The sequence below is a fragment of the Hippopotamus amphibius genome, chromosome 7 (genome assembly GCF_030028045.1).
Source record: "Hippopotamus amphibius kiboko isolate mHipAmp2 chromosome 7, mHipAmp2.hap2, whole genome shotgun sequence".
Lineage (NCBI taxonomy): Eukaryota > Metazoa > Chordata > Mammalia > Artiodactyla > Hippopotamidae > Hippopotamus > Hippopotamus amphibius.
The window spans coordinates 74,073,355-74,125,324 of NC_080192.1; the positions used below are offsets into that span (position 1 = coordinate 74,073,355).

Here is a 51,970-nt window from a genome sequence, read left to right on the forward strand (position 1 = left end):
GAGACCCACCTCAGACCTAGGGACACATATAGACTGAAAGTGAGGGGATGGAAAAAGATTTTCTATGCAGACAGGAATCAAAAGAAAGCTGGAGTAGCAATACTCAAATCAGATAAAACAGACTTTAAAATAAAGAATGTTAAAATAGCAAAATATTATATAAAAATAAATGAAAGCTTTTATATACCCATTGAGAGGACTTACACACGTATGAACACGTATATGAGAAATGCTCCCCACAATCTCCTTGTAGGCTTTCCTCTCCTTACTTCTGTGATCAGCCCTAAGCATGACCCTGGGGGTGGGCACACAGAGCTGACCACTCAGGACAGGGGAGGCCAGTTCACACGCTTATCAGAACACAGAAGGGAACCTGGGCTGGGAAAGTAACCTCTAGGTAGAATCTGCAAACAGTGACGACAGCTTATCTGGCTTTCCAGTTGTGGAGGCTTGTGGCCCTTCCAGGCCCAGGATCAGGCACTATTTTCAAAATTGGGATTCTTAGGATGTATGTCACTGGGTGAGAAGTTCAGAATCTCCTCCAAGGAAGGGCCTTCATCCTCTGGAGCTATTTCAGACTCAAACATCTGCTGCAGCAAAGCATCCACGGTCTTGTACCCTGGGAGGAAGGAGAAAGGGGCACATAGGATCTGCCCGTGTGGATTGGAGGGGAGCACCCAGCCCTGCAGAGCTTCGCTTTGCCGAAGGAGGGCCTCTGAGCCCACCTCACTGAGCTTCCCAGCCCCACAGGCTCTGGAGACAAAGGAGAAAGTCCTCCTTGAAGGATGGAGGAGGACAGCCACCTCTGTGCTGTGTCTAAGTGTATGTTACGGTGTCCCCATCAAAGCCCCAGCTGAGATTCAGACAGATTTGGGTTTACTCAGTCAATCATTAATTTACTGTGAATTAATGAAGTATTTAAACATTTGTTAAGGCCCCCATGTCCCAGGCACATTGTGAGGCCCTGAGGATACAACAGAGAACAAAAAAGACACGGCCTGGCACATGTGGAGCTTCGAGTTTCAGGGAAGACAGATGGTGACCAGAGAGTCACTCAGTGATGAATGTGCAGCTGACATGCACTGAAAGGTGGGGAAGGAGAGCTGGGGAGTGGGGGGGGGGGGGGGCACACAGGAGCACCTGACTTCTCAGGGAGCCCAGGGAGCTTCCCTGAGGAAGTGCTGCCTAAGCAGAGACCTGCAGGAGGAGGGGCCTTGATTACACAAGGGGAAGTGAGAGCAAGGAAAGAAAGTAGCATGTGCAAAGGCCCTGTGGCAGGATGGAGCAGGGGAGTGGAGGAAGTAAAGGGCCAGCAGGGCTGAAGGGTAGAGGCATGGGGGTCCTGGGGGAAGGAAGACAGGCTGAGATATTGAGGGGAACCAGGTATGGGGCCCCAGAGGCCACAGCAGACAACTTCATCTTTAACTTTGAACCATGGGAAGCCCCTGAAAGTCAGATTTGCATTCTGGAAACATCTCACTGGCTGCTGTGAAGAGGATGGATTGGAGGAAGTTTCGAGTTGAGTTAAAACTTACTTTTTGATGCAATTCTGAAGTACAGTCCTTTCAAGGCCTTCTTTTTGCTGTCTCCATCGTCCCCACTGAAGCCACTGTCTTTGGTGTCCACGTTGTCAATGAGCTTCCCGTCCTGCACTTCTTCCCTTCAGGGAGGAAGAGATGGCATGAACATGGCCAGGTCCCTCAGCTGAGTTCCCCTCTGTCCTCCTAGCCATGTCTCCATGTCACTCATGTAGCTGACGAGGGTTCCAGAGAACTGGCACCCAGGACCAGGCTGGCTGCCAGGGGTTAAACGTGATCAGGACCTGCCCTACTGTGAACATCCCGCCTCCAAAGTCTGTGAGCCACGTCGGGAAATACTACTCACTCTTGGACCCCAACTCCAAGCTCCTGAATCTTCTTCTCAATGGCAGTTTCCACTTCACTTTTTTCTAATGAATATGCCACAAAAAATGCCTCCAAGATGAACGCTATGAAAATACTGAGAAAGAGTAAAAGCCAGAGGGTGTTACGTGAGTCAGCCGTGGTCTAGGTGATGGGAAATCATTCCTCCAAAGAGTGTTTGAGCCCAAATAAAAAGGCTGCCCATCTTTGCAAAGACAACACAACATAGGGAAGAAACAACAAAATGTCTCTCAAGCATTGGGCACAACATTCTTTCATCTGGAAAATCATTCTTCCTCTACATCCTATTTTTTTTAAATTTTATTTATTTATTTATTATTTTTGGGGGGGTACACCAAGTTCAATCATCTGTTTTTATACACATATCCCCGTATTCCCTCCCTCCCTTGACTCCCCCCGCCACCCTCCCTCGAGTCCCCCCCACCCTCCCCGTCCCAGTCCTCTAAGGCATCTTCCATCCTCGAGTTGAACTCCCTTTGTTATACAACAACTTCTCACTGGCTATCTATTTTACAGTTGGTAGTATATATATGTCTGTGCTACTCTCTCGCTTCGTCTCAGCTTCCCCTTCACCCCCCGCCCCCTCCCAAACCTCGAGTTCTCCAGTCCATTCTCTGCATCTGCATCCTTGTTCTTGTCACTGAGTTCATCAGTACCATTTTTAGATTCTGTATATGTGAGTTAGCATACAATATTTGTCTTTCTCTTTCTGACTTACTTCACTCTGTATGACAGACTGTAGGTCTATCCACCTCTTGACATATAGCTCCATCTCATCCCTTTTTATAGCTGAGTAATATTCCATTGTATATATATGCCACATCTTCTTTATCCATTCATTTGTTGATGGGCATTTAGGTTGCTTCCATGTCCTGGCTATTGTAAATAGTGCTGCAATAAACATTATGGTACATGTTTCTTTTGGGATTATGGTTTTCTTTGGGTATATGCCCAGGAGTGGGATTACTGGATCATATGGTAGTTCTATTTGTAGTTTTTTAAGGAACCTCCAAATTGTTTTCCATAGTGGCTGTACCAACTTACATTCCCACCAACAGTGCAGGAGAGTTCCCTTTTCCCCACACCCTCTCCAACATGTGTTGTTTCCAGATTTTGTGATGATGGCCATTCTGACTGGTGTGAGGTGATACCTCATTGTGGCTTTGACTTGCATTTCTCTGATGATTAGTGATGTTGAGCATCTTTCCATGTGTTTGTTGGCCATCTGTATGTCTTCTTTGGAGAAATGTCTATTTAGGTCTTCCGCTCATTTGTGGATTGGGTTATTTGCTTTTTTGGTATGAAGCTTGCATGAGCTGCTTGTATATTTTGGAGGTTAATCCTTTGTCCGTTGTTTCATAGGCAACTATTTTTTCCCATTCTGAGGGTTGCCTTTTAGTCTTGTTTATGGTTTCTTTCACTGTGCAAAAGCTTTTAAGTTTCATGAGGTCCCATTTGTTTATTCTTGATTTTATTTCCATGATTCTAGGAGATGGGTCCAAAAGGATGTTGCTTTGATGGATGTCATAGAGTGTTCTGCCTATGTTTTCCTCTAGGAGTTTTATAGTGTCTGGCCTTACATGTAGGTCTTTAATCCATTTGGAGTTTATTTTTGTGTATGGTGTTAGGAAGTGTTCTAATTTCATTCTTTTACATGTTGCTGTCCAATTTTCCCAGCACCACTTATTGAAGAGGCTGTCTTTTTTCCATTGTATACTCGTGCCTCCTTTGTCAAAGATAAGGTGCCCATATGTGTTTGGCCTTACTTCTGAGTTCTCTATTCTATTCCATTGATCTTCCTTTCTATTTTTGTGCCAGTACCATACTGTCTTGATCACTATGGCCTTGTAGTATAGTTTGAAGTCAGGAAGCCTGATTCCACCAACTCCATTTTTCCTTCTCAAGATTGCTTTGGCTATTCGGGGTCTTTTGCGTTTCCATACAAATTGTAAGATTTCTTGCTCTAGTTCTGTGAAAAATGCCACTGGTAATTTGATCGGGACTGCATTGAATCTGTAAATTGCTTTGGGTAGTACAGTCATTTTCATGATGTTGATTCTTCCAATCCAGGAACGTGGTATGTCCCTCCATCTGTTTGTGTCGTCTTTGATTTCTTTCATCAATGTCTTAAAGTTTTCTGCATACAGATCTTTTGCCTCCTTAGGCAGGTTTATCCCTAGGTATTTTATTCTTTTGGTTGCAATGGTGAATGGGAGAGTTTCCTTAATTTCTCTTTCTGCTCTTCCATTGTCAGTGTATAGGAATGCAAGAGATTTCTGTGCATTAATTTTGTATCCTGCTACTTTACTAAACTCATCAATGAGTGCTAGCAGTTTTCTGGTAGAGTCTTTAGGGTTTTCTATATATAATATCATGTCATCTGCAAAGAGTGACAATTTTACTTCTTCTTTTCCAATTTGGATTCCTTTGATTTCTTTTTCTTCTCTGATTGCTGTGGCTAAAACTTCCAAAACTATGTTGAATAATAATGGTGAGAGTGGACACCCTTGTCTCTCTACATCCTATTTAAACAGTGACTAATAAGAAGAAAATAAAGGGTTTTTTTTTATTCACAATTTTTAAAGATTTACTCCATTTAGAGTTATTGTAAAATATTGGCTATATTTCCTGTGTTGTGCAATATATCCTCATAGCTTATTTTATACATGACAGTTTGCACCTCTTAATCCCCTACCCCTATATTGCAAAAATATGGAATGTTTTACCAATTTGCACGTCATCCTTGTGCAAGGGCCATGCTAATCTTCTTTGTACGGTTCCAATTTTAGTACATGTGTTGCCAAAGTGAGCACAAAAATACAGTTTAAGGGGACGCTTAGGTCAAATAATTGTTGGTAGACAATTCTCCATGAATGTCTCACGCTTCTGCACAGTCCGGGTCCACTGAGCAAAGGCATCGAGAGCCAATTTAGGGATGTATGTTTGCCTCCAGAGACGTTCCACAATAGTAACCCTTAGTGCTGCTTCCTCCCCAGAGACCACCATGGGTAGCAAAGACCTCACTTTGTTCACCCTGGAGACCTGCTTACATTTTAGAGTAAAAATAATGGCTTTCCCTTTTCTTCTCTCTCTCCAGAGGGCAGGATGGGCAGGTCCGCCCAGCTACACAGATGGGGGTTTCCTCATTTTGGAGTTCCCTCCTGCAATGCAGCCCCTCCAGCTGGCCCTCATCTCGTTGCTCAGTGAGGAGTAGGGCTCAGGGAACTGACCTGAGCATTGCTCTGGCTGCAGCTTCTGCCATGAGGAATAAACCATCTTCACCTTGGGCCCGAGGCATCACACTTGGTCAGTATATACACGTGATATACACACACATTGACCTGTCAACTTGTGAGAAGGGAATCCCAACCCCTTCACCATCTCTGACTTAATGTGATGCTGATGGGGCCCAGGGCTGTCACTACACCACAAGCCTTTGGGAGAAGAGCAGCAGAAAAACCCCTACAGCTTTTCACATTGCCTTGGCCTATCCCAGCATTCTGGAGACCTGTCTGAGGGTCACTTGGAGGCACTCTTCTCCTTTTCCTACTATATAGTCCACTCAGACTGTGCAGGACAAGTATCCCTGAGCAATTCTCCTCCTCCCCTCCCTCTGCTGGGACATTCTTGAGCCAAAGACAGCAGGATGGTGGCCAGAGCAGCCTTGATGTGACAAAGAAGACCCGGGACTGGGCTGTCACCCCAAGAATTGTGGGCCCTGGGCTCTGAGAGGGGTACAGCAACCAGAAAACATCTCTGAGGAAAAAAACCCCAGTGATCAAGGGGACTCAAATTCCGGTCCCACAAGGAACACGGGAGCTAGACTCACATTCGTAAGCTGGAAGGAAAGCCCTCTGCAGTGGTGAAATGTCATAGCGGCTTTCAAACGGTGACTGAGTTCTTCCCCAAAAAAGGGGTCAGAACAGAACTGGAACCAATGAAGAGAATTAACCAGTGGCACCTTTCCATTCTACCTGTGCAAGGACTAGGTGCGGACTGGAGCTGGATGACAAAGGAAACTGACTCGTATAGGTTCTAATGAGGCCCAGGAGTCTGGTGGATTTCAGCAGAGGGTGGACACAATTCACAAGGATGTTCTAAAGGTGATTCATCCCAGTGGGGAAGGGTAGGGAGACTGCCCAGGACCCCAGAGCCCTCTGACCGAAACAACTTGTGAGGCTATGATATATGTATTATAAACTGACGTGCACAGCTGGCTGACACTAAAAAACACAAATGTGAACAAAAGTAAGACACCTCCCTTCCCGTGCCTTAGCATCTAGCAGGGGAGGTGGGACCCACCTATGAGGTACTCAAGGGTGGAGCCAGGGAGGAGGGAGATGCCAGCAGCTGTGGATCTGAGAGGGGGGATCTGGAGCCGCCCACCTGGCAGGAGCAAACTCACTTGACAATGAGGATGACGACCACGACGTGGAAGCCGATGAAATACAGCTTTGCCGCCTGGTGAGTCACGAGGGCAAAGCCTTCTGCGAGGAGTGGGAAGCTAAGGAACCAAATCTTTGAGGAGCCAGGACCCATTCTTCCCGGAAGCTGCTCTCAGCATCCCCTTCCACGCCCGCCTCCTCAGAAAGGATATTGTGCCACTGGTTAACCACTGTGAGCTCCATCAGCAGGATAAGGGAGGCGGCCAGGTTGTTGAAGTTGATCCTGCAGTACCTGCCTTGGGCAAACGCTGAGTTTTGTAAGGCTGGGTTCCCACATGCCAGCGCATCAGGACTGGTGGAATTAGGGTCAAAGAAGTGAACTTTGCCTTGGAACACTTCCATCCCGATGATGGCAAACACGTAGTAGACCACCTAGGGTGGGCGGCACCGGTCATGGGTGGGCATGTGGGGTGAGGGGAGGCGGGAGGACGTGGACACAGGTTGGCCTGCAGCAATGGCCAGGAGAAAGGGCTGCTACCCTCATTCCGGGGATGGCTGCCCCCCCGCGCCAGCCACAAGTCCCAATAGCATCAGGAAAAGGGTGGGAGGGGTCAGCCCATGGGCCACCGGGCTGTTCAGGGACAGGGGACACAGCCAGCTGGACCACACCTTGACCTCTTCTGTGGTCTCCATTTACAAAGTCAAAATGATGCTGCTAGAAAATTAGTGGGTTAAATACTCAATAAATAATATCGATAGTTAGGCCTCTAAGGAAAAAAATAATAAATTTGGATCTTTACCTTGGTTTTTTTTGGTGGTTTTTTTTTGTTTGTTTTTTGGATTTTTTTTTTTTTTTTTGGTTGCACCATGCAGCATTCGGGATCTTAGTTCCCCAACCAGGGATCAAACCCGTGCCCCCTACAGTGGAAGCACAAAGTCTTAACCACTGGACTTCCAGGGAAGTCCCATCTACCTCATTTCTTATATCAAAATAAATACCAAAGGTATCAAAGAGTTAAATGTAAAAACCAAACTATAAAGGAGCTGGGGGAAAAAATCAAGTAGAGAAAAGCATTATAAGCATGATATAAAACTAGAAACTGTAAAATAAGAGATCGACAAGTATGGCTACATAATTAAATTTTCAGACAGTCAAAAAAATACAACAGAAAGCCTTTATTTAGGAAAAAATAAAAACAAACAAGTGACAGATAAGGAAAAATAACTACTCTGTATACAAAATACCAAGGGCTTATTTCCCTTCATCAGCAAAACACTCTTTCAAATCATATAAAAAATACAACTAAAAGAAAAACGGATCAAGGATATGAATTAAGCTGCTTATAAAAAAAATAAGCATAAGTGGCCCAAAGAACATGGAAAACACACTCAGCCTCCAAAATAACTAAAGAAATGAATGTCAGATTGACACAGTGCCATTTTCTCGCCCATTAGATCGAAAAGTACGGAAATGTTTAACAGACCCATTTGTGAGGGGTGCAGAGAAACAGATGCCGCACACGCTGGCATTTGGAATACACAGGGAGCACATCTTTTGGAAGGCAATTCGCCACCACTGATCCAAACTGTGAACACATTTACTTGTAACCTAGCAGCTGTACCGCTAGGAATGTACCCAATAGAAACACTCACAGAAGCAAAGACACACACAAGATGGTCTTCACCCCATCATCTGTGATGGCAAAGAAGTGAAACCCCTAGTGGTCAGCCAGTGGAGGGGCTGGTCAGCCGTGTTCTGGAGTCTGTCCTCAGTGGGACACTTTTCATCAGAGCAGAACTCACATGGGTGCACGTGTCCCCCAGGGCATGTGACAAAGATGTCGGGTAGAAACGTCGTGCTATGTTCGGTATGGATGATCCCACCTGACACAATAAACTGGATACACAGGCATGGACATGACATCCTTGTTGTATGGATGGAAATGTTTAGGAAGCGTAATGAGAAACGCTTCGTAATGGTCTGGGAAAGAGGCACGTGGGGGATGGGAATGGGTGACCTGCAGTCCACCTTCCATTCTTCTCTACTAGTTGAATTTTTTTTTTACCATTTTAACAGAACAGAAAAATAAGTACCCCGTAGCAGAGCGTCCACCGATATTCAAGTTTCCTCATCCATAACGTGGAATCACTCCTGGGCGGGAAGCCCCAGCCCCCTTGCAGCCTTGCATGGCTATGTCCTTACTATCGGGGATCTCAAGAAGCAGGTGGGCTTTCTTCTTGAGCAGAACAAAGAAGGATCAGAGGCCACAGGGGCAGAGCCACGGGCTGGAAGGAGCCTACATCCCTGCAACCCACCTGCTGGCTAGGAATAACCCCCTGGACTGTGGGTGAGAAACAAACTTCGACGAGATTAACCCACTGAGGTTGGGGTGTTTATTACAGCAGCCAGTGTACCTGGACTGCTACAGGCCTGATGTTTCTACACACTTGATGTTTCTAAAAATGGCTCCTAGAAACAACTGAATCTCACTGACTTCATCTCCTTTCCTTTCCCTCACTTAAAATAAGGCTTACTGTGAGCTGCTAAGAATGAGCATCCTACCACTTGCTTCACGTAGAACAGGAATAAAACACTCACCAAGACCAGGCTGCCAAACGTCAGCATCATGGGGCCAATGTTAATTAAGGTGGTCACGATCACCCGGAATCTGGCATAAAACAAAGTTTCCGACACAAGGCAAAGGGAAGATGTGAGTAAAACTGACACCCCACTAGCATGTTTGGTTTAATGCCCATCCCCCCCAGTCCTGGATCTGTTTAAATGCTGTCAGGGATCTTCCTTTACCATTTTGTCAGAATCAGTCCATCTACCAAACTGACAGGGAAGTTAACTTGCAGTTTCCCCTGAAGCAAAGCAGTTTAAAAACAAACAAACAAACCAACAAAACATGAGATAGGTAATCCGAGTTTCACTAATAAGGCACAGGTGGGTATTGAGGCTGAAAAAGCATCCAGCCTCATTTGCTTTTCTCCCCCCACCTTTTTCTTCATTAAAAATCCAGCGTGTATTAAGGCTGACCTGGCTGACCTGGAGGCTTAAGTTGAAAAACTGAATATTTTGTGGGGGAGCAGGCCAGTCCTCGGATGGAGGCACCCTCCACACTCCTTGAAAGGACCCTGACCTATCCAAAACAGGGTTTTTCCAGGTATGGGGATCAGACTAGTTCTAGTTCTGCCTCCTTCTAGCTGTGCACCATTGGGGGAACTACTTAACCTCTCTGAGCTTCACTGTCATCACCCATGAATTAGGCACCATTAAAGCCCCTACATCAAGGGTCACGGGAGGGATTTAACAAGACAACGGTTAGCACACTCTGTTAGCTTTGGCTGCCATCAGGACCACCGTCCAGTCACAGCGGCAGGCACAGTTAAGGGGCCAGGTCACAGGGCTGAAAGTGACAGACAGAATCCCCACCCTCAGAGAGCTGCTGTTGGGGGTGGGGGGGGGGGTCCTTCACCATCTTCAGGCTCCCTGCCCCTCCCTACCGCTCCCAGAGAACCCAGGTCCTCCTGGGTTCACAGCTGGGCGTGTTTATAGTTCCCAGGCAGGGTGGTTTCTATCAAGCCCGATGTGGGGAACCGCCCGGGTGCAGCTGTTTCCCATGGCTTCATCTTTACCTCTGGATGCTGACAATGACCCGTAAGAGCCGGAGTATTCTCAAAATCAAGACAATATCCAGTATCTGCTGACTGTTGTATTTTCTCGCTGGAAAAAGAACGCAATCATCTAATATTCTGGCTTCTAGGCATCTCTGGCTTGTCCCTTTTATTCAATGAGGACTGAGACTCTGTGGGTCCTGGGGAAATAGGCACTTCACTTCAAGAACAGGGAGATGACTCTGAGCGATGAGGAAGTGAGTGCTGTCTCGACTTGCTAACTCCCCCAGCAAATCAAAGCCAAGCTGAGCATTCCCTCCAGCCCTAGAGCCAGGAAGCATGAGTGTAGGAACAGCCCTCAGACCACCGTCAACAAGCGACTGTGGATCCCATTCTACAGAACACATTTCAGCAAGCCCTTCTTCCCCCAGCATTCATTTCATAGTCATGTTAAGAAACTGCTGTCTCTAAATAATCCCCTCTATCGCTTCTCGGCCTTTTGGCTAAGATCAAGTGTAGTCTGTCTACAGGAAGGAGTGTGCAGGGTGGTGGCGGCACGCGTAAGGGAGCTAGAGGAGGGTAGAGGCAGGGGTTGACACACAGTTCCTGCTACAGCTGGACCCTGGGTTGGGGGCCAACATGGGCAGAGGGTCAAAGATGAGCCCTGAGACCAAGGGCAATTTTGGAGAGATGACCAGGTGAGTGTTTGATCTCTAACATGCAGCCAAACACAAACAAAGCTACCATCCCTCTCCGGAACATGTAATATTTTTCCTGATTCTCCTGTGTCCCCCCTGCCTTGCCCCAAACACCCTAATGGTGCACCGTGGATGTTCTACAAGGTTTAATGATTGAATACACACTCCCGGGAGGCGGGGAAGCTGCGAGCTGGTGACACTGACCTGATTGAATGGTGGTGTTGGCCACAGTGGCCACCAGGGCTGCAATGATGATCAGTGTATCAAACCTAACAGTGAAGAAGCAACGTCAGTGAGGAATCAAGGGAAAGGCCTGTTAAGCTCAGGATACAATGAATCTCACGAAAACTCTGAATCCAACCTCTCACACAATGCAATGATCCAGCCATCAAACTGATTTCCATGATTTTTAAGACAGCAGGTACAAAACCAGAAGCACTGTGTTTGATCATTTACTGGCTGCTCCAATGAACCAGCCAAGGAAATTTGTAGGAATTAGCTAACTCATATCACTCTGCCTTCCAACATAACTATATACTTGCAGGGACACTTTGACACAATTTCAGAATATGTAGTGTAATCTTTCTTGGTATTCATCTCACTAAATATTTTTGTTTTTATTTATTTATTTTTATTTTATTTATCTATTTATTTGGCTGCGTCAGTTCTTAGTTGCAGCATGCAGGATCTTCATTGCGGCACATGGGATCTTTTGTTGCGATGCACAGGCTCTCTAGTTATGGTGCGCAGACTAAGTTGCCCCACGGCATGTGGGATCTTAGTTTCCCAACCAGGGATTGAACCCGCACCCTCAGCAGTGACAGCACAGAGTCCTAACCACTGAACTGCCAGGAATTCCCTGCAACTTTTTAATTAAAGGGGAAATTCATCATGCCATGACTTTTCTTTCTGACAATGGTGCCGCAGCCCTGAACATCACTGGCCAGGTCCCCTTGGGCCACATGCGAACCCTAGTGAGTTTCTTGGCACTGGGAGCAGTGACCACAGGGATCCAACCCCCTGGAGCTGTGTAGTACTGACATTGGTATCCTATGATGCCTGACACTCAGTGGTACTCGAGATGGTTTGTAGCATACGGGCCATGGTTTGAGACCAGGAGGTACAGAGAATAGAGGTCACAGGAGACATGTCCAGCCTGGGAAAGAGCTTGCTAAGGGTCCTAATTGTCCAGACACGGAGGCCAAGTTTTCCGATAACAAGACTAGGGAGTGGGCCAGGCAGCTATGTAAGGAATTGTCTCACTGGGTGCGATGTTCTAAGATCCTTTCCAAATCCAAGATCCCATGATCTGTGATTCTAATTTTAGCCAGAAACTCAAACTGACATTCTAAATAATAACAGCTCTGACAACCAGATGTTCCCCTGCCTTCAAGACTTCAGTATAAGAAGCCTCAAAACTAGGCAGATGGACCTTGACACACTCCACAACTTTACTCCCCAAAGCGTGACAGGAAGCCCCTCTCTTCGCCAACGGCCCCCTCCCCCAAAATACACAGACTCACCAGTTCCAGAACTGCTTTCTTCCAAAATAGGCTCTGGGCTCATACGTGTACAGTTTCAGGAGAACCTCAACAATATAGAGAGAAAGGAAAAGCCACTCTGCATAGGAAATTAAGGGGTTTTTGTCATCCAAAGCGATGAATATGGCATTTATTAGGATGATGACATCATAAACCCACACAAAAGTCCTGCCAGGAGGGAAAAAAGAAGACTCTGTCATCATACATTTCAGTAAAAAAAAAAAAAAAAAAAAAAAAAAAAAGCAGGTTCAGAGCCCTACAGGAACTACTGTGTTTCCTGTCAATGTGATGAATGAGATACTCCCCACTCTGCATCCCACCAACACACACACACACACACACAGTCACTCAGTCCTCATGGAAGCAAAGGTTCCAGCATGGTCAGGGCCCTGAAACTGACCGGCTGCTCACTGATACTGGCGCACTGGTGTAGCCTTTCCCGTCAAGGAGAAAATGAAGACAGAGTGAGGTGGAAGGACAGAGGCCTAGGTTTTCCCAGGTTCGCCTTTTGGGCACAGTACCTGGATAAGATGAAAGGTTGGGTAGAATCAGGGCGCAAGGAGAACGTTCAGGGCTTAGCCTAGGACCATTACACCTTGACTAACTGACCCTGGAAAATTAACATCCTTAACTAAGAAAGCTTCTGAAAACCTCTTTACTCCTAATACACACAAGTGTTCCAGGGCACTGACACGTCCAACTTTTTCTGGGGTGGAAATGGGTGAAAAACATATGACAGTTGGGCTCTGACTCAACTTTTCAATGACAGAGCAGGCTGCCCCGGGCAGGCGTCCGTGCCGTGTGCTCCAGAGAATCCTAGGTGAACCCCAGGTGTGGCCACGGGAAGACGGCGGGCGGGGGGGGCGGTTTGGGGGCATTAGGAGCTTCTACCTCACTGTCTGGGAAGCTGCAGACTCTAGCGCTCAGCCCTGGATGTTGCATGTGGACACGCAAAACGTCCACCATGTGAAGCACCATCTAGTTCAATGTTGAGATGAATGGAAAGGAGCCTTCAAGTAAAGGGCTTTGTAAATATAAACTATGGCAGCTAAAGGGAATATTTACCTACATCAAAGGCTGGGCTACTTTCAAGGACTTTTGAACCATTCACTTTTATGAAACATTAAATTCAAAGAAGGCAAGAGGGGGCGTCTCTGCTGATCAGGGTATCCCAGGCCACACACAGTAAAAGTGAGCTCTGCAACTAGGATGAAGGACTCTTTCTGGAGTCCATCTACTTGGGAATAAGAAAATTAATTGGCATTCTTAACAGTCATTCTAAGAACGCTAACTCATATCTTCTTATCAGATACTTTACAGAGTCCAAATGCCACATTTGACATCAACTTCCTAATGACTCTGATGGGGCTGGAACTTCCTGAAATCAGAGACTGGTCAGCTTCCCCAGCTCAGAAAGCAAGGCCAGTCTGCGACCCTTGAGCATTAAAAAAAACATCGAGGAAGGAAGCATAATCTAGAAGCCTGTCCTCTGCCTAAGGTTAAACAGAGCATGTCCAGAACCTTTTCTATGCCTTCCGAGAAACCAAAAGCAGTGAGAAGGGGACTGATTTATAGCTTCAATGGTGAAACACATTCAGTCCAGACAGCACTAACAGCTTCCTCTATTTGCATAGAAACTTGGGAAAAAAAATCAGCCCCATCTCACTTGCCTGTGCTGAACCATCTTCTGGACCAAGAGGCTTGCATATGACTGGTATACCCGAGGCATCCAGGCTTCCAATGGGTGTCTCTTGATGTTGATGGTGACCACCTGGATGTTGAGGAGGTCAGCCAAGCGTAGAAAGTTCGTTTTGTCTGCAATGGAAAAATGACCCCCAAACACACGGCCGATGTGACATTAAGGTCCAAAGGGTGAAGCCAAGTCAGCTCAGCCTCTTAGATCTGCATTTCACAGGTAAAGATCTGAAGCCTCAAAGGGTGAAAGCCCAAGGCCAAGGGCCAATGAGTGGCACAGCCTGCTGCCTGTCCTCACGCAGACCCTGAACCAGCCCAAGGCAGCCAACCCAAGCCTGTGACATTCCTAGCTCACAGACGCCATTGCCTCACTCCCTGCCTTCCACCTCACTTTCCTCCTCCCTCAGGCCATCACTGCTTTCAATGTCTACCTGACATACCTTTCCAGCCTCAACTCCACCTCCCCTTCCTTCTAAGGTAGGTATAATCCATACCCTTCCTTTGGAACCGCTACCCTCTTCTCTGCCCTCCCTCCCTCCCTCCCCTTCTCAGGGACTCACTCAAAGCCATGGCCTCTACAACAAGTTGGCCCATCACCCTAGGCCAAAGTAAGTTGGGCACTTTCTTGACCAGCCTGGACCCACCCAACTGCTGAGCCGATGCTTTCTGGACCTGCTGAATGCCCAGGGCCAGCGGGTTATTCTCCATCACCCCATGCATGTCTCCCCCACCAGGATGGTCAGATGCTGACCACGAGTCTACTGGGCTGGTTCTGAAATCTGTTTATGCATAAACTTCCCGTTACATACAATTTAAAGAACTATCACATCAATGGATGAAATCAGCTTGTACATAAAATGTTGCTGCTTCTTTGAAAACCAAGTTGAATGCTTTGCAAACTTTAAAGAAAGTTGCTGAAATACATTGCAGGTACAGATCAGGTGTAGCTGAGACAGCTGTTAAAGACTGGGGTAGATTTTTTAATTACTTAATTACTTAATTAATTAGCTGTGTTGGGTCTTCGTTTCTGCACACAGACTTTGTCTAGTTGTGGTGAGTGGGGGCTACTTTTCATTGTGATGTGTGGGCTCCTCATTGCCGTGGCTTCTCTTGTTGCGGAGCACAGGCTCTAGGCACATGGGCTTCTGTAGTTGTGGCACATGGGCTTCTGTAGTTGCGGCACATGGGCTCAATAGCTGTGGCGCATGGGCTTAGTTGATCTTCCTGGAGCAGGGATTGAACCTGTGTCCCCTACATTAGCAGGGGGATTCTTAACCACTGCACCACCTAGGAAGTCCCTGGGGTGGAGTTTTCAAATCCTAGAATGCTTCTCATTTAGAGGGCTTTACAGATGGCCAGGTCTCCATTTCAAGTTTTCAGAAGTAAACAACGAATCATGGTTCTACAGGTGCCACCACAGTGGTTTATGCAAGAAAGGTGACAGAGAACTGCCTTCAACAGACACCCAGGCAAAGAGAAAGCCTCAACCTCATCAGAAGTGTGCCCTCATCTGAGTGAGGAGCCTGAATCAGACAAAACTCTGAGTGATATTAAACATACATGTAGTGGGACTTCCCTGGTGGTGCAGTGGTTAAGAATCCACCTGCCAATGCAGGGAACACGGGTTCGATCCCTGGTCTGAGAAGATCCCACATGCTGTGGAGCAACTAAGCCCGTGTGCCACAACTACTGAGCCTGCGCTCTAGAGCCTGTGCTCTGCAACAAGAGAAGGCACAGCAATGAGAAGCCTGCCCCCTGCAATGAAGAGTAACCCCTGCTCGCTGCAACTAGAGGAAGTCCACACACAGCAACAAAGACCCAACGCAGCCAAAAATAGATATAGATAGATAGATAATAGATAGATAGATATAGATGATAGATAGATAGATAGATAGATAGATAGATAGATAGATAGATAGAATAATGACATTCAAAAAAGAAAAAGAAAAAGAAACATTCATGTTGCTATTTTCCCTAAAAGTCGGATGGTCCTAAGAACGCGAAAGAACATGAGTCCGAGTTGGATGAAAGAAATTCTTAGATATCTTAGGATATCTCAGTTCCTGGGTCTTTAGAGTTAGAAGCAAAATGCATAGGCATGTCTTAAGAGCCAAAGACATGTGGCACCTGCTCAGAGGGAAGGGCAGCCTCGGAGAGTTAAGGGACGTGATAACTTGGATTCAGGACCTGGGCTACGTGAGCGCCACCATCAGAGGCCAGGGAGACGCTGACATGACGACCACAAATAGGGCTCCAGGGGACCTACTGACAAGAATCCAGCCAAAACCTCAGCCATTAAATAACCTCAATCAACAGAGAATCCATCACTATCACAGGGTTCACATCCTTTAATCTGGAAGATTCTATAGAACGAGAAAGGACAAAGAGAAAAAAATATAGGAATTTTGGGTCACGAAGGAACGTGTACCCATCTGGTACTTTATGCTGGAGATGAGGGTTCAGCAAGCTTGTTCTGTAAAGGGCCAGAGAGTAAACATGTTAGGTTTTGTGGACCATATAGTCTCCGTTTCAACTATTCATTTCTGCCTTTACAGCAAGAAAGCAGCCAGAAACACTATGCAAATGAATGAGCATGGCTGTGTTCCAGTAAAACTTTATTTAGAAAAACAGGCAGCGGCCACATTTAGCCTGTGGACCATCGTCTACCAACCCTTGTTGCAGACACATTATTCTCCATATCCTATGTTAATAATTTTATCCAGCCCTTTTCTTTCCACATCTGTAAGTTTCATGTTTCTCAGTTTAACACCAGATTTAAAGTCTAACATTTTGGGCACTAATAGAATCCCAGTGCCTAGCCTTGGAAACCACACCTGCCCATAACTGCTGATCAAGGGGAAAAGTGAGCACATTCACCGAACTAGTGCTCTCCCTGCCCATAGTGAGTGGAGACTGTCGTGGAGCATGAAATTCTGTTTGGCTTTCTGGTATTAAAACTGTCTTTGAAACTATCGGTTAAACAAAGGAGTCTTTGGACACTCAGACATCAGAAACGACTGCCATCTCCTGTAAAAGATAACCTACGATCCCTAAAAGCCAACAAATCTGATTGGCTGTCTTCCCTAAAGATGTGTCTGCCCTGGTAACGGTATTTAAATTGACATTGGGGTTTGGTAAAAGGTAAAATACTGAGGATGTCTGCTAAGGCACGAGCTCACTGGTACTTTCTTCTTGCCACATGCATGGAGCTCTGATAAAATCTGTGACTCAGATAGATTCCTTTTTTCAAACTAGATGAGTCCTGGTCTCATTTAATTTACAAATAGGATCATGACTCAGACGGCAAAACTGAGCAGGGGTCAGAGCCGAGCACCCAGACCTGTGGACTTCAGTCACGAGCCAGCCAATGGCAGCCAAGGTCACGGGTGTGTCTCAAGGGCATCTGCTGACCTCTTTCGCCCCCTCTCACCTGCTCAGAAGGTCAAGAGCTATGTTGGCTGAATGTCCCCGGGGCAATAGAAGGTAAGAGGGTGAGGTTTGTTACTGTCCTGCTGCGGCTTTGCAGCCTCAGACCAGGTGGAGTTGCATCCTGTGAAGGGAAAAGGCGGCAGACGAACCAGAATCAGGGTGGTCCTGTGCTTTCAAAGTAAATGTTCGAGTTTGAGATTTTGATAAACTAAGAATATGAATATGACTCGAGCTTTTGCAGATGAGTAGTGTTGAGGCGTGGTGGACGGGAAACCACAGCTAGAGGAAAGCTCTAGAGCAGGCCACAGTCTAAGGCCAGAACTGGCAAAACAGGAGTTATGGACTGACCTGTGTCCCCTGAAACTTCATATGTTGAAAGCTTAACTCCCAGCACCTCCAAGTGTGGCTGTATTTTGGAGACGGAGACTCTGAAGAAGTTATTAGGTTAAAAGGAGATCATTAAAGTGGCCCTTATAACCGTATGACTGGGGCCCTTAGAAGAAGATGAGATTTGCAAACAGACAGGCACAGAAGGAAGATGGTATGAAGACACAGAAGACCGCTATGTAAGAGCCAAAGATGCAGGCCTGCCAACACCACCATGATCTTAGACTTCCTGCCTCCAGAATTGTAAGAAAATAGATTTCTGTTGTCTAAGCCCCCAGTGTATGAGACCTTGTGATGGCAGTCTGAGCAAACTGATACAAAGAACCCTTTCTCAATGAATTGTTACATACATTGTTTTAAAGTGAACACTACGCATTCCTTAAATTCTGAATGGAGATTTAAAGGTCCTTCCAGAATTAAGAAATCAAGGAAAACGTCTTTATGCTTTAAATGTGCTATCCCCTATAAATAAGTAAATAAATAAAGAAACCAAAAAAACAGAACAAACAAAAGCACTCACTAGGGTGTAGGAAAAAAGGTATTTCAAGTTTAATGATCACCTTTTTTCTTTTCACAAAATCTGTGACAAACTCCTGGCTAGCATAAATGTATTAAAATGCTAAAGAAACTAGGTCTTAAAAAGATTTCCTCCTTGACACAGATGCCTTCCAGATAAAAGCTTGAATTAACAAACTGCCCTTTTAAATATATGCAGTTTATTGTATGTCAATTATATCTCAATAAAAGTTCTTAAAAAAACCAAAAAACACACAAAAAAACCAAATCAGTTTATAAAGCCTGGCCCCCACAAGTGTAAAATATGTAAAACAACAAAATATTCATTTAAACAGTATTTCTATATTCTAATTTCTTAAGAAAATCAGATGGGAACCAGGGAATTCTAACTTCTTTTAACATTTTTAATATCACTACCTTGTCAAAAAATTTTTTTTAAGATAATCAGATTAACAATAGACCAGCAGTTACTAGTTGTAAACAGACCATTAGGGGAGAAAAAACAAGCCTTCATTTTTTTTTTTGGTAAAAAGGATATATTTTAAAGATTTGGTTACACACTTAAAATCTAAGGACTTTTGACCAAAACTTAAAATGTTCTAAAATTACTTCATAAATCAAATTAAAATAATTTAAAATTTGAATTCAAATGTATTTAATGCTCTCAGTAAAGAAAAACTAATAAATTAAGTTCTTTTGTGATTTAGGGTTTAATATATGGCTTCGTGTCTTTTTCCTGATTTTACCCAGTATAAATATGAAGTGCAAATATAGAGTCTTAGCTCATGCAAACTTTGTTCTCTAAAGAGGCTAAAATGGTTGCAACTTCTCACATTCCTCCCCCTTATCTTATGGGTCAGTTGGTATCATGATCTCAGCTAACATTTAGACGTCTATAAACCTAAACACAGGCCAGAACCAAGTGGCATGATTTAAACCGCGTTGTGATTTGGAACTTTGGAACTTTATCAACTGGCTTGTGTAAATCACATGATATTGTAACCCGAGGCCCTACAGGATAACTTGATTAAATTATGTGGATACAGCGTCTAGAGTTTCATGCTTCTCTGACAAATCCTTGGTGTCAACAGGGGATCAACTACCTGTGATTTCTTAAACGTATTTTCTAAAATTACTAATTGAGTTTGGGGCATTGGCCTAATGAATATGGAGATAAATAGTCAATAACCTGCATTTACCTAAAGACATAAGGAAATTACCAAAGACGTTACCAAAGAAGTTAAAACGCTATGTCCCTCTGTGTTAATATATTTGTCCTTCATGACACCCAAGTGCCTATAGTTACGCTGACCTTATAAACAAAGATTAACGCTGTTCATCTGAGTGTGTCCTGGGGACGATGTGTATCTTTTCTAGATAAGCAGGAGATACCCGGGTGTAAAGGCCTCACCGTGCCTGACAAAGACTCCCAAAAGCCCCCACCCCTAGGTGTGCAACATCTCACCTAGGAAGAGCAACCTAGGAATTCATGCTACAGGAGGAATTGCAGAGAAAGTTTATAAAGCCCTAAAGATTCATCAACAATTTCAGAGTCTCAGTTCTCTAGAAGCAGCAGAGGTACTAAATCATCAAAGGCGAATTCTCAAAAACAGAGGGGCTGAGGTCTAGGAGCCTTGGACTGATGTGGACCACCACCTCACCCCAGTTCTTGGAGGGGGACACCTGAGGGGGCACAGGTCCCGACCTCTCCTCCAAGTCCTAGAGCAGTGCTCCTCCACACATGATCCCTGGACTGACGCTGGCCCTGCCTTTGGGTTCCCCACCTCCCTCCTCCATGAGATCAGCTCTGAAAATTTAGAAACTTAGAGAACAGTTGACAGATTCATCTCATGTCTGTTGACTCTAATAATGAAAAATTGAGACTTGGATTTTACATGGTTTTTTATTCCCTTTTTCTAGTTTCATTTTTGTTGTATTTTACCCAAGTATATAGCTCCACGACAGGTTAGAAATTTAAAAGCTTCACTGCACCTTTCCAAAAAGCTTGGGAAGCACGGTGCTCAAGGGTTGCCCGGCCGCCCTTCCCCCACCGTTAGCAGACCCCTAGCCTCGACAAGTGGACAGTACAGCACATCACCGCCAGTCCCTAAGGGTGGGGGGGGGGGGCATCAAAGCCGTCTCTTCAAGGCTTGAAAAGCCTGGTTCCCGAGCCATTGAGCTGGGCAGCTGAAGGGACCTGCCCAGGGCTCAACAAAAGGCGCCTGTCAAACCCTGCTGACCTTCCATCCTGGATCCAAAACTCTTATTGGACGATGTTGGCATCACCTGTTTAACAGTGTCTTGGCCACACATTTCTCTCTTCTCTGGACACTCACACAAGTTCCAGAGAATCACTGTCATTTCCTTCTTCTCACACACACACGCACGGAGTCCTGATAAAATAAAGCCCACGGCTCTGCTGGACTAGTTTGAGAGTCCTGGTCTCATGTAAATTTACATCCTATCAGACCTACCACTCCATTTGAGTGTGTTTCCATCTAGACTTGTCTTGAAACTGGTGAGATGAGGGTGTCCTACAGTTCAGGGTGTATTTCAGCCATCTCACATCTTTCCCCACTGCTACTTCATCTTCATGGTCATTTTTAATGGCACCAAAATCTCCCATTAAGTGACCCTCAGAATTGGGGGCAGTTTAGAGCATGTAATGATAAAAAGCAGGCACCTTGGAGTCAGATGGCCTGTACCCCACTGCAGCTGTGTGGCCCTTGGTAAACGACTTAACCTCTTTGAGTCTCAGTTTCCATATTGACAAATGAGGATAACAAGCCTCCCATCTTGGTGAGTCTGGGAAAGGTCACATACACACAGTAATCACGGCAGTGCCACACGCGTGGCAAGCACGCTACCGATATTAAACATTATTGATAACTATCAACCAGTAATACATGAATATTTAGATTACTTTCAACGTTTCAAATGCTAAATGCAATTCAGATGTTTATTTATACAGCCCTTTTCTATATTTTAGATCAGCTTCCTAAAGCAGAATCCCAGGAGGAGAAAGATCGTGTTACAAGGTGAAGGGCTTCTGGAAAGCTCATCACAGCTGACAACATGCACCGCGACACCCCGTCAGAACACACAGTCAGGACCCTAATTCCACTGTAATGCTGCCAGCAAGGAATGCCAATGTACATTTTCAGTTGCAAAGTTAAGAAAACAAAAAAAATCCCATCACTTTTAGGAGCCCCTCCCCCACCCCCCACCACTTTTCGACGCACAGGGAAGAGGACCGTTCGCCGCCGAGGCTTCTTACCCACAAAGCCCTTCTGTCCCTCGTCGGAGATCCTCAGAAGGAGCTCCAGGTGGGAACTGCTGATGTCTGGTGCCACGACCTTGGCCAGCCGCCTCCACTGGGCCTCCTTCACCACAAACTCTGTGCCCACCTTGACTTTCAGAATGTTGAAAGCCTCTATCATTTTGTGACGCTTTAGGTATGCCAGTGTGCGAATCTCATTCTTGAAAAAACAGAAGTGTGTTTTATTTAAGAGGAAGATTCAAGAAAGCCCCGTTTCTCTGCCTTTAATATCTCAAAGCAATGGAAGAGTTCATCTGAGTGTGTCCTGGGGACCATGTGTATCTTTCCTGGTTGAGCAGGACATACCCAAGTGTAAATGCCTCATCCTGCCTGACAAAGATTGCTAAGAGCCCCTGCTCCTGGGTTTGCAACATCTCACCTTGCAAGAGCAACCCAGGAATTCATGCTACAGGAGGAATCACAAAGAGAAGTCACTGATGGGTCTTCTAATTCACAAGGTGTCAAATCCCTCCCCAGCTCTGGGGATGGGTAACTAACCCCCACCTGCAGAGACACAACTCAGCTTACCAAGTGCAAGTGAGGGAACCCAGGAAGGATAATCTGTGTGGTGAGAAACAGAGCAGCAGGAGGCAGACAGGTCCAAAGTCCGCTCTGCCCAGGAGGAAGGGAGATTCCAGAAAGGAAGGAAATCAGGTTTGCTGCTAAGAGAGGGGGAGACGTGGGAGAGGGAGAAGAGAGATCTACCATTAAGTCGATCAATTAAAAGAAGTGGAGGGGGAGGAAAGGCAGCAAAGTGAAACTAGGCTAGAAGTGTTCCAGAAAGAAGAGGTCCAGGGCAGGAAGGTCAGCCGGGGGCTGCCAGGAGCTGCCATCTGGCCTGACTGTGCCTAGGGAATCTTCCAGAAGAGGATAACCCCCCTCATGTTACTGTCGGCCACCTCAGTGCCCACCCCTGCTGCTCCCTGTAAGCTGATTACATGGCTAGCCCTTAAATTCTTATTTTTTTAAATTAAAGTATAGTTGATTTACAATGTTGTATTAGTTTCAGGTGAACAGCAAAGTGATTCAGTTACGTGTGTGTGTGTGTATCTTGTATATTCTTTTTCATATTCTTTTGTATTATAGTTTACTACAAGATATTAAATATAGTTCCCTGTGCTATACAATAGGACCTTGTTGTTTATTTTATCTATGGTGGTTTGTATCTGTTACTTCCAAACTCCTAATTGATCCCTCCCTGCCTCCCACGTTCCCTTTTGAGAAACATAAATTTGTTTTCTATGTCTGAGAGACTGCTTCTGTTTTGTAAATAAGTTTGTTTGTGTCATATTTTAGATTCCACATATAAGTGATATCATGTGATATTTGTTTCTGTCTGGCTTACTTCACTTAGTATGATAATCACTAGGTCCATCCATGTTGCTGCAAGTGGTATTATTTCATCCTTTCTATGGCTGAGTAATATTCCATTGTGTGTGTGTGTATATATATATATATATATATATATATATATATATATGCCACATCTTCTTTATCCATTCATCTGTTGATGGACATTTAGGTTGCTTTCGTGTCTTGGCTATTGTAAATAGTGCTGCTATGAACATGGGGTACGTGTATCTTTATATCTTTTTGAATTAGCATTTTCTCCAGGTAGTTGCTCAGGAATGGGATTGCTGGGTCATATGGTAGCTCTATTTTTAGTTTTTTAAGGAACCTCCATACTGTTCTCCACAGTGGCTGCACCAATTTATGTTCCCACCGGCAGTGTAGGAGGGTCCTCTTTTCTCCACATGCTCTCCAGCATTTGTTATTTATAGACCTTAAATTCTTAATGGGTGCAGCTGTGTCTTCATCGCCTTTGGCTCCTCAGAACTTTGGTGCTGGGCACATAAAGCACATTTAAGATACGCTTGCTGACGGATCCATGTGGCAGAAGATTAATTTTCAAGGAGTGTTACCAAAAGAAGCACTTCTTGGGGGAGGGGGAGGCAGAGCAACCGTTCTGTCCAGCGCACCAGACCTTCTGGGATGGCCTCGTTCCGCTCAGAAGGAGGAAGTCAGAGCAGGAGGGCCACTAGGAGGCCTGGCCTTGCGGTCAGGAGCAGCTGAGGTGCTCACAACGCACAGACTCCTCAGGGCCTGGACAGGCCAGACACGTTCAAAGGAAGGTTGGCCGAATCTCAGACTCAGCCCCGCCACCCGCTTCTCCTTAGCTGCAAACATTTAAGCTCTCCCCAACTTTCTCCTTGCCGCCTGGTGGGAACATCCCTAAGCAAAGAAAAACTCATAACCGAACCCAAAGGGCCAAAAGCAAAAGGCTATGTCTCCCCTTAAGGAAAATGATCCCTTGATGAAACGTTTCTCTGTGCAATCAGTTTTGTAATCGAAGAAAACAGCCAAAGAGAGATGTGTGCGGGTGAGGGGCGGGCAGGCAGGTGAGATGACCCAGGTACCCTGGTAGATTCCACAACAAAACACACTTCACCCCAAGTGCTCAGAAGCCTCTGCCCATCCAAAGCCTCCAGGAATTCTCCAGACATCAATCAAAGAAGAAGGCACGAGGGCAGAAACGGTTGGCTTTAAGGCATTTTTGCTTCTTTTAGAGGGAGGAAAAGGAGCTTGGAGAACATCCTCAACCCCAACAATACACAAAACATTTCCAGGAGCCATGAACTATTAGATGCATTAAGAATGAGGAGAAATGGATAAAAAAGATGTGGTACATATATACAATGGAATATTACTCAGCCATGAAAGAGAACTAAATAATGCCATTTGCAGCAACATGGATGAACCTAGAGATTGTCATACTGAGTGAAGTAACTCTGAAAGAGGACAAATATTATTGCTTATATGTGGAATGAAAAAAAATGATACAAATGAACTTATTTATAAAACAGAAATAGAGTTACAGATGTAGAAGACAATCTTACAGTTACTGGGGGGAGAAGGGTGAAGGGATAAATTGGGAGATTAGGATTGACATATATGCACTACTATATATAAAATAGATAACTAATAAGGACCTCCTTATAGCACAGTGAACTCTACTCAATATTGTATAATGACCTATATGGGAAAAGAATCTAAAAGGGAGTGGATATATGTACATGTATAACTGATTCACTTTGCTATACAGCAGAAAGTAACACAACATTGTAAATCAACTATACTCCAGTAAAAATTTAAAAAAAAAAAAACGAGTGAGGAGCAAAGCCAGGACCTGCCCCTGCACACGAGGCTGGGACACACTGTCAGACCCATCGCAGACCGACAAAGAACCCCCCGGCCCAGCAGAGGAGAGCAAGGCACCAAACGAGTCTTCATATTCCCCAAAGCAACATGAAAATGGACATGTTCAAATGTTTAGCAAATGAATGTGGCAGCCTCCCCGCCACTGCGCCCAGCCAGGCACCGGCCCCCACCCCTGACCCCCCGGACCTCGCATGTTACCTTCAAGTGCTTCCTGTAATTGTTGTAGACAACGGCCAGAAAGACAGACATGAAGATATAGGTGTTGATGATGATGTAGGTTATAAAGTACAGAGAATACCACCAGTTGAACTCATAGGCAGGCATCCTAGAAGGAAATAATCATGTTTCATGGTTTTCCGTGCCCTGGGTCCACAGCGCATAGAAGGCTGACCGTAGGCGACATCCCACACGGACAATCCACGTCCTTGACGCCCAGGAAAACCTTCTCACTCTAACTCTCCCACCAACTGTGCGATGGGGCCTCAAAGCCATCAGCATCCTCAGTGCTAAACAGCTTGCCCCAGACGTGCCTTCTGAAATTCTTAGTGCCTTAGAGAGGTGCCAACTTTCAAAGCAGATGGGCCGTTGGAGATGCCCCATTCCACTCCCTCCGTTCACAAAGGGAAAACCAAAGCCCAGAAAGAAGAATGTGAACCATGGCTTAAGTTTACACTCAATGCTCTTCAGGAACACCAGACTACCCTGCTGGGGAGCAGATAATTTTCTGTCCACTTTGGGACGATGAGAATGAAAGGGGCACCATCAAAAATGGCACTGAGACAAAAGGTATAGATTGGGATGCATGCACACACCAGGTTTAATGGAAACTGGATTTTGTACAGGTGGGGACGTTGAGGGTGGCGGTCAAGGGTTCGAGGGAAAGATCCAAGAAAACACAAGGAGGACCAGGAACTTCACCTTGCTCACTTTTTGTCAGAGCCAAGCTCAAGAGTGAGCAAGAACCCAGAACAAGGTGATGTGAGGGTCCTACATGCAACTGGACGACAGAAAGCCCACCCCTCCCCGCAGTGCAGTATGGGAGGAGGTGGGGTTGACATTTGCAGTTAGAGCTCTAGCCACACCCTAGAACCCCAAGAGCTGTCTACTCAGGGCAGCACTGTTAAATAATCTACCCTCCACGAACGAGGCAAATTCATAACACCCAGGACATTAGAAAAGAAACCCGAGATGTTTTTCTCCTAAATAATGTCCACATGTGTGGAGGATTGGCATTGGGGAATGGGGGAAGGTGACAGCCACTCATCTTTACGTTTCTTGCCTGTTTCCTTTAGCCAGAAAACCACATCAATGCTTAGGAGAACTGGCCATGACTCCTTTACAAAAATGGCTTGGGCGTTTCAACTCAAGACTCAAAGAAGATTCCAGAATAGAAAGTGGGCTCAAATATTTAAGTTGTATCTCCAGAGATGTCTCCTGTTGCTTCCAGTTTTTTAAAACATTCACCTAAATTTAGTTTTAAATAGAGAGGACAGGCCATCATTAGTGCCAATACTGCACTCTTCAAAAATTTTACAATGAGGGACTTCCCAGGCAGTCCAGTGATTAAGGTTCTGAGCTTCCACTGCAGGGGTCATGGGTTCGATCCCTGGTCAGGGAACTAAGATCCCACATGCCACATGGTGCAGCCAAAAAAAAAAAAAAAAAAAAAAATATATATATATATATATATATATATATATATATACACAAAAATTTTACAATAGGACTTCCCTGGTGGTGCAGTGGTTAAGAATTCACCTGCCAATGCAGGGGACACTGGTTTGATCCCTGGTCTGGGAAGATCCTACATGCTGCAGAGCAACTAAGCCCATCAGCCATAACTACTGAAGCCCATGTGCCACAACTACTGAAGCCTGAGCGCCTAGAGCTCATGCTCCACAGGAGAAACCACTGCAATGAGAAGCCCACACACTGCAACGAAGAGTAGCCCCTGCTCACTGCAACCGGGGAAAGCTCGTGCGCAGCAATAAAGACCCAACGCAGAGAGAAAAAAAAAAAAGAAAAAATTTACAACAAATATGAGTAAACAGAAAATCACTTTTTTTTTCCCCTTACAGCTGCTTTTAAGAAAGTGAAATCTGTTACGGTAACAGATGTCCGTGAATGTGAACTGGGGACTCACGTACATGACATCGGGGCTATTTGCAGTGGTGACCAGCACGTAGAGCTCAAACGCTATGTCCAGGATGTTGGTGAAGTAGGGCGATCCTTCCACTGTTTTGAGACCCCTAAAGAGGAACCAACACCAGAGGGTGAAAAAAAACCGCACAGACATAAAAGAAGCTGTGGTTTCCGACACACTTTACCCCTTTCGAGAGCACTCCTGGAGTGTCTGAATGAGGAAGACAGCGTCCGGTGACTGATTCTGCCACCAACAGGCTGAACCCAAACGGGGAAGAATTCTCAGGCAGAAACTTCCAGAGCAGCCTGCTCACCTATCCTCGAAAAGCTTCAAGGCCATGAGGGAGAAGATCAGCATGCTGAAGATGAACAAGAAGAAGACGTAGAGGATATCGGGCAGGGTGTTCCGGATGCTTCGAAAAGCCCTTCGGATCTGTGAAGACAACATCTTGTTTCATTTACGGGCAATCAGCTAATTTTCTGCAAAAACAAAAATCACACCCCCTTAGCAGATGCAAACTGGTACATGTAGAATGGATAAACAACAAGGTCCTATATCCTGGGATAAACCATAATGGAAAAGAATATGAAAAGGAATGTATATATCTGTATAACTGAGTCCCTTTGCTGTACAGCAGTAATAAATGCAATATTATAAACCAACTATACTTCAATAAAAAATAAATTAAAAAAAAATGCCCTTGGGTATCCTAAATCATATACCTGACGACTTTCAGGGAAGTTAATTAGGAAGACAGGCCTCAAGACCCTTGACCATCGAACTCCGTGGATGTTAGCAGCCTCCAGGGACCCGTAGACAATCAGATCAATCAAGGTCAGCTGTGAAACACATGGGACAGAGGTGTCAGTACTGCCAGAGGACCGAGGACGTGACCGTGTGGATGCATGTTCACTGACCCAGAAGGAGGGTCACAATATATGATGGAAAAAAGCACGTTTCATAAATAGCGTAATCCAGTTTCATTATAGAACATTAATAGCAGCTGTCACTTGAGAGTTTACTATGTGCCATGTTCTCTAATAAGCTTTCCATAGATTATTCCGTTTATCTCACCACACACCTAAGGTGGGCACCATTCCTGGGGATGGAAATGCTTGAGGCACAGAGAGGGAGATCTTGTGGCCCTGGTCACATAGCCTATAATAAGAGGCGTAGACCTGGGACTGGAACCCAGGTAGTCTGGCATCAGAGCCCTGGCAGTTAACCACACTGCTACATGCGCCCACACTACATCATACTTGACTTTAACTTTTCTTCAATTCTGTATGTGAGATAGGTTTTCCAGCTTTGCAATGGGGTAGAAATATCTAGACTACAGAAAATCCTTATTAATCCTTACTAAGGTCAGTTTGTGATGCTGAGGACAGACAAAAGAAGGATCCAATGCATTTCAGAAAAACATAAGTTAAAAAAGAATAATCTACCATCATCAAAAGTGTTAACTCAGCCCCTCTGGTGGCAAGGCACAGAGGATTGAGAGAGATCCAATGCAGGTGGAGAGAAAGGACACAGACACAGAAAGATGCTGGTGCTGGCCGCTGCACTGGGTGCCGGCTGGAGGGAACCAGGGTGGCCATCCCAGGGCAGCAGGGACAGGCAAATCACCAAGGGTTATGGTATCTGAGGAGGCTTCCTGGAGGAGGCATTCCTTGATGTAATCTTAAAGCAAAGAAAAAGCTTTAAAAGGATAAAACTCAGAGAGGTGTCAAGAATGATGGCAGGCAGACACAGTAAAGGGACTCTCGGGAAGCAGAGGGTCCTGGGACAGGGGCAGAGAGGAGCAGGAAGTGACAAGACCCCAGACCGAGGGCATGTGGCTTTGAGGGCCAGGCTAAAAAGGTAAGTCTTATTCCCAGGGCCTGGGGAATCCAGAAAGTCTTTTAAATAAGGGTGATGGAGGCAACAGAGTGAGACACCCTCCCTCCTCCCACCCCCCACAGGTAACAGATACAGGGCAGATCTGGGTGGGGCAATGGTGTATCTTCATCCAATTCATTCCACATACCTTCACGGAGCGCCTCTTCCGTGCAGGGCATTGCTCTAGCTCCAGGGAGAGAGTAAAGAGCTAGCTGGAAAGTGCTGCCCTCGAGGGACACATCCTCCAGCAGGAAAGAGCAGGACTGATGATAGTATGCTCTTTGGCAGGTAGTGGCACCTGCTCTGGAGAAAACGTGGGTGAGGTGAGGGGCCAAGGGCACATGGGGAGGGGCGACCGAGCAGCCCTGGCGGGTGGTGGGGGTGGAGCGGACATCACTGGGGAGGGGCACAGACTTTCATCCACGACAGGGACTTTGGCGTTTTTCTGATGGGAGATGGGAAGCCGCTGGATGACCTGAAACAGAGAGTACGCTGCCCGGACTCAGGACTTAGGCTTGAAAAGTGCCCGTGTACCCATCATATTCTAGGCTCCATACTAGGACTCTTAGGAGATGACGAGGGACCTCTGACACTGTCCTAGGAGGGGGTCATGCAGCAAAAATGGCCACAAAAGAGGTACACGCTCTCCCGTGAGAAGAGGAGCAATGCCTGGTTCTATTTCATGTACTCTGTATTGTTTGTATTTCACTTTCTTCAGAAAATAACCTTCCCCCATAACTTTTTTTTTAATAGTTTTCCCACCCATCTCATCCTCCACCTTCCTGTGTCAGGCAACACTGCGTTATGGACTGAACCCAAGCTGTGGTCACAGGCCTCATCCCAGATTGAACGTTCTTGTATTCGTTTTTTAATAACAGAAGGTGAAGATTTAAAAAAAAAAATAAGATCAGAGAGATACTCTGCGTATTCAGAGGGTTCAGCAGACATGTGAAGGGAAGTCAAAACAGATATTTAGAGAAAGGGCAAGAAAAGACAGTGAACATTCTAAGCCCAAGAGACACTGCACGTGGTGGAAGAGCTGCAGGGCAGCAGGCAGCTCGGGTGGCTGGAGTGGAGGGGACCATGTGAGACACGTTTGCAGGACAGGTGACGCCCGAGGGCTCAACAGTCTGTGGGGCTCAGAGACCTTTTTTTTGAGCAAGGGAGGGTCGTGATCTGAGGTGTGCTTCCGAGAATTAATCCAGCGGTGGCATTTCAAGTGCATGTAGCAGGGATCTGAGGTTGAGGTGACCATGGCAGTTCCTGAAAGGGGAGACAGGGGTCTGGACCACACCGTGGGAGCAGAATGGCATGCAGCAGAGAGAGAAAGCGCGGCCACATCAGACCACGGCAACGGTCCCGGTGGGGAGAGGGGGACACAGTGCGAGAGGCATCCCGAGGGGGCTTGGGAAGGACGGACGGGAGACAGAACAGAGGGAATCTTAACAACAAGGACCTGGAATAAGTGATGGGAGACGAAGAACCACAGACCCGTGAAAAACAGCTAGGGGAGTCGTGCGAAGACGAGGGTGGGTTTGGTCTCACTGAGTTTGAGTTGAAACACTGATGCGGAAGCAACTAGCAAGTAGGCGGCCACAGAGCAAAGAACCTCAGAGGGGAATCCAGTATCAGCTGCAGCCTGGAGACCCCTACCCGCCAACTGTTTGTGGAAGCTCTGAGAATGGATGGCCTTGCAGGAACAGAATATCAAGTAGAAAGGGCAGAGGCGAGGACTCTGAGCTGGCTTAACTGGGAAGAAGCATGGTTCAAGCAGGCTGGCTGCTGTGCTGAGATGCTAATTATATGGTGCCCTCAGCTAAGCACCGCCTGGGCCGCTCTCTCATCTCAGCTGCATTTCAGAACACATCACCCTGCCTCACTTGGCATAACCTCTTAGCATATATCCTTCCAGAGTTTTCTATGATTCTCTAACATTCTTTCCTCTTCCCTTTTAACAAAGATGTGCTCCAACTGTACTGTAACCTGCTCTTTTGACTTAACAGACCATAACCATCTCTCCTTGATAGTAGACACATATATACATCTAAGGCCATTTTAACGGATGTGGATATACCATGTTTTATTTATTTCCTACCGTCAGGAAACCCAGCTGTTTCCAGTTTTTCAATACTACGAACAGCTCAGCCATGACCAATCTTGTGGCTAAATCTTTGAACACATCCTTCTTTCCTAAAGATCAAGTCCCAGGAACGGATCTGGGAGCAAGCACAGGCACACCTAAGGCTTTTCAAAAGGACCCGCCAGCCAGCCTTCCAGAAAAAGCTTACTCCTCCCTCGAGTAGAGTGTGACAGGTTCTGTTTTCAACCTTGCTAACATGGTTTTACAGGCAAACCCATGGTATTTTATTGTTGCTTTCATATACAGTTCTTAATTAGTCAAGTTAAACATTTTCTTCTACTGCTATTATTTATTTTTTCTTTTAGGAGATGCCTTCACTGATTTTCAACACATTTTTTATTGCCATTTCTGTCGATTTTTCCTTTAATTTGGAAACGCTCTTGATGTGTTAAAATAGTCACACTGTCATATTTTGCCCAAATTATTTTGCCCAAATCGTGCCCCAGTCAGTTGTGATTTGCTGGCAGTTGTGCTGCTGAGGTTTGCTGTACCAACATCTGTCATTAGTTCCTGAACCAACTCAAATCTACCGAGTCCTTTCTCTTCGTAGTTTCCACCTTTGACCACAAGCCCTCAAAGGCACTGTCATGAACACTCACCACTATGGTTACCATGACGCAGATGTTTTTTGTATCCTTCCAGAAAACCGTCTGAGGAGTGACTTTCGCAAAGTGGACAAGTCTCCCAAAGAATGCAGCCAGACAGAGTACTTCTGCTATCGAGGTAGCCTGTGGCGGAAAAGAGAGACGGAGCCAGCGCCCTGCCGCTCGGAGGCACAGCTTAATTCTCTCTTACCACCCCCCACCCAACCCCCATGAAACTACCCTGTGAGAATTAGCAATGTCCCTTAATTTTACTGAAAGTTGCAGCAAAATTCTTTGCTGGTTGGAACGGTTTCTTCCTCTTAAAAGGAAACCTGCCCATGAACCACAAATCCCATGGCCCAACGGGTAAGGCTTCCTTGGAGGGGGGGCTGAATCAGAAGGCAGAGAACCCCCAGAAGGCATTTCTCCAGAAAAGGAGGGGGCTCCGGGGTGACAGAAGCAAGCCTCTTCTGTGCTCTCAAATTCCCCACGTTCATATGCAGAATAGACATTTAGAAGTTCAGTTTCTCTAATAATAATGTTCCAAAGATGTGTTTTGAAATGCCAGGTCATTCCATAGACATCACTGCCCTACCGCACTGCTGCCTGTATTTGCCGGCTGGAGGAGAGAACGGAGGCCCCTGGACCCACTGCAAAGTCCTGACCATCTCCTCAGTGGGCTCCAGGGCCTCAATTCCAAACTCCCCGGAGGCAGCTAGATTTGCAGCCTGTGAGTGCAGCCCAGGCTTTGCCTGCGATTGCCAGGAGACAGTAAATCCTTCCTAACAAGGGCACTTTGCTCCATTCATGGGAAAAGGAGGATGGCAAAGTAGGACACGATGGGGAAAGGGACGGTTTGGCTCAGGCTGGGAAGATGGAGAGGTCTGGGGTGAGGGTGGAGGGAATGAACTTCCTAAGTGACAGGAGGAAGGGGCTGCTCTGGGTGGTGAAAGCAGCAGGGGGCATATTCCCCCACCCCCACCCCAGCCCTCATGAGTCCTGGGCTCGGATACCGGCTGCAGCCCCTTCACACTTTCTAGCTCTCAGATTGTTCACCTTCGGGGGCTGTAAAGACTCACTGTCGAGGCCAGGCTTGCCAAAGGGTCTGGGGCAATCCCAGGACACCCTTGCCCGAGATAAGATTTTCTTGTTAATGCTGAATCTGGTCAAATCCCCCCCATAATACATTTGATTTTAGAGGCTTGAAGTACAAACGCTGGCTGCAGGAACACTCTGGAACTCAGGCAGCCAAGCCCAAGCTGCACGTGACCAATCACAAACAGAAGGGCGAGGACTCGGAAGAGAGGCAACGGGCTGAGAGGAGACCCCCACGCAACTCTCACTTAGGCCAGTTCTGGGGGGAGGGGCTGACTCTGTCCAGGTCTGTGAACGCACAGCTCTGCTTCTTCAGGCTTGGCGTTTGTTTCAGCAGTCACGGGGCGAAAAGTTTTCTACCCAGAGACTTCAAAACTGGGGCTTCCTCAACAAATGGACGTGTGGAAGACTGCCAACTGCGATGGCCCCCAAAGAACCACACTTCTGGTTTTTACCCCCTTGGGCAGCGTCCTCCCCAGCTGACTCAGGGCTTGGGCATGTGATGGGCGCTGGCCAACAGGACATCAGCAAGTGTGGTGCGAGTGGAGGTGGATGGTGCTTGCCCGCTGGGATGCTCCTTCTTATACCCCCACCCACTGGGAGAAGCCCAAGCCACGGGGAGTGGCCGTGTGGAGGAGAGCAGGGGCGCTCTGGCCCACAGCTCCAGCCAGCTGAGCTCCCAGCAGCCAGCCAGAGATCTACCACCCCAGCCAATATGCACATCTGCCCGGTGGAACCCAGTCACCCACAGAATCATGGGAGATAATAAAAGCCTGTTCTTTAAGGCAAGGGGTCAACAAACTTTATCTGTCAAAGGACCAGATAGGAAATAGTTTAGGCTCTGCAGGTCATACAGTCTCTGTCACACCCACTCTAAGAGGCAAGGACAATGTCGAGTCAGGAGTCGATGTGAGCAGGTCATCAATTTATTACTCAGACTCATCTGGAGTAGCTGGGTAATTTGATGTATTACCTAAGAGCACCTATAAATAATGATTTATGATGATGCAAAAAGCTGGAAATGAAGCAAGTACAACCAGTCACATAACACACTATATTATGACATTGTCTACTTGGCGTTAAATATACTTTTAAAACATCATTTGTCTGTCCAGTCTGTCCTTGCAGGCACAGAGGACCAAAAACTGCCACTCCCTTTCCAATGCCTTCTGATGAAAGCATCAGCTCAGCAAGTAGGCAGAATTCTTCCAATCCCCCAGTAAGAAAAATAAAACCAAATCCATATTTATTGAAATTTGAGGGGGAAAAAAAGGAAGAGGCATGGGACCCAACTCATCTCTTACAAGGTCTGGTTAGCCATTCTGTGCTGAATGCTTACCAAGAAAGGGAGCGGGAACAAGGCTGGTTCCTCAAAGAGGGCAAGAGCGAGGTCTACCCAAATGAAGAAGTATGTGGCCGCCCGCATTGCCCAGTGGTTATAGAAACAGTAAAGTCTGGAGCAGAGGAGAATAAAGAAGGTTATAAACAAGGAGCAGGAGCTACACAGGATCCTCAAATTCCATTAGAAGAAGAGCAATGAGAGGTGAAATACAAAGTCCCATCTCTGGCCACTTTTCCTTTCAATTCCAGAGACTGAGGGGTAGCATTTAATTGAGTGCACACTACAAAATGATAACAGAAAAAATCAGGGATGTTGTCATATCTCAAAGCACATTCTCTTAACAGTCTCAAGCTAGGATTAGCACCATCCCCATGGGGTGATGGTGACGCTAAGATGTACTTTTAGAGGACTGACACAGAGCAAGCCCTCAGTTAGAGTGACCTGTTATTAGGTGGCAGGGAGCCTAACCGATTTACACTGTGCATCGGCCTATCTCGGCATGGTCGACTCAGAGAGATCTCACGGTCACCCCATTGTCTTCCTGTGTGGGGTCCATCCCCCAACCTGCTCGACAGCATCCAGGCAGGAGGCATTCGCTGCTGCCTCTGGAGGCACTCACACTCAATCCTGATGATAAGAATTTTTTTTTTTTCTTATTCTGAGCCAAATCTTTGGTTTTAGTTCAACGCTTAGGGGGTTAGGGGGAAAAGCTGAATTCTCATGAAAAGGAGTAACATATGAGTCACGTCAAAAGGCAACAGAAAGAAAAAGAACAAGTCTTCTTTTCACTTAGGCGGCTCTAAGAGGACGACTATGTCTAGGAGGAAAAGATGATGACACGTTTTTAACTTGGATGCCCTGTCTCCTGTCCTGGGTGTTATTTACCCATTTATCTTTAGTATATTTGTTGAATGCTTCCCTGCCTGTGAGGCACCATGCTACTATAACTAAAAAGAAAAAAAAAAAAAAAAAGGAGCAGATTTTACCCAACTCTTCATGCCATACCCTATATACTTCTCAAAATATTTGTGGAAACAATATCTTCAGTTTGGGTTCAACTTCAAGAATATGAAGTGTTAAAAGACAGGTGACATTTAACACTTTAATTACCTGATGGCCTGAGGAGATGTTTTGAATGGAACGTTTCTGTTGTACTGGGCATCAGAAACATAGGCAGCTGCCAGGAGAAGGTCCTGGTCCTCGTTGGGAGAAAGTAAGGGGAGAACAGTCAGTGTCGGAAAGGATACTTTGCTTTTTCCTTTATAAGTATCTATCGAGTACAAAAGGAAATTCCTCTTCACCTCGCCCCCCGCTCCCACTCTCACCAGAGGGAAACAACATTAATGGTACTGCTTGTTCACCTCCAGATGTTTTCCTGGGCAACGAGAATCCTGCAGTGGGGCTGAGATACAGGTATGCTTAACGATGTAGAATTCAAAGGTAGGTTCTCAGAGGAGGAAACGAAAAGAAGAATGCACTGAATGGTATATATAGATGTACTTAAATAGTATATTTATACATACGCATATAGGGTTACGTGCACAAATATATATATTTGCATGCATTTATGTATGTATGTATATACACATAAAATTATACTTAGGCTACTTGATGGGTGGTTAGAGGGATTTTCAAGTTTAATTTTGACAAGTAAATTATTGCTTTTTTTAAAAGAAAATGTTTTTTTTTAATTTCTATATTTATTTTTGGCTGCATTGAGTCTTTATGTATTTATTTATTTAATTGGCTACGTTGGGTCTTTTTTGCTGTGCATGGGCTTTCTTTAGTTGCGGTGAGTGGGGGCTACTCTTCGTTGTGGTGCGTGGGCTCCTCATTGCCATGGCTTCTCTTGTTGTGGTGCACGGGCTTAGTTGTTCCGCGGCATGTGGGATCTCCCTGGAGCAGGGATTGAACCCGTGTCCCCTGCATTGGCAGGCAGATTCTTAACCACTGCACCGCCTAGGTGCACCACCTAGGAAGCCCTGCATTGAGTCTTTGTTGCTGCGCACAGGCTTTCTCTAGCTGCGACTAGTGGGAGCTACTCTGCTGCGGTGCACAGGCTTCTCGTGGTGGCTTCTCTTGTTGCGGAGCACAGGCTCTAGGAATGTGGGCTTCAGTAATTGCAGTGTGTAGGCTCAGTAGTTGTGGCACAGGGGCTTAGTTGCCCTGTGGCATGTGGGATCTTCCTGGAGCAGGCATCGAACCCACATCCCCTGCATCAGCAGGTGGATTCTTAACCACTACGCCACCAGGGAAGTCCCTGCCTTTCTTGATGACTTTTGAACCTCACTGCTTCTCTGTACATATGCATAATTTTAAAATAATAAAATTGTTTTTATATGATACAAAGCTTTTTCTCACTCAATATATCCTAGACTTCCATGAAAAAAATTATGTAACCCATTCTTTTTAAAAAACGCCTCTTCCTTTAGGTAATTTCCCTTTTTCAATTTATTTTGAACACAATTACAATGAATATTTTAATATATATATTACACACACACATACCTTTGTACCATAGGAGTGCTTCTGTAGGACAGAGTGTAACTTGTGAATGGAAGGTATGTCATTTTCTATTTTGACAGGTACGACCAAATTGTCTCCCCCAAAGTTACACATTTTATATGCTTCAAAATAGTACATGAATATACATGTTTTCATAGTACATGAATATACATGTTTTCCTGCTTATCAGCATTAATATGACTTTAAATGATTGATAACATCCAATCAACCAAAAGGGCACCTTGAGATTTTAGTTTCATTTGCCCATGACCTGCACAGCTGAGCCCCGTGATGGCTCATACTGCTGATTCTGTATAAATTAAATAAAGAACACATACAAACAGACGAGCTAGTTAGACCTCCCTCGGTACTTCAGAAGGAAACACAACCTGATTACCCAACTGATTACCTGAGTTACCTCTTCAAAATAGAGGACATCTTCCTGCCTGGATTGGGGTGGAAATCTCTTCCTGGTCAAGCAAATCAGTTTTGAAAATGCATTAAGTATTCAGAGAGGGCAAAAGATTCCAACTTTTATATTTAATTTTCATATCAAACATCCATAGTAGATATTTGTACACACAGTAGAACTGGGTTTCCTAAATTTATTTCCCATTGCAACACTTTAAAAAGTAAGCTCTATTGGGACTTCCCTGGTGGCACAGTGGTTAGGAATCCACCTGCCAATGCAGGGGACATGGGTTCGATCCCTGGTCAGGGACGATCCCACATGCCAAGAAGCAGCTAAGCCCACGCACCACGACTACTGCACCTGCGTGCCACAACTACTGAAGCCTGTGGGCCTAGAGCCTGTGCTCCACAACATGAGGAGCCACCACAATGAGAAGCCCACACACCAAAATGAAGAGTAGCCCCTGCTCGCCACAACTAGAGAAAGCCTGTGTGTAGCAACAAAGACCCAATGCAGCCAAAAAATAAAATAAAGTATCAAAACTTAAAGAAAAAAAAAAGTTCTATTGCATTAAAAACACAAACATTAGTTATTAAGATTAAGTCTTTTAACAGATATTTCACCAAAGAAGATATAACGATGGCAAATAAGCACATGAAAGATGTTCAACATCATTAGTCACTAGGAAAAAGCAAATTTAAGCCACAATGAGATACTACTACACATCCACTAGAATGGCTAAAACTAAAGACTGACCACACCAAGTGTTGGCAAGGATGTGGACGACTGGAACTCTTGTTGGTAGGAAGGGGAAACAGTGCATTTACTTTGGAAAACAGTTTGATGCTTTCTTGGCCATTCCACTCCTAAGTATTTACCAAAGAGAAAGAAAGCGTATGTCCACACAAAGACTTGTACACCCAACCAGAATGTGGCTGATGTTAGACACACCATTCTAAAGTTGCACTGGTATACAAGTGTTCACAGCAGCTTAACAGCCAAAAACTAGAAACAAACATAATGTCCCACAAACAGGTGAAAGAATAAACAAAATGCAACATATTTGTACCAGGGAATGCCACTCAGCAATAAAAAGGAATGAATTACTGATAAACATAACAAAATGGGTGAATCTCAAAATAATTGTGCTGAGTGAATGAAGCCAAACTCTCCCCCTCAAAAAGAGCACCTACTATATGAGTCTATCTGTATATCATAAAACTCTAGAAAATGCAAACCAATCTATAGTGCCAGAAACCAGATGAGTTGCCTGGGGCTGGGGGCCTTGGGAGGAGGAGGAAGCGGATGGAAAAATGAATTATGAGGAAACTTTTGGAGGTGATGGGCACATTTATCACCTTGAATGCTGTGTTAATACCACAAGTGTATTCATACACCAAGACTCAACAAAAAAAAACTTTAAGTAAGTGTGATTTAGTGCATATCAATCATAGCTCAATACAGCTGTTAAAAATTGCCCTCCATAAAAGATAAACATTTGGATTAAAATTTGATGTGGAACAATAATCGCACAAATGAATTAACTGCTATAAGAATCCATCACCTACTGACTCATGTGCATTCTCAGGGCTAGTATGGCAATTCTTAAAAGCGGGTTATTAAAACCTAAGAAGCATCATATAAATGTAGTAAACAATTATCACACATTTTCTTTTACATATTTAAAAATATTTTAGTAGAAAATCTAATATCAATTATTGTTCCATGGAACATCTTAAACATTAAGGAACACCAGAGTTCCCCAGGATATGCTAAGAAATCTATTTTAGGTATAAAATACCTAGCATCAGCAAGAGTTGACTTTTTAATGAATACACAATTTTTTTTTTTTTGGCTGCACTGGGTCGATGTTTCTGCCCACAGGCTTTGTCTAGTTGTGGTGCGCAGGCTTCTCATTGCAGTGGCTTCTCTTGTCGCAGAGCACGGGCTCTAGGCACGTGGGCTTCAGTAGCTGCAGCACACAGGCTCAGTAGCTGTGGCTCCCAGGCTCTAGAGCGCAGATTCAGTAGTTGTGGCACTCGGGCTTAGCTGCTCCACGGCATGTGGGATCTTCCCGGACCAGGGATCGAATCCGTGCCCCCTGCATTGGCAGGCGGACTCTTAACCACTGCGCCACCAGAGAAGTCCCATGAATACACATTAATTTTAAGAAAGTTTCATTAAGCCTCAAAAAAAGATCATACTGGGATAGTAAAGAATCCTGACATCAAGCTTTCCTTAAAAAAATATTTAAAAGTACTTAATGCCAATACTGCTCCCAATTTTAAAAGATGATGAGGGAATTCCCTGGCTATCCAGTGGTTAGGACTCCGCATTTCCACTGCTGAGGGCACAGATTCAATCCCTGGTTGGGGAACAAAGATTCCACAAGCCAAGTGATGTGGCAAAAAAAAAAAAAAAAGATGGTACTAACATATTTCCAGTCCCAGATAAATATTGTCCACGAACACGAAATTTGACAATCGTGAATTTGAGGGCAATCATTCATACACCCTCCAGGTGCAGAATGGAAAAACATGCTTACCAGAAGTTCCTCAGCCAGTCGGAACCTGGGGTTTACCTCCACCAGATCCCACCCAGACTCCCGCCATTGAATATACAAGCACCACGGCACCCCATTCAATTGCCCACTTGTTAGCTAAACTCATGCCGGTCACGTTTAAATACGCCGACACTTTCATGATAGCTAGTTTACCTTTACATTAACGTTTCAAAGCTTTCCCATTCTTAACAGCTATTACGTTTCTGACATCTGTCTCCTTTTAAGCTCTCATCTGCTCTATCTCATGGTTCTTCTTATGTTCCCTCCCTCCATCCCACTTGTGTACAAATTCTAAGTCTCCTGCCCATTTTTGCTTGGGAAGAAGTACTCTCAACAGGAAAACTTATGGTAAGTGAGCATTCTCACTTGCATTAAGGCCATTTATATCTTCCCGTAAAATGAATTTTTTTTCATCCAACCCAAGAATGTGGCTTATGTTAGAGGTGCCATTCCAAAGCTCCACATACTTTTCAAGTTTACTTGGGAACCACTGCCCATGTGTACCATGAAAATGACAAAGACCGGATATCAGATGCTTCGCCAGATGCAGCAGATAAGTGGCTTTGTACCTCAAAACAGCAGCCCCAGCCTAGGGGAGGCACTGCTGAGCCCCTGGACGGTAGATCTCACCTCCCACATGCCATATCATCACTTTCAGAGCTTTTGCTTGTAAAGATCCTGTTGCCAGACCAATTGCATCAGAATCCTTGGGAGGTGGGGACTTCCCTGGTGGTGCAGTGGTTAAAAGTTTGTCCATGCACCACAACTACTGAGCCTGCGCTCTAGAGCCCGTGTGCCACAACCGTTGAGCCTGCATGCCACAGCTACTGAAGCCCGTGCAGCTAGAGCCCATGCTCCAAAACAAGAGAAGCCACCGCCATGAGAAGCCCGTGCATCGCAATGAAGAGTAGCCCCTGCTCACAACAGCTAGAGAAAGCCTGCGCACAGTGACGAAGACCCAACACAGACAATTAATTAATTAATTAATTAATTATTTTAAAAAAAGAAAGAATCCCTGGGAGGCGGCACCCAGGATTGAATTTTTAAAGCTCCCAGGTGATTCCGACATGCAGTCAAGACTGAAATATCACTGGTCTAAATATGGCCATTTTACAACTGCTTCTCATAGGTTTTGTATTTTCGTGGCACTCTGACAATAAGTGACTTCTCCTGATTTTCTTTATCTTCGTTTCTCAGAGCTGTGACATTTCCTTTCCGCTCCCTGAGATTTAAAAACATATTTAAGATGTTTGTGTTTTCTCCTCCCACCCTCCCCACTTTGTAAGCCTTCAGTCTGAGGAAGGTGAATAACTTAAATCCCTCAGTGCGAGAGGGAGGAGCATGTACAAGAGGGAGGGAAAGATGGATTCCAGAAGCTCTGGCGGACAGCAAGGAAGTGCAGGAATAAACAGCTGTAAACTGCAGATACCTTTAAGTCAGGCAACGGGAACCTTGACAAAACTGCAGCTGTTGATAGAAGTGCTTTGAAAAAAGCCAACATGATTTGTTTAGATACAGAAGGAAATTTACATAACTTAAGGCAAAGAGAGGTTACCGTAAATATCAGTAAAGTTCTTCCCTGTGTCAGTTTTCCCGTGTCCTTACAAGCTCTGTACCTTCTATCTCTCTGCTTCCTGTCTTTCCTCCTGGGAAAAGGTTATGGGTGCTCTGACGTCAGGAATACAGTAGGTCATTGCTTTCCCATGCACCCCCATTCAAAAGCTTCAAGCAACTTCTCTTTGCCTGGAGTGCCCACAGAATCAAATGTCAACCCCCTGGCTTAGCACTTAGGGGCCCCACAATCTCCCCTCTGTCTTGGCTCCCTCACTTTCCCTGCAGGAACCCCCTTCTCTGACCCAAATTGGTGGACTGACTCTCCCACCACCAGCCCCACTCCCACGCCTGATCTCTTGCCTAAAACCAAGAATATCCTTTCTACTTCCTTTCATGGGGACCCATCTCAAATTTCACTTTCTCCATGAGGACTGCCAATACCAGCAGCTTCCGTTTCCATATGGGAAGATGGCCAAGGGAAGCTTGTGAAGTATACAGTAAGCATTCTACACAAAGAAACGGCTGCTGAGGGTAAGCTGGGCGCGCAGCCGGGGCAGGAAGGGTGAGAAAATAGGGGGCCACTCAGTGTGGGTATAAACACCTCGTGTCCCTCTGTGCAGAAAGCAACAACCTGCAGGCCCAGGGCAGCCTGAAGATGTGCTTTGTTTGGCCCAGAGGCTGCTTGCTGGATGCTGGCTACTGAATTGAATTTTTAAAAACTGGAGCCGACACAAAAATGTGAACTTCTGGTTTTTCTTCAAAAGATCATAACATCTGACCATACTGGGTTGTATTGCAGTAAGTTTTTGCAACCCACCCTGATACTCAATCACCTGAACAAACGCTTATTATTGTCCCCAATTCTGTGGGGTAGCCAGGCAGTCCTTCTGGTCTGGGCCAACTTAACGGGTGTGTATGGTCATCTGGGGCTAGACGGTCTGGAACAGCTGCACTCACACATCTGCGCCATGTGCATCACGAAACAGGCTGGCCGGGGCTCTCCTACATGGTCACAGGGGTCCCAAGAGCATCAGGAGAGCAGCAATGATGCTCAAGTAATTTTCATACCTCTGCTCGCATCATGTCTGCTAATGTCCCATTGGCCAGAGCAAGTTTCATGGTCAATGGTCTCAAGAGCTGGAGAAAGGGACTCCACTTCCTGATGTAAGGAGTTGCAAAGGCTCATGACAGAGGGGGAAATATATGCAGGACAGGAAGAATGTGTGGCCATTTTTGCAATCTGATAGCCTATGTGGCACAACAAGCTGGAGCTGTGATCTTCTTTGTCCAGAAGACATGCCCTCCAGGTCACTACAAGCCCCATCCCCTCCCCATCTGAATCATTCCCACCTAGGCCACTAAGTTTATGTTGCTCCCTGGCCCCTGTGAGCATTTCGGTTTGTGACCACCTGATTTAACTGACACTCTCCCAAGCCCTCCTGGTCACTGCCATTTCCTCCTGCAAAGAACTTCTGAGACAATCGCTATAAGAGAACACTAGGGGACCAAGAGCCCCAAATCCAGGTGATTCAAGAGATGGATGAACAGGTTTAAAAATAAGAACATTCAAAAAGAAGAACACGAAGTATCAAGTGGTGATCACATAGAGTCACAAAGAAACAGCAGAGGAAACTGGCTCTCAGCCTTGGCTGCACTTTCAATACTTGGTAGCTTTAAAATTACTGTTGCCTAGTCCACACCCAGACCAATTACATCAGAATCTCAGGGCAGATACATTTCTAAAAGCTCCCCAGGTAATTCTGACCAACAGTAAGACTGAGAATCACTAGCATTGGATAATTTCTATTACAAAGTTGAAAGTGTTGGTCAAAGCACCAGAATGGGTTGCCATCTTACTAGAAGTCAAAAGAAACCCCAGGCAGAAAAGCGTTCTAAAAAACTACTTGAAAGGAGAAGGTGGAAATGCATTTCAGGTGACTAGGCAGTTTCCTACTAAGCGACTCCAAACTAACTTTTAAAAAGGTTAACCATGTCATACTGGTTACTAAGTGTCCAAGGTCAGAGTTTCAGTTTAATGACTCAGTCATCACCCCATCTGCAGAGAATGACCTGCTGGTACCAGGCTCCTTACCTTTATGTCTGCTCCCCTGTGGGAGGTCTTTGAAAGATACTGAGACATAAATAGCCTGCTCTTGTAGGCATGCATAAAGCCAAGGCCTCACACAGGACTCAGCCATGACTCTGGGCTGTTTTCAGACCTTGCATTTCTTGAGGTCTCAAATTATTAGTTTTTCACATTTTTCTCTTACTTTGACAAAGAAGCATTAAGTACACACACAGAGAGACACAGACAGTCTCAAGCTAAAAAGAGATTCTTGTCACAGAAGACTGGTGATCACTGTTTGCTCCATCATTTTGTAGAACAAGGGTAGCAAGACCTGGGTTGGGTCAGAGCAGGGGAACAAGAATCCTTTCCCTCCTCTTACTCCTTGACCTGCTCTTCTCTGCTTATTCCCTTAAAGGACAGGCGACACGGCAGAATCCACCTGCTGGAAGTGGCCAAGCCCCTCTGGGAGGCCAGCAGGCCAGGCAGCAATGAGAGGGCAGGGCTTTTACACCCCACACACAAGCCTGCCCTGTGGACCATCAGGACCCAGGCTGCAGGGGCCATACTGCACACCAGCCCGAAGCTGAAGGCGCCACTCCAGGAGAGGAAGACAGGGCTAAAACACCCTTCACCTCCCACACACGAGCACTACCAAAGGAAATGCAGCACACATGAAAAACCTACGTGTGCCAGGCACCGTGCCCCGGGCCGGACGGACATGGTCTTCCAGACTCCTCCTAGGTGTCTGTGATTTATCAATGCCACTTTACCAAGGGGAAAACCAGAGGCTGTCAGCATCTTGTAATTCACAACTAAAATGTCCTGAATCAGAGCCGAGGCTCTTTCCATTGGAGCTTTGCCTCCCTCTCCACTCTCTGAGCTCTTATCCAGCGAAAGGAAACAGCCCAAGAAGGACTCTTGAAAGCTCCAAGTCTTCCAAAGGTCAGAGCTGAGCGACTGGTGCAGCGCGTCTGCTTGGCTCGCAGGGATCGGAAGAGCCAGGGCTGCATCAGCACTCCCAGCCCCACATCCACAGCCTTATTCCCGGGCGTTTCCCTGCAGCAGTTTTCCTGCTGTCGCGGAGCGCCATGTGGCGGGCACGGGCCACCCAGACCCGCGGGCGCGCCACATGGGGACAGGACCCCCAACCCGCAGCCCGGGCGCCGATCCCAGCTTGGCCCCCGTCCGGGGAAGGCGGCTCCGGGTGGGCCTCCGGGTGCAGGCTTGACAGCTCCTGTAACGACCCTAACGTGCGGGTCTGCGGCCTGGCGCAGGGCGCCTCTGCGCTCCAGCGGCGGTGCGCTTTCCGCACCCCGGGCGCGCAGAGGATCCGGAGGACGCATAGGACCGAGAGGACCCGGAGGACCCAGAGGACGAAGGAAGCCCCGGGGCGGAGGAGCTCTGGACCCGCATCCCTACGCCGGGGCCCTCGTTCCCGGCAGCCGCCGCTGGCTGGGCGCGGGGTCGCTCTCCACCCGAGAGTCCTGCGGACGGCGGGCGCGAGGCCCGGGGGCGCTGCCGTCCGCGCGCGGCCACCAGCCCTCGGGGTGCCTTTACCTCCAGGGCGGGCGGCTCTTCGGGAGACGACGGGCGTGGGCGATGCATCCCCGCGGCTCGGCGGGCCCCGGGCATCTCGGCGGCGGCGCGCGGGGCAGGGATGGAGGAGCGTCCGGGCCGCGGGCGGCAGACTCTGCCCTCGGGCGGCTGGAGGCCCGGGCTTGGCGCGCTCTGCTCAGCCCTTCACGTGATCGCGGCGAGGCCCCGCGGGCGGAGGACTGACGGCGGGCTCGGCGGGTCCCCGGCTCTGGCCTCTTCCCTCCTGGCCTCCTGGCTCTTTCTGGAGCCGGGGGCGGGGATGCGGTCCCGCCGAGGGCGGGGGCGAGACGCGAGGGGCTGCGCTCATCCGGGGGGCCGGAGGGGCCCGGGTCAGGGGCCACGCTGGCAAAGGGTCCCAGTCATACGCCCCGGGCGTGTGACTGCGCCCGGCTTCCTGTACCAATAAAATAGAAACAAAACCTTCCTCCCAGGGCTGTTTCGAGACTTAAATGAGTTAATATATTCAGTGACTTGCCACTGGCAGGTGCCCAGTAAATAATAGTTTCCTCCCCTTCCTAGTGGAGCCCCCTGGAGATCTGGGGATGGACCCAGGGAGGCGCCACCCGAGGCAGACAGCTCCGCAGAGGGCGGGGAGAACCCGCCTCTCTTCCCCCATTACACCCCAGTCCCAGCCCAGCCAGAAACTTGGGGTTACAGAGCTGCTGAATTTTGAAAGTAAGCAGAAATCGGGGTTTTCATGGGAATGTTCCTGATTTTTGTTAAAGATGGTCATGAATTAATAATAATAATAATAATTAATAGTAATAAATACTTGAAAGCCAATTCTTCAGTGGGCTTTGGCCTGTAGGGCATGTGGTCCTCAGCTGTCATACCAACGAACTTCACTGACACCTCCCAGGGGACAAAGAGGCCTGGCAGGGCGGGGCCTGGCCCTGGTCACCTAACAGGAGGCATGCAGTCCCTCTGGGTTCATCAAAACTCTGTGCTTGGTGCTGATGGATGTCAAAGTCCAGTTCCAGTACTGTGGCAGGCAGAATTTTCTCCCACTCTCCTCCCCGCAAAAAATTCTACATCCTGATCCCGGGGACTGTGAATCTGTTCCTTTACCCCTCTATAGAGACTTTATAATTCCAGTTACTAATCGGTTGACCTTAAAATAGAATGATTATCCTGGATTATCTAAGTTGACCCGGTGGAATCACATGAGCCCTTAAAAGCAGCAGAAGAAGGCAGAAGGGAGGTGAAAGTCCAGGAAGGACTCAATATGCCTGGTGGGAATGCTGCTGCCTTGAAGATGAGGGGAACGACAAGGGATGAAATCTGCCATCAACTTGAATGAGCCTGGAAGGGAATTCTTCCCAGAGCCTCCAGAAAAGAACTCAGCAAGCACCTTTATTTCAGTGGTTTGAGACTGGAGCATAGAATCCAGCCGGACTTCTGAGCACACACTGAAAGCTAATAAATGGATGTGTGTTTTAAGTCCCTAAGTTTGTGGCACTTGGTTACACGGCAAGAGAAGATGAATACAGAGCACTGATTTTCAATGTCAGAGTCAAGTACTCACGGTAAGGGTGGCCTACAATGAGAAGGGCAGGTGGCCCTAGCTCCTTAGTGGGCACGCCAGGCACTGTATTTGCTGCCACCCACCTCCTCTGGTTGTTCCTCCTCAATTCTAAGGTCACACCCTCTGGGAGGCTCTTCCTCAACTTCTCCCAGCCAGTAGATCACTTCCTCTCTGTGATCCCATGCTCTTCATGAAAACAACCACATGGTACCTCAGTTCTTCTATTTGTATATGTTATCCCACCCCACTAGGCCACAAGCACCTGGCAAAGGAGGGGCAGGAAACCATCTTTGAACCTCCAGCTCCTGGCTCCGAGCAGGCACCTGTTAGGTAAGTGAAATAATGTTGAAAGCAGAATTCACATCAGCTTGTAGCCAATGACCCAAGGCTACAGGGTGTCTGCAATAATCACTTCTTATAACTGTTCATTGTGTGCATTACCATAAAACCCTCTGCATGCTCTTGAGAAAAGACAGTGTTTCTATCCAAAGTTGTGACTTACAGAATGGTTGTTTTACAGTGGGGTCTTTTAAAATGGCTTTCCTTTGGTACAGTATAAATGTGTGTCTTTAAAGAGCGGAAACAACTAACCAAAGATAACCACGGTTAGGGAGTTTAGGTGAGCATCCTTCTCCACATCTCTCTACCTGCACACACTTAAACATGCATGTATGCAGCTCTATGCAAATGAGATTACATCCCACCCTGCAGACACTGATGACGTTGACCTTTTATCTACATCCTTCCTACCCAGGAACCCAGAATCAAGCAAGCCTCCACCCTGTCTCTCACTAGAGGAGAATCCTACCTGGTTTAGGCGAATCCAGGTGGGGTATTTTCCTGGCAACAGTTACCAAGGGAAGTATGTGACCAACTAAAAAGAAGCTATGGGCTTAAGAGGATAGGTTTCTTTCTCTCTCTACCCTCCCCTTCTTCTATCAATGTAAATTTAAAAACAAAAAACACGTATTCCTAATTGCCACTGGCAACCATCTGCAGCCAGCAGGTAAGGATGGTGCTGTGGACGGAAGAGCATAGAGATACAAGCGTCAGAGTCTCTGAGGGCTTTAGGGCAAGACTGCTTTTTTGTACCTCCCTCCTTACAACTGTCTAACCTTTGCACTGAGAATTATGTGAGCTATATCATAGGACCCAGGAGACAAAATGTAGTAGATCTGTATGGCTGATAGGAAAAAATCTACAAGATATTACATGGTAGTAGTACCCTGCATGGAGTGTGATATCTTTTGTATACATTTTTTAAAGAACGCATTTAGCTGTATTTTCTGATAAATGAATAAAATATTTTCTGAAAGGATACATCGGGAAACTGTAATCAGTGTTTAGCTTTGAGCTCAACAGCTGCAAAAATGGGGTAGAAACATGACGGCAGAGGGACTTTTTCCTCTTACTTTATACTTTTCTATAAGGTTTCATTTCCCACTATGTTTCTGTAATACTTTTATGTGTTTGCACGTGGTAAGATCAACAAGGATGTGAGATGGAATTTATTTATTTATTTATTTATTTATTTATTTTAAGAACTTTCATTGAGATACAGTTAACAGACAATAAACAGAATATATTTAGAGTGTAGAATTTGGTATCTCAATCTCCCAATTCATTCCCCCCAACCCTCCCCTCTTTCCCCACTTGGTATCCATGTGTTTGTTCTCTACATCTGTGTCTCTATTTCTGCCTTGCATTTCCTCTTTCATAGTTGTTAGCATTTGCCTTATGTATTGAGGTGCTCCTATAATGGGTGCATATATATTTATAATTGTTATCTCCTCTTCTTGGATGGATCCCTTGATCTTTATGTAATGTCCTTTCCTGTCTCTTGTAACATTTTTTATTTTAAAGTCTATTTTATCCGATATGACTATTGCTACTCCAGCTTTCTTTTGATTTCCATTTGCATGGAAAATCTTTTTCCATCCCCTCACTTTCAGTCTGTATGTGTCCCTAGGTCTGAAGTGGGTCTCTTGGAGACAGCACATATATGGGTCTTGTTTTTGTATCCATCCAGCCAGTCTGTGTCTTTTGGTTGGTGCATCTAGTCCATTTACATTCAAGGTCATTATCCATATGTATGTTCCTATTACCATTTTCTTAATTGTTTTGTTTTTGTTTTTGTAGGTCCTTTTCTTCACTTATGTTTCCCGCTTAGAGAAGTTCCTTTAGCATTTATTGTAGGGCTGGTTTGGTGGTGCTGAATTCTCTTAGCTGTTGCTTGTCTGTAAAGCTTTTGATTTCTCCGTCAAATCTGAATGAGATCCTTGCTGGATAGAGTATTCTTGGTTGTAGATTCTTCCCTTTCATCACTTGAAATATATCATGCCACTCCCTTCAGAGTTTCTGCTGAGAAATCGGCTGTTAACCTTATGGGAGTTCCCTTGTATGTTATTTGTCATTTTTCCCTTGTTGCTTTGAATAATTTTTTTTTGTCTTTAATTTTTGTCAGTTTGACTACTATATGTCTTGGTGTGTTTCTCCTTGGGTTTATCCTGTCTGGGACTCTCTGCACTTCCTGGACTTGGGTAGCTATTTCCTTTTGCATGTTAGGGAACTTTTCAAGTATAATCTCTTCCAATATTTTCTCAGGTCCTTTCTCTCTCTCTTCTCCTTCTGGGACCCCTATAATGCGAATGTTGGTGCATTTAACATTGTCCCAGAGGCTCTTAGGCTGTCTTCAGTTCTTTTCATTCTTTTTTCTTTATTCTTTTCTGCATCAGTGATTTTCACCATTCTGTCTTCCAGCTCACTTATTCGCCCTTCTGCCTCAGTTAATCTGCTATTGGTTCCTTCTAGTGTATTTTTCATTTCCGTTATTGTATTGCTTATCTCTGTTTGTTTGCTCTTTAATTCTTCTAAGTCTTTGGTAAACTTTTAGATCTTTGCATCCAGTCTTTTTTCTATAAGTCCTGGATCATCTTCACCATCATTATTCTGAATTCTTTTTATGGAAGGGTGCCTATTTCCCCTTCATTTAGTTGTTTTTCTGGGGTTTTATCCTGTCCCTTCATCTGGTACAAAGTCCTCTGCTTTTTCATTTTCTCTATCTTTCTGTGGCTGTGGTTTTCAGTTCCATAAGACAAAATACTACTGATACTGCTTGATACTGCTGTCTGCCCTCTTGCGGAGGAAGTTATCTAGGAGGCTTGTGTGCGCTTCCTGATGGGAGGGAGTGATGGTGGGTAGGGCTGGGTGGGCGGAGTTCAATAAGACTTTAATCCGATTTGGTGGGCGGAGCTCAGTAAAACTTTAATCTGTTTGTCTGCCAATGGGTGGGGCTGTGTTCACACCTTGTTGGTTGTTTGGCCTGAGGCCACCTAGTGCTGGAGCCTGCAGGCTCTTTGGTGGGGCTAATGGCGGACTCTGAGAGGGCTCACGCCAATGAGCACTTCCCAGAACCCCTGCCACCAATGCCCCCATCTCCTTGGTGAGCCACATCTGCCCCCTACCTCTGCAGGCAACCCTCCAACACCAGCAGGTAGGTCTGGTTCAGTCTCCTATGGGGTCACTGCTCCTTCCCCCTGGGTCCTGGTGAGTACACTTTTTTGTGTGCCCTCCAAGAGTGGAGTCTCTGTTTCCCCCAGTCCTGTGGAGGTCCTGCAATCAAATCCTGCTGGCTTTCAAAATCTGATTCTCTGGGGATTCCTCCTCCCGTTGCTGGACCCCCAAGTTAAGAAGCCTGACGTGGGGCTCAGAACCCTCACTTTAGTGGGTGGACTTCTGTGGTATAACTGTTCTCCAGTTTGTGAATCACCCACCCAGCATTTATGGGATCTGATTTTAACACGATTGCACCCCTCCCACCATCTCATTGCAGCATCTCCTTTGTCTCTGGATGTGGGGTGTCTTTTTTGGTGAGTTCCAGTGTCTTTCTGTCGATGATTGTTCAGCAGTTAGTTGTAATTCCGGTGCTCTTGCAAGAGGGAGTGAGCACACGTCCTCCTGCTCCGCCATCTTGATCCTATCTGGGATGAAATTTAAACAGCAATTTTGTCTGTTTAATGAAAAAAATATTTTCTGTAATGGAAAAAATTAGAACTCTGGTAATTATGTCTGAAAGTGCCTATTCCTGGCAGCGTATCTGCTGGTGGGAAGAATATACTTCTTCAGGGCAAGAAGGAATCCAATCTAGAAAGCACAGCCTTTAGAGGCCAGTTATCATAAAGCACAGCCTATTACAACCCTTTGGGGTACTGTATTGGTTTGCTAAGGTGGCCGTAACAAAGTGATACATTCTGGGGGACTTAAAACTACAGGACTTTGTTTTTTCACATTCCTGGAGGCTAGAAGTTCAAGGTCAAGATTTTGGCAGGTTGGTTTCTTCTGAGGCCTCTCCCTTTGGCTTGTAGATGGCTGTGTTCTCCCCATGTCTTCACGTAGGTTTCCCTCTGTGCATGTCTGTGTCCAAATTTCTCTTTCTTATAAGGACACCAGTAGTTACTTGCAAGTTATTGATGGAAACCATTCCACACCACTTCCAGAAATTTTCATTCAACAAATACTTATTGAAAACCTTTTATTTTCCAGATACTGTTTCAGATGCTTGGAATGTATCCACCCTAATGACCTCATTTTAACTTAATTACCTTTGTTAAAAATATAAAAGACTCTAACTCCAGGACTTCCCTGGTGGTGCAGTGTTAAGAATCCAGCTGCCAGTGCAGGGGACATAGGTTCGAGCCCTGGTCTGGGAAGATCCCACATGCCAAGGAGCAACTAAGCCCATGTGCCACAGCTACTGAGCCTGTGAGCCACAGCTACTGAAGCCTGTGCACCTAGAGCCCATGCTCCGCAACAGGAGAAGCCACCACACTGAGAAGCCCGTGTACCGCAACAAAGAGTAGCTCCCTTTGCTGCAACTAGAGAAAAGCCCGTGTGCAGCAACAAAGACCCAATGCAGCCAATAAATAAATAAATAAGTTTATTGAAAAAGACAAAAAAACCCCAAACAACCCTAACTCCCAATAGGGCCACATTTTGAGGTGCTGGGGGGTTATGACTTCAGCATGTGAATTTGGGGTGAGGGGGAAACGATTAGGCCCGTAACAGGTATTGGTTACCATCCCCACTTTAGAGTTAAGGAAAAAGAAGCTCAGAGAGGAGAATCAACCTGTCCTAGGTCACACAGCTTGAAAGTGTGGGGCTGGGATCACAAACCCAGACCTACCGGCACCATGGAATTTCCACTCCACTCTGCCCTGTCCAGAAACAGCTACTGCGGAGTTTCAGTTGAGAACATGCAGAAAGTTCATATTTAACCAAAGAAGTCTGCTTAATTCTGTCTAACCAAAGAATCTGCCATTTATCCCCTAGAATCCTGTGAAATTTTGTGGGAGTGTTTTTTGTTGTTGTTGCTGTTGTTGTTATTGTTTTTTCTTTTCTTTTTCTTTTTTTTGGCTGCATTGGGTCTTCGTTGCTCGTGCAGTTGTCTCTAGCTGCGGAGAGCAGGGCCTACGCTTCATTGAGATGCACGGGCTTCTCAGTGCAGTGGCTTCTCTTGTTGTGGAGCACGGGCTCTAGGCGCTCGGACTTCAGTAGCTGTGGCACACGGGCTCAGTAGTTGTGGCGCACAGGCTTAGTTGCTCCATGGCATGTGGGATCTTCCCGGACCAGAGCTCGAACCCATGTCCCCTGCATTGGCAGGTGGATTCTTAACCACTGCGCCACCAGGGAGGTCCCTGTGGGAGTGTTTTAAACACTGTAAGGCAGCAAATCAGGACGTGTGGGTAAAGACCTTCTCCAACACTTCTCTGCCACCCCTGCTCGGTCTTTGATCCCATCTCCTTCTCCTTCCCTTCACATACTCTGCCCCAGCCTCACT

The 51,970-nt window shown here is 46.0% G+C and overlaps 1 protein-coding gene and 1 non-coding gene across 2 annotated transcripts; both read right to left on the reverse strand.

The window, feature by feature from the left end:
• Positions 1–342: 342 nt before the first annotated feature.
• Positions 343–33,995, reverse strand: LOC130857637 (two pore calcium channel protein 1-like). The gene is made up of 17 exons (XM_057743365.1): positions 33,909–33,995; positions 31,490–31,618; positions 27,595–27,711; positions 27,186–27,304; positions 26,877–26,978; positions 24,928–25,054; positions 21,469–21,670; positions 13,835–13,979; positions 12,147–12,332; positions 10,828–10,892; positions 9,947–10,034; positions 8,907–8,976; positions 6,520–6,739; positions 6,328–6,418; positions 1,885–1,998; positions 1,536–1,660; positions 343–619 (listed from the first exon to the last, which is right to left on the reverse strand). The coding sequence occupies exons 1-17, from the start codon at positions 33,993–33,995 to the stop codon at positions 474–476; spliced, it is 2,133 nt and encodes a 710-aa protein (XP_057599348.1). The 3' UTR covers positions 343–473.
• Positions 4,629–4,735, reverse strand: LOC130857981 (U6 spliceosomal RNA). Its single transcript, XR_009054964.1, has one exon. It is a non-coding gene; the product is annotated as a U6 spliceosomal RNA (small nuclear RNA).
• Positions 33,996–51,970: the final 17,975 nt, after the last annotated feature.

What these genes read in the sequence shown, in the direction of transcription:
- LOC130857637 (XM_057743365.1), bottom strand. Translation starts at nt 33,995, where the DNA reads ATGCGGGCGGCCACATACTTCTTCATTTGGGTAGACCTCGCTCTTGCC. An exon ending in ATTACAGGAAGCACTTGAAG is followed by an intron (nt 21,671 to 24,927) that starts GTAACATGCGAG and finishes TGTTTTTTCAAG; the next exon opens with AATGAGATTCGCACACTGGC. An exon ending in CAGAAGATGGTTCAGCACAG is followed by an intron (nt 12,333 to 13,834) that starts GCAAGTGAGATG and finishes CCCTCCTGGCAG; the next exon opens with GACTTTTGTGTGGGTTTATG.